General features: G+C 48.0%; 3 protein-coding genes across 6 annotated transcripts in view; 2 read left to right on the plus strand and 1 right to left on the minus strand.

Annotated features, from left to right (window-relative positions):
* RPL21 (ribosomal protein L21) overlaps positions 1-4427 on the minus strand; it is a 10553-nt gene extending 6126 nt beyond the window's left edge. The window contains exons 1-2 of one of the 2 annotated variants that reach the window (XM_075337371.1): positions 4394-4427; positions 689-767 (exon numbers count right to left, since the gene is read on the minus strand). In XM_075337371.1, the coding sequence (XP_075193486.1) occupies positions 689-755 (67 nt within the window). In that variant the 5' untranslated portion in view covers positions 756-767; positions 4394-4427. Of the gene's footprint in view, positions 1-688; positions 795-4393 lie in introns of those variants that run through there. The other variant, XM_075337370.1, reaches the window with a different exon arrangement.
* A 9067-nt stretch (positions 4428-13494) lies between these two features.
* MTIF3 (mitochondrial translational initiation factor 3) lies at positions 13495-39234 on the plus strand. Of its 3 annotated transcripts, none has more exons than XM_075334630.1 (5): positions 13495-13588; positions 13894-13930; positions 20114-20605; positions 26480-26634; positions 38962-39234. In XM_075334630.1, the coding sequence occupies exons 3-5, from the start codon at positions 20122-20124 to the stop codon at positions 39172-39174; spliced, it is 852 nt and encodes a 283-aa protein (XP_075190745.1). In that variant the 5' UTR covers positions 13495-13588; positions 13894-13930; positions 20114-20121; the 3' UTR covers positions 39175-39234. The 3 variants fall into 3 exon arrangements, with proteins under 3 accessions (XP_075190745.1, XP_075190743.1, XP_075190744.1); XM_075334628.1 differs by having other exon boundaries at positions 13496-13588; positions 13894-13938; XM_075334629.1 differs by lacking the exon at positions 13495-13588 and adding an exon at positions 13620-13814 and having other exon boundaries at positions 13894-13938.
* A 17339-nt stretch (positions 39235-56573) lies between these two features.
* The window catches only part of USP12 (ubiquitin specific peptidase 12), a 129428-nt gene continuing 113912 nt past the window's right edge, over positions 56574-72089 (plus strand). Inside the window, exon 1 of the mRNA XM_075334631.1 lies at positions 56574-56696. Within this exon, the coding sequence (XP_075190746.1) occupies positions 56649-56696 (48 nt within the window). The 5' untranslated portion in view covers positions 56574-56648. The remainder of the gene's footprint in view (positions 56697-72089) is intronic.

Here is a 72089-nt window from a genome sequence, read left to right on the forward strand (position 1 = left end):
AGCTCCTTCCACGATTAAAAAAAAAAAAAAAAAAAAAAAAAATAGTGTGTGTACAACAGAAGTGTGAATGCAGCCCAAACTGCAATGGAAAAATACAACCTCACTCCCAAATACTATTATACCTTTACGGAAAATGAGGAGTCCATATTGACATTTGTTAGCTGGAGAAATGGACGATTTTGCAGGGATGGCCCCTCTGATGTGTAACCCCCTTTTTTATTTTTATAAAAATGAGGTTGTTGCAGAGACCTCAATGACACGCAAAAGAAAAGTGGCCCTTGATGGCCGGATTCTGGCGTTTCCTGGTGCAGTCTATTGTAAAGTTAGTGCTCTTCTATATTTTTTTTACATATACATTAGCATGAGTTTTAGAGACTGTACACATCTACATGTATCAGCCACTTCATACTAGGTAATGCTTTCCAGGGAAAAGGAAATTCCACAGTCTGCACAAACGTGTCATTTATACATTCACTTGTCAAAAAACAGACAACGCGGATTTTATGGAGATTTTTGATCAAGATTTAGTCCAGGAGATTTTATTACAATACCGCACCAGGAATCACTGAGCCCGGCCGTCCCCGGGGGTATTCATCGTGTGCAGAATACGGATATCACACGATGTAGGCCTGAACTCAGTCATCAGTCATTTAGCAAATAGTCTACAAGACGTGAGCCGGTATCTTACCATGTTTGCGGAAGGGTCTGGAGAACATATAACGGGTTCCACGCCTTTTGCCTCTTGTGTTGGTCATTTTTGCAACTTACTGTGAGAAAAAAAAACTAGTTAAGATTTTGTACATGAAATCAGTGTACAGATACATAGTAGTGTGCAGGGATCATACAAAGTGTGCTCCGAGGTACCCAATATAAAGCCCAACTGTGATTACAGATATAACACGAGCACAAAACACTAAGTAGTGGCAACAATTAAAATGGCAACCCTTTCTATATGCCTTATTCATCAAGGGTCTCCAGCTTGAAACCCCCACATCAGCAAAAGACCACCGAAGACAGCACGTAATAATAGGTAAAATGTACGATCAGATGCAACCTCCACATTATCAGCTCTCAGAAAAAGTTCCTACAGTCACGCAGCAAAGATCTCATTCCCTTCCACACAACTACTGAGGTGCAACCTGCTCCTACTTACCCAAAAGGGACCCCTGCTGCTTAAAAGGAGCACTGCACAGAATTTTATTTTCAATGTGCACGATTAGTGTAGGAACATACTCACCGGTATCGGCCTTGCTCCGGCACGTCGTCACCACACTTGTGACCTGCCAAATCACAGAGGTTGCTGTGCGGAGAAGAGGCCACTTTTTTGAATGTTCTCATTATGAGTCCACTAACCTTACAATGAGATTGTGGTCGCTGCTCCACACCGCGATCCGGCTGGTTAGAGGCAATGACGTGTCTCTGGAGAGGGGCTGATACCAGAGAAGATGGCAGCCAGTGAGGTTACTAACACTAATTACATACAGTGATGGCTAGCACAGGGAAAATGGAGAAAAACAAGTAAATCTCTGTGCTCCTTTAAGGTTGCTACACATTAGATGAAAGCCGTCCATCCAGCTGTGTAAGGAGGCCCGAATCTCCTGACAAGATATACCACTGATTCCAACTAATGATGACAGGGCACTACCATGGAGATCTGAGGGAAAAATACTTGAGTCCCCCATTGACTTCCATTATACTCAAGCACATGAGTCGTGCCCATCCGAGGATCCAACCGCTCTTAATGAGTACCAAGCACCTGAACATGGTAGTGCTCCCTCATCACTAGTTCTGAGGTCTGGTGACAGATTACTCCCCTCTCCCTATTGAGAGCACATACTGAGTGAGAATAGGGGCCGCCAGCCATCACCTAAGTACTGTATACACCGCGTCTGAGCACCTGGCTTACAGTGCACATGGGAAGCTTTCCCAGATAATATGATATAATGTAACATTGCTACATTCCACCACTGACCAAATGGATAATGAAAGTAGAAAAGCACATTACAAGGTAATAACCTAGCAAGTCAGCAAGCTGAGGGTCTCCATCCGCATCACCCACGGGACGGGCTTGCTGAGCATTGCAGTTTCCACAGCACACTGCCTGATGGCTTAACGGAAATCTTTCACCAGGTTTTTGCTATCCCAGCTCAGCATAATGTAGAGACAGACTCAGATTCCAGTGATGTGTCACTTACTGAGCTGCTGTCAATTTGATAACATCCCTTCTCTGCTGCAGAATGTATAGCTCAATAATCCCACCTACAACGCCGACAGGCAGTTCTCTGTGTACACTGTATATAGGCAAAAAGCTGCCAATCAGTGGTATGGGAAGTTATACAGGGCTCATGAATACTGAGGACTACATGGCAGCAGGGTTACTTCTCTAATGATCTTCTGCTAAGTAAATGGTGATATTTATCAAAAGTGCTGCAAGTAGCTCTGAATTACTAGCTGGAATTAGGATCTCTGCCCCTACATTATGCAGCTCTCATTAGGTGGCAAAATCCTGACGACAGATCTCCTTTAGGCTGGCCTTACACATTTGATATCAACTTGCCATAATGCCAATCAGCCACCAGCTCCTGCTCTCCCCATACACGTGACAACGTGATGCCAGTGAATGTGTAACTATGGATCAGGAGTGTACGCCACTAGATGTCAATGCTGGTGACAACTGATCTCCGCAACAAAAATAGGGGTGCGATAAAGCCATCAGAGATGTATCTTCCCTACAGTCAGCAGCCAGTCCAGACAACATTAAAGGGTCATTTCCACCCATAAGGCTGAATGAAGAATAAATAAAAACAAAACTCCTGCACTGTGCTGCACCCTCCCCACCCCCGATGGGATCCAGGGGGGGACCAACGGCACAGAAATATGAACAATGCAGTTGCATAAAAAAAAAAAAATTATATAGCGCTAACATATTCCGCAGCGCTTTATATAAATCAGGTATTCTGTCCCCATTGGAGCTCACAATCTAAATTCCCTATTTGTATGTCTTTGGAGTGTGGGAGGAAAACAAAAAACTCGGAGAAAACCCACGCAAACACGGGGAGAACATACAAACTTCTTACAGATGTTGTCCTTGGTGGGATTCGAACCCAGGAACCCAGCGCTGCAAGACTGCAGTGCTAACCACTGAGCCGCCCAGTCAGTTGTATAATTGCAGCTAGGACGTTCTCTCTGCAGTTTCCGAGAAGATATATTATCTAAAGGTCCGGCCAGAGCCAAGAGGTCAGGGGTTGGGAACCTTTTTGGCTGAGAGAGCCATGGACGCCACATTTTAAAATGTATTTCTGCGAAAGCCATACTCACCAGGGGGAGCGGCGGTGGTGGAGCAGCTCAAAAGGTTCCAAGAGGCAGAGTAGGCGATTCTGCAGGCGCGGAGGAGGGAGTGTCGCAGTTCAAGAGGGTCAGCGATACTGCTGCGGGCTTGTGGGGTGCCACAGCAGCAGGCGCCATTGATCTGCTTTGAATCTCCCGCAGTTGACGAAATCAATTGCAAGAAAATGTCAGCAGCGCGTGCGCAGATCGACAATGGGACTGAAACAAAATGGCCGGAGTCCTATCTGCGCACGCGCCTCCTCCGCGGGTATTTAAGACTATTTCATCTACTGCAGGAGAACCAAAGCAGCCTGCTAGCAGATCAATGGTGCTCGCTGCAACATCCCACGAGCCTGCAGTATCAAAGAGTGCGCAACCACGGTACGCCATATGCAGTTTGTAAGACGCAGCCCCATTTTCACCCCAGTTTTGGGGGGGGGGGGGGGGGGAAGGAGTATGTCTTACAAATCAGAAGATACAGTAATTATTTTTTTTATTAAAAGATGTGTCTGCGAGCCAGATGCAGCCATCAAAAGACCCTCATCTGGCTTCAGAGCCACAGGCTCCCGACCCCTGCTATAGGTAGAGCCGAGACCGGCCGGATCCTTCCCACAAAGCTCTGGGTTTCCCCCATGTGGATATAGGGCGACACCAATCCACTGGAGAAGCTGGAGACATTAAAGGACAATAAGCTCAGTAATGTCTATAGAGTAGATTCACCAACAACGGTGCAAACGTGGAGCAGTTGCCTATAGCAACCAGACGGCAGAGCCGCGGCCCCTCCGCCATCATAAACGGCTGGGCCACTTGTATGAGCGCCGTGATCCAGCCTCCCGGGCTCTGCTACATCCTCCAGGAAACAGCGTGACCCGACCACCCCTTCCCGGCCGGCCTGAGCCCCCCAGACCACAGCGAGCAGTCACCGCCGCCCTGTACCCCCGGGAGCCTCCGCCGCCGGCTCCCCGCACCTCCCCCTCACACACAGCAGGCAATCCCATCCCCAAACCCCGGCTTATAATGGAAAATTCCCTCCATATCCCGGGAGCCCGAGCTCTCATGCGGCTACCTGCAAGATGGCGGGTCCAGCGGAAAGAGAGACCGCAGGCTCCGCCTCTCAGGACATCATCTCCCCCAGGCCTGTCCACCTCACTGCCTGACCGGAAATTAGTGATTGCTCAAAAATGCGACTATTAAACATTACTAAATACTAGTAAATGTCATCGATAAATGAATTTATAAATACAAGTGTATATGCCTGAGCTTTAGTAATGGGAAATATTACACAGGCAATGAGTAGACAACTGTTTTAGGGCCAGCGGAAGAAGATGATAGAATGCAATAGAGCGGAAGCTCCGCCTCTGTGGTGACGTAGAAATGAACATGCGCAGACTGTCAGTGAGCTCAGCAGAGCAGATGTTATTACTTAGATTGAATTAATAAAGACCTGGGTCCGTCAAGTCCAACCTTTTTGCGTCACTGGTTAATAATGAAATTAGTTATTGCACGGTGGCTCAGTGGTTAGCACTGCAGGCTTGTGGTGGCTCAATGGTTAGCACTGCAGTGTTGTGGCTCAGTGGTTAGCACTGCATTGTGGTGGTTCAGTGGTTAGCACTGCAGTCTTGTGGTGGCTCAGTGGTTAGCACTGCAGTGTTGTGGTGGCTCAGTGGTTAGCACTGCAGTGTTGTGGTGGCTCAGTGGTTAGCACTGCAGTGTTGTGGTGGCTCAGTGGTTAGCACTGCAGCCTTGCAGCGCTGGGGTTCTGGGTTCAAATCTCATCAACGACAACATCTGCAAGATGTTTGTTCTCCTTGTGTTTGCGTGGGTTTCCTCCCACACTCCAAAGACATACTGATAGGGAATTTAGATTGTGAGCCCCCACGGGGACAGTGTTGTTGATATATGTAAAGCGGAATATGTTAGTGCTATATAAAGATTATTATTAATAACCCTTTGTAGACTGATCATGTGTTCCACAGCACTATAGAGGAGGAAAGCACGGTCTCTCACTTGTGTTTTCCCTACAAAGAACGCTTGCGACTCCGCAGGAAAGAATTGACACGCTGCGGCCTTGGAAAGCCGCACTGCATGTCAGTTTTCACTCCGGGCTGTACATGCACAGTGGACAAGAGATTTCTATACGGCTGGTTTCAGACGTCTGATTTTTAGGTACGTGTGACATCCGTTTTTAACATGGATGTCACACGCACCCATATTACCCTATTGTGTACTCACACGGAACGTGTGGCCCCACTATTTCACACGGAGACGTGCCCATTTTTTCTGCGGCAGCACGGGTGTCACACAGACCGCACACTGATGTGATCCATGTGACATCAGTGTGACACGGACCGGAGAAAACACGGGTTTTTAAATAAAAAGATTTTCTATATTTACCTGTATCCAGCGCTGCTGCCTCCTGCTCCTGACCCCCACTCATTATTTTCATTGATTATTCACTGCAGTGAGCAGCTGGGAGCAGGGGCATCGCGGTCACAGCGAAGGAGACAGCACCGCCGAGGACAGCACCGCCGAGGACAACATCGCTGGGGACAGCGCTAGTGACAGGTGAGTATCCTGCTAGCAGTGTGTGTGTGCAGGGACGTCCAGGAGGTCATCGGATTTCCCAATGAACTCTGATGACCTCCTGATGACACCCCTGCGACAACTGCGCTACAGCGAGTGTCATGATGGTGACTTCCAGGGGTTCATGAGAGTTCACTGGGAACCCTGATGAGTCCCTGGATGTCACTGTACAAACTGCAGTATACTCACCTGTCACCGGTGATGCTGTCCTCGGCTGTGCTGTACCCAGCCTGTTCCCGCGATGCTCCGGCTTCCAAATCCTCGGGCAGTGAATAATCAATGAAAATAACGAGCAGGGGTCAGGATACAGGTAAATATAGAACATCTTTTCATAGCAGAGACACGTGTTTTACCCGGTACGTGTCACACGTATGCAAACACGGATGTCACACGAGTGACCATAACCATGCGTGTGACTGGTACCTGATTAAACACGGGCGTCTGAAACCAGCCTACATCCCATCCATTGTGCTTACACTACATTGCACTGGATTCTGAAACACGCTACATCCAAAACGCTGCAAACACTGATCGTGGGAACACACTCTTATGATCTCAGTCTATGGAACATAAGAACAAGGCACCATAGACTTACATGGTACTCTGTGTCGCCCAGGGCTATGGGGTTCTCGGTCCCAGGCTGTATATTTACGGGGATGCTGTGTCACGGGTGAATGCTGGCCGTTGCTCAGTTCCGTGACCCTGGGGACGCTTTTTAAAGGGGAGTATTTACAGGGGAGATTATAGTCAATGGGGTGATGCCACCTGCGGGTTGCGGTTAAGATGGTGGGACCGCTGCTGAGTTGGTTATCCCTAGGGCTGGTGGTAATGGCAGCTGTGGAGGTAGGCCCTCCGCATGTAGGGCTGAGCCCAGGGGGATGTATGATGGAGACTTTCGCCGAAGAAGGGAGACCACACCAGAGGTTGCAGTTTAACAGTTCTTTACTCACAGTTGGACCCTTGGACGGCTGGTTCAGGTCCCTGTATTTCCAGTGCCAGTTTGATAACTCGGTTGCTCTGTCCCCGGCCCTCAGTGTGGTTGGGTCCCCGAAGCTTGGAGCTGGTTTGGGGGCCCTGACTGTCCTTGTTTTGGCAGTCTCCTTGACCATATGGCGGGCAGTGTGGACCCTGTAGGGCCGGTCGGTGTCCCAAACCCTAATCCTTTCTATACTGCTGATGCCCCCGGATCTGTGGGTTAATGAGGTCCGTCAAGGTCTCCTCACTGTGCTGGTAATTGCCAGACCGCGTGAAGCTGATGTCTGACCTAGGGCCCTGTGCCCCATCAATGTTCTGGTCCCAGTGGTACTCGGGTGTACCTACCCTGGCGACCACTCTCCTGTGCCCCCGGGTCACTGTTACATGACCCAGCTCTAGGCACGTCTCTCTCCTTCCCTCTCTACTTCTAGACTCCTCTCGACTGCTCACTGTCCCCTCCCACCAGGTTGTCTAGTCCCCTGGACTGGCTCCACCCTCTAGGTGGCCATCCCTCTGGTGTCTGACTAGCCAATTACCCCTGTGTGTAGTGGAATCTGGATTTTGGTCTAGCTGCTCCTCTTCCATAGAACATAATGAGCACCAACTGTCATCTACCTCAGGAATGGGAAAGTCTGTATTCACTGAAGACACATTTTACTATGATCAGTCCAGGAGGAGAAGGAAGTGAGTGTCTCTGATAAGATATATTACAGAGTTGCTTATTTTCATGTGTACTATGGAATTATGAAATAAAATTGGAGATTACTCTTTAAGGGTGGCATGGTGGCTCAGTGGTTAGCACTTCAGTCTTGCAGCACTGGGGTCCTGGGTTCAAATCCCACCAAGGACACCATCTGCAAGGAGTTTGTATGTTCATCCCGTATTTGCGTGGGTTTCCTCCGGGCAGGGCTGGCGTTAGCACCCGGCATACCCGGGCAAATGCCGGGGCCCTGGAGAGCTGGGGGGGCCCACTTGACCTCGTCACTTCAGCTGCCCCCAGGCCCTGCCCACTCTCCTTCAGTTCTGCTGCCCCCGGGCCGAGCTCCGGGGACCCAGTCCTAGGCAGGAAACTGTGGCTGCCGTCCCTTAGCTAGTTTCGCACTTGCATTGCAAAAAGTGTGATAATAAAGGCCACAGATTTCAGTGAAATAACGCGTTGCGTTAAGTTTTCTTTAGCCGAGAGAGAGCCCTCATCATCACCGCACACACCCCGACATCACCGCACACACCCCGACATCACCGCACACACCCCGACATCACCGCACACATCCTGACATCACCGCCCACACCCCGACATCCCCGCACACATCCTGACATCACCGCCCACACCCCGACATCCCCGCACACACCCCGACATCCCCGCACACACCCCGACATCACCGCACACATCCCGACATCACCGCACACATCCCCGACATCACCGCACACACCCCGACATCACCGCCCACACCCCGACATCACCGCCCACACCCCGACATCACCGCACACACCCCATCACCGCACACACCCCATCACCGCACACATCCCGACATCACCGCCCACACCCCGACATCACCGCCCACACCCCGACATCACCGCACACATCCCGACATCACCGCCCACACCCCGACATCACCGCCCACACCCCGACATCACCGCCCACACCCCGACATCACCGCCCACACCCCGACATCACCGCCCACACCCCGACATCACCGCACACACCCCGACATCACCGCACACACCCCGACATCACCGCACACACCCCGACATCACCGCCCACACCCCGACATCACCGCCCACACCCCGACATCACCGCCCACATCCCGACATCACCGCACACATCCCGACATTACCGCACACATCCCGACATCACCGCACACACCCCGACATCACCGCCCACACCCCGACATCACCGCCCACACCCCGACATCACCGCACACATCCCGACATCACCGCACACATCCCGACATCACCGCCCACACCCCGACATCACCGCACACACCCCGACATCACCGCACACACCCCGACATTACCGCACACACCCCGACATTACCGCACACACCCCGACATTACCGCACACACCCCGACATCACCGCATACACACCCCGACATCACCGCACACACCCCGACATCACCGGACACACCCCAACATTACCGCACACACCCCGACATTACCGCACACATCCCGACATTACCGCACACATCCCGACATTACCGCACACATCCCGACATTACCGCACACACCCCGACATCACCGCACACATCCCGACATCACCGCACACATCCCGACATCACCGCACACATCCCGACATCACCGCACACATCTTCACCGCACACATCCCGACATTACCGCCCACATCTTCACCGCACACATCCCGACACTACCACCCACATCTTCACCGCACACATCTCGACATTACCGCCCACATCTTCACCGCACACATCTCGACATCATCGCACACATCCCGACATCCCCGCACACATCCCGACACTACAGCTCTCATCATCACCCTACACACACCGGCACTACCGCACCCATCATCACCGCACACACACACACCGGCATTACCTCAGTGACGTCCCCGCTGACAGCGCGATTCACTTCAGTTGCTGCGTGGAACTCACAGGAGCGGCGGTGTTCTACTGCAGCTCCTGTCAGCTTCATGTAGCAGAGCTGGATGCGGTACCTCGGGTGGATTACATCGGACCTGGAGGGGTATTTGGGGATTTTAATAAAGTGGTGAAAGAGGGTGGGTTTTTTGTCTTTTATTCCAAATAGAGGATTTTTTCGGGTGTACGTGTTTATTTACTTTCACTTACAGGTTAATCATGGAAGGTATCTCGGGGAGACGCCTGTCATGATTAACCTAGGACTTAGTAGTGGCAGCTATGGGCTGCCATTAACTCCTTATTACCTCGATTGCCACCGCACCAGGGCAATTCGGGATGAGCCGGGTTGAGTCCCGGGACTGTTGCATCTAATGGCTGCGGCAATTCCGGGCGGCTGCTGGCTGATATTTTTAGGCTGGGGGGCTCCCCATAACATGGGGCTCCCCATCCTGAGAATACCAACCTTCAGCCGTGTGGCTTTACCTTGGCTGGTATCAAAATTGGGGGGGGAACGCACGCCGTTTTTTTTTAATTATTTATTTATTGTACTGCACGATATAAACCCGCCCACCGGCGGCTGGGATTGGTTGCAGTGAGACAGCTGTAACTCAGCATGGGGGCGGGTCTGACTGCAACCAATCATAGGCACCGGTGGGGTGGGGGAAGCAGTGAATATGAGATTGAATAATGGGCGGCCGGCTTTTTCAAAAGAGGAAAAGCCGCCAGCAGTGTGAGTGTGTCTGTATGTATGCAGCAGAGCAGTGTGTGTCTGTATGTATGCAGCAGAGCCGTGTGTGTGTCTGTATGTATGCAGCAGAGCTGTGTGTGTGTCTATGTATGCAGCAGAGCTGTGTCTGTATACATGTATGCAGCAGAGTAGTATGTGTGTGTCTGTATGTATGTATGCAGCAGCAGTGTGTGTGTGTCTGTTCGTATGTATGCAGCAGAGCAGTGTGTGTGTCTCTGTATGTATGCAGCAGAGCAGTGTGTGTCTATGCAGCAGAGCTGTGGGTATCTGTCTGTAGGCATGTATGATGTGTATCTATGTATGTCAGTGTATATGACTGGATAGATTTGTCTGTTTATATGTATTTTGTGAGTTTGTCTTTAAATATGTATATGTACGTATCTGTGTATGTGTGTGTGTCTGCGTTTATGGGGCCCACTGGGACTCTTCCGCCCGGGGCCCACAAAAACCTGGAGCCGGCCCTGCCTCCGAGTACTCTGGTTTCCTCCCACAGTCCAAAGACATACAGATAGGGACTCTAGATTGTGAGCCCTGATGGGGACAGTGTTGCCAATGTATGTAAAGCGCTGTGGGATTAATAGCGCTATATAAATGAATAAAATTATTATTATTATTTAATAACATGAAGTAACAATTTATATACTTTGTATCTTTTCTTTTGTCTCTGCAGGGACCCTATATACTGCTGACAGCAAGGAGTTAATGATCACATATATAAATGTATACATCACCCTGCCCACGTGAGCATGACGTGTCTGGCCTCCAATTGTAGATTCCACTGCGCATGCCCAGGACTTGTACCTTGATTGGTGTGACACCTATGTTGAATTTTTTTTTTTTTTTTCGTTTTCCTTGCTTCTTTAAATGAATAAAAGCAAGGAAAAAGCATCCCAGCAAAGTCTATGAGAATCGTGACTTGCTGTGCACACGCTGGTTTTTTTTTTGTTTTTGTTTTTTCTTTTTGTTTTTTTTCTTGTAGAGTTTGCTGCTGAAAAAAGAATCAGCATGTCAATTGTTTCTCTGTTTATTTCCTGCTTTTCTACAATCCCCTGCAATGCTTTATCACTATAGGGGATTATAGCACAGCACTTTGCCTCAGGCCTGCGACACACATCCTGCCGCCGGTACGTGTTTGGCAGTTTTTTCACGTACCGGCGGCACGGAGACACATGGCCTTATGTTTTCATTATTGTTTGGACACACGTAAGTATTTTGGAACGGAACGTGTGTCCGTTCCGTACTTACGTGCGTACGTGATTTTTTTCACACCGACATGTCCACGTATTCTTCGGCAACACGGGTGTCACACAGCCCGCACCCGTACCACACGGCTGTAGTGTAGATGCGGTTCCGTGTGACACGTGCCGGAGAACACGTGTCATTAATTCAAAAATAAAAAAAACACATACTCACCTTCTTATTACCTGCAGAATCTTCCGCTGCTAAATGTTCCTGCTGGCCGCCGCTCGTTATGAGCGTGTTAAGGAGGTGGGAGTGCTGTCACAGGCGCTAATCTCTGCCCCTCCGCTTGACCGGAAGCAGCGTCAGCGGGTAGTGGGCGGGGCTGGAGCCGAAGATCAGAACCCTGGACAACAGCGCGGACCACGTGCGTATTCAAATTACCGGTTCTCCATGTGCTACACACATGGCCCGCATGTACCCGAGACACGTACTTAACACATGCAACACACAGGGTAAATACGTGTCTCGTGGCACGTGCGTGATTTTCACGTAAGTGTGTTGGAGGCCTCACTCACAGTGCATACACAGCATGGTATGTGAGGATCTCTGTAGCTCAGTAACCCAGGGTCATCATGGTGATGACCCACGGTTACTATGGCAGCGATCGGGTCCCTGTGATCACATTCCAGGGACCCGATCGCCAGGGAGAGGTAAGAGATCCCTCTCCCTGCCTCCTGAATCATACTGATTGCAGCATTCAGGGGGTTAAACTACCGGGAGCAAGAGAGCCAGGTCCTGGCAGTAACATCAGCAGGAGACCAGGCGGCAATCGCGAGGGTACAGCGCCTGAACCCCGCGATCGCCATGACTAAAAATAGCACAAAAAGAAGCAGGAAAAAACGCATATGAAAATGCGCGCAAATTGCATTAGAAAATGCTTGTTTTTTCTGCTGCTTTTTTTTACCTGCCATCACATAAAAAAGCAACGTGGGCACATGGCCTCACTCACAGTCTGGACGTTGTGTATTTTTGCTGCCTTTTACAATACAAACACAGTGGATGGGATTTATAGAAATCTCCTGCCCTCTGTGCTTCTATTTTACGCTGTGTACTTTCGCCTGCGTTACGTTTTTCCGATCTGCAGGATGTCAGTTTCTCTGGTGGGAACGCTCAGCTTTCAGTGCAGATTTTCCGCGTAGACTTGCATCAGATGTGGAAGTTCTGCATGTAAAAGACACGCATGCGGTTTTGGTGACTTTATGGCTATGTGCGCACGTTGCGTTAATACATGCAGTTCCGCTGCGCTTTGTAGCTACTGCTGACATGTCAGTTGTTTTTGCCATTTGGGTTTTGCACTGCAAAGCTGAGTTTTTGACCAAAGTTCTGCAACAAAAAGGCTGCAGTTTGAACTGCATAGTGCGGACAAGAAACCCAAATTCCCATACTTTGCTTGAAAAGCAGAACACAACCATTTTGGCATTAAACGCTGCAGTTGAAAAAGCAGCAAAAAAGCAGGTAAAAAGCAACGTGCGGACATAGCCTTATGATGTCAATGCCAGGGAGTTTCAAAAATAAAACAGCTAGCATGACACCAGAGACAAAACGCAGCATCAAAAACAAGATAAAAAACGCAAGTAAACTAAGGTGCGGAAATGGTGCAGCTTCAACAACGTAGAGGAGCCCAAATTATCTGAATGGTCCGCATGAAAAGATCAAAGACACAAATTCTAATACAGACGGTGATAATGGGGACATCAGGGGTGCACAGATCACTGGGGCAGTGGCTCAGGGGTCCAGGAGGTGAGGGGGGCCACAAACACCTCCAAATCAGACGAACTGTCCATTATGAGGCGCTCTGGGACTATAAAGGGGCCTCTTCTGTCTGGGGGGACACTTTGCATTTTGCATTGAGACCCCAGTGATGACCCTGCTGTACATAATAAGTGCAACATAAAAAAGGAGCAGAATCGGTTAATGTGTCATCGGTAGTCGCCTGTGACCTGCGCTCCACCGCGTCCCTCCCATGGCACTGTCCCTTTAAGAATGAAGCTGTGACCCTATCTGTGACTGGAGAAGGAGGTGTGTTTCAGTCACGTGACCTTGACCGTCCCTGGTGGTTAACCCCTAGGTGGCCGTGTGGCAGCTTCGCCTGTGTTCCGGCCCGGCCTGGTGCGGTTCCCGGTAGGTGGCGGCTGTCTGCTGCAGTGACTGCCCCAGTAATGGAGGACAGGCCGGGGATGCACCCAGACCGCACCATGCTCCGTGTGGTGTGCACAGGGCATAGCGCCGTGCATCGGTGTGTGCCGCAGCAGATCACTTACTGCCCCCTTCCTCCCGCTGCAGCCAGTCACATTGCCCTGTAGCCCCTTAAAGGGGGTGTCCAAGGATATAAGAAGAACAGTGTCTGGTAAAGCCGGACTCTAACACTATCTGTGGCCTGGATGTGACATTATAACTTCATTATTATCATTTATGTTTCCCAACAGGACTGGTGAAGAATAATGAGCTGACTGAGAACAACCAGTGAGTCTGTGAGTAGCGGAGTCCACGCTTTGCATGTCTGCGGTGGGGGGATGTAGCACAGTTAGGCCTCGTACACACGCTGCCTTTTTTTCCACGTGTTTCAGGTGCAGTTTTAGTCACCAAACTGCATGCATTTCCCCAGCAAAGTCTATGAGATTTCATTTTTGCAGTGCGCACGTTGCAGTTTTTTTGGTGACCACAAAGCTGCAGCATGTGAATTCTTTTTGCGTTTTGTCCCTGCGTTTCGGAGGACTGGCAGATCAATCCCTTGCTGACTCGAGGTCGGCAGGGGATTGATCCCTGTAATCTGGCCAGATGCTCGTCCCTATATAAAGTCTATGGGGACCAGAATCCGGCGCAAAGGGGTAGGACAAGCGCTTCATACTCAATGATCACCAGGGCGGCTGTCACACTGCTCCCGCGGCCTCTCATTCTTCTTCCTGGGCCAATCATTAGGCTCATACATATTCGCTGCTTCCCCTGCTCACCAGCGTCTGTGATTGGTTGCAGTCAGACGAGCCCCTACGCTGAGTGACAGTGTGTCTGAGGCTTCCAATCACAGACGCCGGTGGGCAGGTCTATATCGTACAGTAAAATAAATTGGCATAGGATCCCCCCATATTTTGACACCAGCACAGATAAAGCCCGTTAGCTGGGGGCTGGTATTCTCAGGATGGGGATACCCATGGTTATTGGGCACCCCCCAGCCCAAAAATATCAGCCAGCAGCCACCCGAAATTCCATTAGATGTGACAGTCCCGGGACTTTACCGGGCTCTTCCCGATTGCACTGGTGTGGTGGCAATTGGGGTAATGAGGGAGTTAATGTCAGCCTACAGCAGCTACTAAGTCCTAGATTAGTGATGGAAGGCATCATGCGACATCCCCTTCACTAAACTGTAAGTGAAAGTAAATAAACACAGACACTGAAAAAATCCTAAAAGACAAAAAAACACCCTCTTTCACCATTTTATTAACCCCCAAAACACCCCTGCAGGTCCGACGTATTCCACACAAGTTCTCACGTGCTTCCACTACTGCTACATCTGAAGCTCACAGCGAGCGCCATAGAACATGACTGCCCACTGTGAGCTCCACACAGCGATTGAAGTCAGCTACGCGATCAGCGATGACATCACTCAGGTTAGCCATGGTCACAGCTGGAGTCCTGCACCTGTGACCACAAATCACCTGAGTGATGTCACCACTGATCGTGCGGCTCATTTCAGTCGCTGCATGGAGCTCACAGCGGGCAGTCATGTTCTAAGGCGCTTGCTGTGGGCTTTAGATGTGGCGTTTTTGCCTCTGGTGCGTTTTGAGGCCCAAAAAATGTGCATCTTTGTGGTCACCACAAAAATGCAGAGATTCACATAGCCTTACATGTTGCCTCACTACAACGTGTCAGTAATTATATAGAGCCAACATATTCCACAGCTCTGTACAGTTCAGTATGTACAAACATAATCAGTCATCACGGAGTAAAGGCTGATTCAGACATCCATCATTGACGCAATATACGGACCAGTCGGGGGGCTGCTGACATGTCTGTCCGGCTGCTGAGTTGGGGTCCGGAGACCAGCGGCCGGTCCGTACATTGCGGCCTGTGATCGGACTGATGGGCACGGACGTCTGAAGGAGCCCTAACAGCAAATTTATCAATTTTTCCAAGAAGATTGAGCGTCCTGCTCACAAGAGCTAACAAACCTTACAGACATGGGAGACAGAACAGTTAAAAAGTGCTGGTAGTGTACAGTCCAGCCATCAGTGCAGTACATAAGGGGATTCATGTGAAGCTGCGTGATTCTGTTACCAGCCAGTGTGCTGTGTGTGCAGATACAATGTGCTACTGAGAGCATGGTGTCTGGGAGAAACTGAGGAAAGGAGGAGGAAAGCGAACTGAGACGTTAGTGAGGTGATGTGCTGGCTTGCCTAAAACCCATGTAACCTGATTATCCAGGGTAGTTAATGCCAGGGAGTTACTGCAGCGTGAAGACGTGGAGGTTTGATTATGTTGAATGCTAGTAATATGGTGCAGAGAGCTGTAAGAGGGGATGTAGAGCTGTAGACAAGTTGGGTAGGGTGGTAGATGTATATGTAGGGTGGTGCAGCACTGTGGACAGGATGGGTAGGGTGGTAGATCGAGATGTAGGGTGGTGCAGCACTGTGGACAAGATCGGTAGTGTGGTAGATGTAGATGTAGGGTGGTGTAGCACTGTGGACAAGATTAGTAGGGTGGTAGATAGAGATGTAGGGTGGTGTAGCACTGTGGACAGGATGGGTAGGATGGTAGATGGAGATGTAGGGTGGTGTAGCACTGTGGACAGGATGGGTAGGATGGTAGATGGAGATGTAGGGTGGTGTAGCACTGTGGACAGGATGGGTAGGGTGGTAGATAGAGATGTAGGGTGATGCAGCACTGTGGACAGGATGGGTAGGATGGTAGATGGAGATGTAGGGTGGTGTAGCACTGTGGACAGGATGGGTAGGGTGGTAGATGGAGATGCAGGGTGGTGCATCACTGTGGACAGGATGGGTAGGGTGGTAGATAGAAATGTGGGGTGGTGCAGCACTGTGGACAGGATGGGTAGGGTGGTAGATGGAGATGTAGGGTGATGCAGCACTGTGGACAGGATGGGTAGGATGGTAGATGGAGATGTAGGGTGGTGTAGCACTGTGGAGAAAATGGGTAGGATGGTAGATGGAGATGTAGGGTGGTGCAGCACTGTGGACAGGATGGGTAGGATGGTAGATGGAGATGTAGGGTGGTGTAGCACTGTGGAGAAAATGGGTAGGATGGTAGATGGAGATGTAGGGTGGTGCAGCACTGTGGACAGGATGGGTAGGATGGTAGATGGAGATGTAGGGTGGTGTAGCACTGTGGAGAAAATGGGTAGGATGGTAGATGGAGATGTAGGGTGGTGTAGCACTGTGGACAGGATGGGTAGGGTGGTAGATGGAGATGCAGGGTGGTGCAGCACTGTGGACAGGATGGATAGGGTGGTAGATAGAAATGTGGGGTGGTACAGCACTGTGGACAGGATGGGTAGGGTGGTAGATAGAAATGTGAGGTGGTGCAGCACTGTGGACAGGATGGGTAGGGTGGTAGATAGAAATGTGGGGTGGTGCAGCACTGTGGACAGGATGGGTAGGATGGTAGATAGAGATGTAGGGTGGTGCAGCACTGTGGACAGGATGGGTAGGATGGTAGATGGAGATGCAGGGTGGTGCAGCACTGTGGACAGGATGGGTAGGGTGGTAGATAGAAATGTGGGGTGGTGCAGCACTGTGATCAGGATGGGTAGGGTGGTAGATAGAAATGTGGGGTGGTGCAGCACTGTGGACAGGATGGGTAGGGTGGTAGATAGAAATGTGGGGTGGTGCAGCACTGTGGACAGGATGGGTAGGATGGTAGATAGAGATGTAGGGTGGTGCAGCACTGTGGACAGGATGGGTTGGATGGTAGATAGAGATGTAGGGTGATGCAGCACTGTGGACAGGATGGGTAGGGTGGTAGATAGAAATGTGGGGTGGTGTAGCACTGTGGACAGGATGGGTAGGGTGGTAGATGGAGATGTGGGGTGGTGCAGCACTGTGGACAGGATGGGTAGGATGGTAGATAGAAATGTGGGGTGGTGTAGCACTGTGGACAGGATGGGTAGGGTGGTAGATAGAAATGTGGGGTGGTGCAGCACTGTGGACAGGATGGGTAGGATGGTAGATAGAAATGTGGGGTGGTGCAGCACTGTGGACAGGATGGGTAGGGTGGTAGATAGAAATGTGGGGTGGTGCAGCACTGTGGACAGGATGGGTAGGATGGTAGATAGAAATGTGGGGTGGTGCAGCACTGTGGACAGGATGGGTAGGGTGGTAGATGGAGATGTAGGGTGGTGCAGCACTGTGGACAGGATGGGTAGGGTGGTAGATAGAAATGTGGGGTGGTGCAGCACTGTGGACAGGATGGGTAGGATGGTAGATGGAGATGCAGGGTGGTGCAGCACTGTGGACAGGATGGGTAGGATGGTAGATGGAGATGCAGGGTGGTGCAGCACTGTGGACAGGATGGGTAGGGTGGTAGATAGAAATGTGGGATGGTGCAGCACTGTGATCAGGATGGGTAGGGTGGTAGATAGAAATGTGGGGTGGTGCAGCACTGTGGACAGGATGGGTAGGGTGGTAGATAGAAATGTGAGGTGGTGCAGCACTGTGGACAGGATGGGTAGGGTGGTAGATAGAAATGTGGGGTGGTGCAGCACTGTGGACAGGATGGGTAGGATGGTAGATAGAGATGTAGGGTGGTGCAGCACTGTGGACAGGATGGGTAGGATGGTAGATGGAGATGCAGGGTGGTGCAGCACTGTGGACAGGATGGGTAGGGTGGTAGATAGAAATGTGGGGTGGTGCAGCACTGTGGACAGGATGGGTAGGGTGGTAGATAGAGATGTAGGGTGGTGCAGCACTGTGGACAGGATGGGTAGGGTGGTAGATAGAAATGTGGGGTGGTGCAGCACTGTGGACAGGATGGGTAGGGTGGTAGATAGAGATGTAGGGTGGTGCAGCACTGTGGACAGGATGGGTTGGATGGTAGATAGAGATGTAGGGTGATGCAGCACTGTGGACAGGATGGGTAGGGTGGTAGATAGAAATGTGGGGTGGTGTAGCACTGTGGACAGGATGGGTAGGGTGGTAGATAGAAATGTGGGGTGGTGTAGCACTGTGGACAGGATGGGTAGGGTGGTAGATGGAGATGTGGGGTGGTGCAGCACTGTGGACAGGATGGGTAGGATGGTAGATGGAAATGTGGGGTGGTGTAGCACTGTGGACAGGATGGGTAGGGTGGTAGATAGAAATGTGGGGTGGTGCAGCACTGTGGACAGGATGGGTAGGGTGGTAGATAGAGATGTAGGGTGGTGCAGCACTGTGGACAGGATGGGTAGGGTGGTAGATAGAAATGTGGGGTGGTGCAGCACTGTGGACAGGATGGGTAGGGTGGTAGATGTATATGTAGGGTAGTGCAGCACTGTGGACAGGATGGGTAGGGTGGTAGATAAAAATGTGGGGTGGTGCAGCACTGTGGACAGGATGGGTAGGGTGGTAGATAGAGATGTGGGGTGGTGCAGCACTGTGGACAGGATGGGTAGGGTGGTAGATAGAGATGTGGGGTGGTGCAGCACTGTGGACAGGATGGGTAGGGTGGTAGATGGAGATGTAGGGTGGTGCAGCACTGTGGACAGGATGGGTAGGGTGGTAGATAGAAATGTGGGGTGGTGCAGCACTGTGGACAGGATGGGTAGGGTGGTAGATAGAAATGTGGGGTGGTGCAGCACTGTGGACAGGATGGGTAGGGTGGTAGATAGAGATGTGGGGTGGTGCAGCACTGTGGACAGGATGGGTAGGGTGGTAGATAGAAATGTGGGGTGGTGCAGCACTGTGGACAGGATGGGTAGGGTGGTAGGTAGAGAGAAAAAATAAACAAAGGAGTAAATGGCTAAAAAAATATTACCAGACATAAAGAGAGACCCCAATGCGCGTTTTGCATGTTTATAACATCACTTCTTCAGAAGGATTTCGCACTAGGTTTTGATTAAAAGGTGCCCTATTGTTTTGATGCTACAGCTCTTATGCTGCCTCATGCATCACCATGGTAACCCTGTAGTCTGGCTGCAGCGGTAAAAGTCCCTGCCATCAGTGCCAACTTTATATTATCATACATTTGGTAGGTTGGGAAGAAGAAGGGGACAGAAGGGACAGAGTATGACGGCAGATCAGTCTACAAAGGGTAAAAAGTTGTTTACAGCTCGTTGCCTAGGAGACTGACCACTGCTGTGTAGCTTGTAGGCACTGCTCTGAAGCAGACCAGGATTGGGCGATAACAGTGCGCCCCAGTGATCCTGGGCAGCTTCAAAAGAGTGTTTACAAGCTCAATAATAAAGAGCCCTGTAAGCACTGCGCATGGTCTGCTCCCTAGCAGCAGTGGTCGGTCTCCAAGGCAACGAGCTGTAAATAGAAGAAAAGTGTTAATATCTCAAGAACGGCTGAAAATTTTAACAAGCAGTAAATAGAAAAATTGTTTGTATTTACAAGGTCTAAGGGACAATAACCAGATTCTAAAGATGGAAGGCTGCATACTTTATGTAAACTGTCATGTGATGACTTTTTAAAGGATGGTTCTCGTCTTTTCTGTCAGTCGGCAGAATGTCTGGACTTCACCTGAAGAAAATGTTCTGCCAAGCTGCAAATAATGGCCGGTGTTATTTTGCAAGACACTTTGGTTTGTGTCATAGATCATATAAGACGACGAGTTGTCTACCATGGACTACTATCGGCTGGACAAGGAGAGGACTGCTGGCCGTAGACGTAAAACCCTACAGTACGGCTGAGGAGGATGTGGCCAAAAAACCAACAGCACCAAAAAAAACCAACATCAATGCCAGGAAGGTGATAGGGAACGTCGGACGGATTATCCCCTATAAATTGATCCAGGTGTTAGATAAAGATGGGAAGGACAGAGGGAAGATGCTGAAAAGAGACGTGATCCGCATCATGGAGGAGGAGAACCTGAAGCTGGTGTCCGTCTCGCACAAGGCAGATCCTCCGGTGTACAAGCTGCTGACCGGGAAAGAGCTGCACGAGGAGCAGCTGAAACTCCGAGAGCAGCAGAAACAGAGCTCCAGCCCCGGTATATGATCTGCATCACTTATCACTCCACAGGGCTACTGTGGCTACACACGTGTCACTCCACAGGGCTACTATGGCTACACACGTGTCACTCCACAGGGCTACTGTGGCTACACACGTGTCACCCCACAGGGCTACTATGGCTATACACGTGTCACTCCACAGGGCTACTGTGGCTACACACGTGTCACCCCACAGGGCTACTATGGCTACACACGTGTCACTCCACAGGGCTACTGTGGCTACACACGTGTCACCCCACAGGGCTACTATGGCTATACACGTGTCACTCCACAGGGCTACTATGGCTACACACGTGTCACTCCACAGGGCTACTGTGGCTATACACGTGTCACTCCACAGGGCTACTATGGCTACACACGTGTCACCCTATAAGGCTACTATGGCTACACACGTGTCACCCCACAGGGCTTCTGTGGCTATACACGTGTCACTCCACAGGGCTACTGTGGCTATACACGTGTCACTCCACAGGGCTACTGTGGCTATACACGTGTCACTCCACAGGGCTACTATGGCTACACACGTGTCACTCCACAGGGCTACTATGGCTACACACGTGTCACTCCACAGGGCTACTGTGGCTATACACGTGTCACTCCACAGGCCTACTATGGCTACACACATGTCACTCCACAGGGCTACTGTGGCTATACACGTGTCACTCCACAGGGCTACTATGGCTACACACGTGTCACCCTATAGGGCTACTATGGCTACACACGTGTCACCCCACAGGGCTACTGTGGCTATACATGTGTCACCCCATAGGGCTACTATGGCTACACACGTGTCACCCCACAGGGCTTCTGTGGCTATACACGTGTCACCCCATAGGGCTACTGTGGCTACACACGTGTCACCCCACAGGGCTACTATGGCTTCACACGTGTCACCCTATAGGGCTACTATGGCTACACACGTGTCACCCCACAGGGCTACTGTGGCTATACACGTGTCACCCCATAGGGCTACTATAGCTACACACGTGTCACCCCACAGAGCTACTGTGGCAACACACGTGTCACCCCATAGGGCTACTGTGGCTACACACGTGTCACTCCACAGGGCTACCGTGGCTACAGGCGTCACTCCATGCACTCTCTATTATTAAAGGGAACCTGTCACCAGGTTTTCCCTTATAAGCTGTGGTCACCACCAGTGAGCTGTTATATACAGCATTCCAGAACTGTATATAAGAACCCAGGCCGCTCTGTAGAACATAAACCCCTTTATTATACTCACCTAGGGGGCGGTCTGGTCCGATGGGTGTCGCTGGTTGCGGGTACGTCGCCTCCTCTCTGCTGCGATTGCTGTCCTCCTTCTTTCCAGCCCAATGTGGATGGTGCGTCCTATGTCATCCATATAGAGACCTCCATTGTGGTCCTGCACACTTTGATCTACCCTGCATAGGGCAGATCAAAGTCTTGTAATGCGCAGACGCAAGGAAACGTCAAAGACCACCTGCGCATGCGCACTACAATAATTTGATATGCCCTCAGCTTGGGCACATCAAAATGAGCAGCAGCGCAATGAAGGCCTCTGTATGGATGACATAGGACGCGTCATCCATACTGGGCTGGAAAGAAGGAGGATGGCAATCGCAGCAGAAAGGAGGCGCCGGACCCGCAACCAGCGAAACCCATCAGACTGGACCGCCCCCTAGGTGAGTATAATAAAGCTGTTTTTTACGTTCTACACAGCAGCCTGGGCTCTTATATACAGTATTCTGGAATGCTGTGTATAAGAGCTCACTGGTGGTGACCACAGCTTATAAGGGAAAAACATATTGACAGAATGTAACTCGGTGTGCAATAATTCTACCATGATTGTTTGGAGAACGTGTCTTAAAGGAGTTTTTCCACAAAAAAAGTTAATTTTTAAAGTTAATTTTAATCAATAGATCTTGGAATAATAATGAGTTCCACAATTGGATGTTTAAGAAAAATGTTCCTGTGTTAAGATAATGTTATATATGTGTCCCTGCTGTGTACTGTGTAATGGTTGTGTCTGACCGTACAGGGACATGGTCTGATCATACCACATCTACTGGGCCGGGCAGGAAGTAAAAAAGTATATAGATATTATAGCACAGGATTTCAAATATTTTTTTCTGTGAGGTAAAACATGTTTTAAAAACAGTCAGGGAAATGTTTTACGTCACAGAAACAATCAGATGTGATTCAACGCTTTGCTATCTGTCTTCTCTCTTTTGCTTTCTTCCTAGACCAGGAGCTGTGGTATGATCAGAACATGTCCCTGTACGGTCAGACACGGCCATTACACAGTACACAGCAGGGACACATATATAAGTTTATCTCAGCACAGGAACATTTTTATTTTTTTTTTAAACACATTCAATTGTGGAAATTATTATTATTTCAAGATCTATTGATTAAAATGAACTTTGTTCGTAGGAAAACCCCTTTAAGGGTTTTTACGCCAAACAGACAATGTCATGTAAAATATCTGTGTAGTGCCCTGCCTGTACATTCTTCCTAATTCACTATAGTTTGCTACTCATGTGGCTGCTATCGGGTTGTTAAAGGGTTTATTTACCCTTGGTGAAGTTTTCAGCAACTGCATCAGTTTGCCGAATCTGATCAGCGCTGCATGCATCTTGGGGATTTGGCTTTGCTTGCCAATTCCAGCAGCGCTTTAGCCGACTTTTATCTAATATGTACGGGGGCAGGAAGACTGCAGCGTTATTGGCCACAGAGTCCAATCAAATATCCCTTTTCATATGATGTAATTCCTACAAAACATGGAGCCAGAAATCTAAAAATGACAAGTTTTATTGAAATATATCAAACAGTGACATAAAGCATACATTGACAATATTAAAATCTGTTGTAAAGACTCGGGTGATAAATGGGCGAGGTATATATACATGCTAAGGAAGGAGGGCGAGGTATATATACATACTAAGGAAGGAGGGCGAGGTATATATACATACTAAGGAAGGAGGGCGAGGTATATACACATGCTAAGGAAGGAGGGCGAGATATATATACATACTAAGGAAGGAGGGCGAGGTATATATACATACTAAGGAAGGAGGGCGAGGTATATATACATACTAAGGAAGGAGGGCGAGGTATATATACATACTAAGGAAGGAGGGCGAGGTATATATACATACTAAGGAAGGAGGGCGAGGTATATATACATATTAAGGAAGGAGGGCGAGGTATATATACATACTAAGGAAGGAGGGCGAGGTATATATACATACTAAGGAAGGAGGGCGAGGTATATATACATGCTAAGGAAGGAGGGCGAGGTATATATACATGCTAAGGAGGGAGGGCGAGGTATATATACATACTAAGGAAGGAGGGCGAGGTATATATACATACTAAGGAAGGAGGAGGAGGTATATATACATACTAAGGAAGGAGGGCGAGGTATATATACATACTAAGGAAGGAGGGCGAGGTATATATACATACTAAGGAAGGAGGGCGAGGTATATATACGGTACATATTAAGGAAGGAGGGCGAGGTATATATACATACTAAGGAAGGTGGGCGAGGTATATATACATATTAAGGAAGGAGGGCGAGGTATATATACATATTAAGGAAGGAGGGGGAGGTATATATACATACTAAGGAAGGAGGGTGAGGTATATATACGGTACATATTAAGGAAGGAGGGCGAGGTATATATACATATTAAGGAAGGAGGGGGAGGTATATATACATACTAAGGAAGGTGGGCGAGGTATATATACATATTAAGGAAGGAGGGTGAGGTATATATACATATTAAGGAAGGAGGGCGAGGTATATATACATATTAAGGAAGGAGAGCGAGGTATATATACATACTAAGGAAGGAGGGCGAGGTATATATACATATTAAGGAAGGAGGGCGAGGTATATATACATACTAAGGAAGGAGGGCGAGGTATAGATACATATTAAGGAAGGAGGGGGAGGTATATATACATACTAAGGAAGGAGGGGGAGGTATATATACATACTAAGGAAGGAGGGCGAGGTATATATACATATTAAGGAAGGAGGGGGAGGTATATATACATACTAAGGAAGGAGGGGGAGGTATATATACATACTAAGGAAGGAGGGGGAGGTATATATACATACTAAGGAAGGAGGGGGAGGTATATATACATACTAAGGAAGGAGGGGGAGGTATAGATACATACTAAGGAAGGAGGGGGAGGTATATATACATATTAAGGAAGGAGGGCAAGGTATATATACATACTAAGGAAGGAGAGCAAGGTATATATACATATTAAGGAAGGAGGGGGAGGTATATATACATGCTAAGGAAGGAGGGCGAGGTATATATACATACTAAGGAAGGAGGGCGAGGTATATATACATACTAAGGAAGGAGGGCGAGGTATATACACATACTAAAGAAGGAGGGCGAGGTATATATACATATTAAGGAAGGAGGGTGAGGTATATATACATGCTAAGGAAGGAGAGCAAGGTATATATACATATTAAGGAAGGAGGGGGAGGTATATATACATGCTAAGGAAGGAGGGGGAGGTATATATACATACTAAGGAAGGAGGGGGAGGTATATATACATGCTAAGGAAGGAGGGCGAGGTATATATGCATACTAAGGAAGGAGGGCGAGGTATATATACATATTAAGGAAGGAGGGGGAGGTATATATACATGCTAAGGAAGGAGAGCAAGGTATATATACATATTAAGGAAGGAGGGGGAGGTATATATACATGCTAAGGAAGGAGGGCGAGGTATATATACATACTAAGGAAGGAGGGCGAGGTATATATACATATTAAGGAAGGAGGGCAAGGTATATATACATACTAAGGAAGGAGAGCAAGGTATATATACATACTAAGGAAGGAGGGTGAGGTAATTATACATATTAATCAATCCAAAGAGTATCCCAGCACACTATTACTCCCCAATAAAGAAAATCATGCAACTGTTCATAAAGCCAAAAATATTTTATTTATATTTTAATTATGTGCTGCAAAAAATGAATTGCTGATTCGTCCAATTTAGTCGACGTTTCGGCTTTAGGCCTTCGTCAGACTGGACTTTATCTGAACATGAACAAAAACATAATCAATTTCATATATACATACAGTTGACAACATATTAAGGAAGGAGGGCGAGGTATATATACATATTAAGGAAGGAGGGCGAGGTATATATACATATTAAGGAAGGAGGGCGAGGTATATATACATATTAAGGAAGGAGGGTGAGGTAATTATACATATTAAGGAAGGAGGGGGAAGTATATATACATACTAAGGAAGGAGGGCGAGGTATATATACATACTAAGGAAGGAGAGCAAGGTATATATACATACTAAGGAAGGAGGGCGAGGTATATACACATACTAAAGAAGGAGGGCGAGGTATATATACATACTAAAGACGGAGTGGTAGTATCAATAAAACATGGCACATACATTGGTTATAAATATGCAACCTATAAGACTTCCATTATACATAGTGTATAGATTGTACTGTGCAACAAGTATAATTGCAAGTAAAAGGCAGATACAAGTCATTATATAGGAAATTAATGTGCATGGATTAGTCATGTACCCATATCTCCCTGTGTAAGACTTCAAACCACTCGCCCTGACTCGCGTTTCGCATGGGCTTCCTCAGGAGCTGTAAAATACTATATGTCTAGTGGTCTTAAATCACCCACCACAGATGATGTTTATTCATCTGGAAAAAGTGGCACATACATACCAGCACCCTCATTAGTATTACATGTTGTACGCTGATTATAAACGCTCCGGTTTTCTGTAGTGCACTGCTTGTTTCTGTGTCCAGTCCTGGTTGTATAATACGTATATTTCATTGCACAGGTCCCGTCCAGATCAAGGAGATGTCATTTCTCGCCAGCATTTCCCAACACGATTTAGATGTGAAACGGAAGCAGCTTATCCATTGGATCGAGAAGAAGCATCACATACGGATTACTGTTCTGAACAGTCGCATTGCAAGTGGGCCAGACAAGCTGGTAAGTGGGGCCACCGCCATTAGAGGACCGGTCATCGGGTCTAAAGTGGCCAGTTATAGCTCTTATTCCATTCCCGCTGCTCCCGAGCATTGTGTTGTTCCTTCCTAAATATGCCACATGGTTCCAGAGCTATTGTCCTCTTCATTTGCTACAAATCGGCACTAAATAAAAAAGCCATAATCTCTCGAACAGTAGCCCTGACTCGCGTTTCGCATGGGCTTCCTCAGGAGCTGTAAAATACTATATGTCTAATGGTCTTAAATCACCCACCACAGATGATGTTTATTCATCTGGAAAAAGTGGCACATGCATACCAGCGCCCGCATTAGTATTACATGTTGTGCGCTGATTATAAAAAATCCCACAAATAAACACCATATGCTGAGGGTATAAAATAGGAGCAAAAACTGTCCACTTTTGATCTGAATTGTCTCTCCAGGAAAGGAGACAGTCTAGCGCAGCGCCACCTATTGGAAGTAGCGATCCTAAAAGTCAAAAGTGGATTTTTAATAATCCTTTGCATTTGACTTAGGATTTATGCCAGATCAGAATCCCAATTTGCAGACACGGTGTTTCGGGGTGCTTGCCCCTCGTCAGTGCAAAGTATGGGGTGTTTGATCTGGCTCATGAGAAAGCTATGCGGGGATCACGGGGGAACACTATTCTCCTTAAGGAGACTTTGCGAGCCAGTCTGGCTGCCAGTAAGGGGACTTATAGCTGCAATGTCCCTCTGGGAAATATTTGATCGTTTTGATCTGGTGACAGGTTCTCTTTATAGATGTTGTCCACCTCGGGGGTCATTTTGTTTTTGAATGACAGGTATTTGGGGTAAAAATAAATAATTTTAGTTATTGGGTATCATTAAAAAATTTTTGCACCATTTTTGACTTTGTCTCCTGAATATTTAATTTTGCTGTGATCTGTGGTCATAAACCAACTGCGAGGACCAAAAACACACAGATAACGCCATTAGAAACTCTCCCATTAAACCATAAGAACAAGTTCACTGACAGTTTACTAGTTAACTCATTCTACAGCCAGCAATAGACAGTGCAACACCGAGGCTATAGAAGGCAAATGGTGCAAAATGTTTAATGAAACCTAATTACCGTATTTTCCGGATTATAAGATGCAATTCCCCCCCAAAAAAAAAAACTGGAGGTAAAATGGGGGTGCGTCTTACAATGCGGATATGGCTTTCTGGGGCGGCGGTGGTGCAGCGGGGTCATAGGAAGCCGGGTTGGCGATACTAAGGGTGTTGCGGGCGCCTGATCTGACCATGGGCTCTATTGAATCGCCCGCGGTTGATGTGACGAAGTTCAAGAAAATGGCCGTGGAGGCCTTTCTGCGCACACTACGCCTCCACGGCCATTTTCTTGACGTCCATCACGCCAATCTCGGGCAATTCAATGGAACTCACAGTCAGATCAGGTGCCCGCCGCTGCAACGACACCCCATCCTGTGACCTTCATGAGTTGCTCCAGTGCAGTGAGACCCCCGCAGCTTGCTGGCAGATCAAAGACACCCTAGAGGCTGCAGCATCGCCAACCCATTGACCCTCCAGAAACACTACACCCCCTCCTCCGAGCCCGCAGCATTGCCGACCCTGTTTCCTGTAACCTTCCTGAGCCGCTCCACCACCGCTGCTCCCCCCTGGTAAGCAGTAGGCTTAAGACACATTAGGATTATAAGACGGACCCTCATTTTAACATTAAAAATTATTTTTTCCTATTTTCCTCTTCTAAATTTGGGGTGCGCCTTATAAACCGAAAAATACAGTATAAAAAATGTTTAGCCAAAGATACATGCATTTATAGAAGAAAAAATAATTGACAACCACTTTAAAGAGGTTTATGGTAATTCCGAAGCATATCGGATAGATGAATCTCCCACCTTTTGGGATTTCTTTCTCCAAAACGGGCGCTGACCACATGGCAGCTGTGAATGGAGAGGTGGCCGCATTATCCTACTGTCTTATATCAGGGGTGTTTGCTGCAGGTCTGACTTCTAAAATTCCTGTCTAACAGCGGATCTATCACCAAAGGACACCATGGCTGGCCACGTATGGTGACTAACCATTTATATGACGGGTGGCTGAGTAAAGCCTGCTTTACACGTTACAATTACACATACGATATCGTATGCAATCGCACACACCCCCATCGTATGTGCGATTAAATCCCGTGACATGTACTTACCCGTCCATACGACCTCGCTGTGGGCGGCGAACATTCACTTCCTGGAGTGGGAGGGACGTTCGGCATCACAGCGACGTCACATGGCAGCCGGCCAATAGAAGCGGAGGGGCGGAGATGAGCGGGACGTAAACATCCCTCCCACCTCATTCCTTCCGCATAGCCGGCAGGAGGCAGGTAAGCTGAGTTCATCGTTCCCGGGGTGTCACACGGAGCGATGTGTGGTGCCTCGGGAACATTGAACAACCGGACGTTCAATTTTTAGAAATTGAACGACGTGTATGCGATCAACGTGTTTTCGTACAATCGCAATCGCACGTAGCTGTCACACGCTACAACAACACTAACGTTGCCGGATGTGCGTCACTTACGACGTGACCCCGCCGATATATTATAGCGTTTAAAGCCCGCTTTAGAGCTACTCTTTGTTAGCCCTTTCCGCTCTGGCTGATAGTTTCACGGCCCGGGATACCTGTCTGGCTCCATGGTGTCCTTGCCTCAATCTAATTGAAACAGCTCTGTGAAATCAGAAGCCTCATCATGTGAATTATACAGAAAATAGAAGAGATCTTAATATACCTTAATTTTCAACAAGTAATCCTCAAAGCACTTAATCTGTAAAATGGGATTCCCAATCTTGGATATTTCTGGCATTTCAGCAGAATGTCCACTGTGGGAATCTAGATGTTATGGGTCAGCACTTGTTCCATTGTTTGGGATCCAATTCTGTATGAAGGTTATCTAAGATATGAATAATAATAATAATAATAATAATAATAATAATAATAAAAAAGGATGAAGTCCGATTCAATATATTAGTAGCCGCTCACATACAGGACTTTGTGAATAAGGCAAGCAATTAGCGCGTAGGTAACGCGTTTCAGGTGTGTGCGCTCCCTTATTCATGACTAATTACTTATCTTATTCACGATGTATGTGAACTGCTACAAATAAAGAAGAATCATTTATTGAGCCGGACTTCATCCTTGTATTATTCACATTTTTCTGACTGTGGCGGCGCCGATATCTGAGCTCCATACTCAATTATGGTGAGCTGCATTGTATTTATTCATTATCATTATTATTCATTATCTAAGATATATTAATTGAGAACACCAGAAGAAAAAATCCAGAATTTGATTTTCTGCTGAAAATTAAAATTGGTAACGTTTTATTGATACATCCCAAAATAAATACGAAAGTTAAAAAGGACATCCAAAAAGAGCTAGACTTACCTATTAGTGATGAGCGGGCACTACCGTGTAACGAGGAGTTGCATGCTTGGATGGGTGCGACTCGAGTACCAAGTATAAGAGTTCAGTTCTCCATCGAGTATTGAGTATAATGGGAGTCCATTATACTCAATACTCGATCACGCTCATCTGAGCACCAACTGCTCGTTACAAGTACCAAGCACACACTAGTTATGTGTACCGAACACCTGAGCATGGTAGTGCCCGCTCATCACTAGTTATGTGTACCGAACACCTGAGCATGGTAGTGCCCACTCATCACTAGTTATGTGTACCGAACACCTGAGCATGGTAGTGCCCACTCATCACTAGTTACTAGTACCGAAACCTGAGGATGGTAGTGCCCGCTTATCACTAGTTACTAGTACCGAACACCTGAGCATGGTAGTGCCCGCTTATCACTAGTTACTAGTACCGAACACCTGAGCATGGTAGTGCCCGCTCATCACTAGTTACTAGTACCGAACACCTGAGCATGGTAGTGCCCGCTCATCACTAGTTACTAGTACCGAACACCTGAGCATGGTAGTGCCCGCTTATCACTAGTTACTAGTACCGAACACCTGAGCATGGTAGTGCCCGCTCATCACTAGTTACTAGTACCGAACACCTGAGCATGGTAGTGCCCGCTCATCACGAGTTTCGAGTACTAAGCACCTGAGCAAGGTAGTGCCCACTCATCACTAGTTACGAGTACTGAGCATCTGAGCATGGTAGTGCCCACTCATCACTTGTTACGAGTACTGAGCACCCATGCATGGTAGTGCCCGCTCATCACTAGTTACGAGTACAGAGCACCTGAACATGGTAGTGCCCGCTCATCACTAGTTACGAGTACTAAGCACCTGAGCATGGTAGTGCCCGCTCATCACTTGTTACGAGTACTGAGCACCCGAGCATGGTAGTGCCCGCTCATCACTAGTTACGAGTACAGAGCACCTGAACATGGTAGTGCCCGCTCATCACTAGTTACGAGTACTAAGCACCTGAGCATGGTGGTGCCCGCTCATCACTTGTTACGAGTACTGAGCACCCATGCATGGTAGTGCCCGCTCATCACTAGTTACGAGTACAGAGCACCTGAACATGGTAGTGCCCGCTCATCACTAGTTACGAGGACTAAGCACCTGAGCATGGTAGGCCCACTCATCACTAGTTACGAGTACTGAGAAGCCGTGCATGGTAGTGCCCGCTCATCACTAATTACGAGTACAGAGCACCTGAGCATGGTAGTGCCCGCTCATCACTAGTTACTAGTACCGAAACCTGAGGATGGTAGTGCCCGCTTATCACTAGTTACTAGTACCGAACACCTGAGCATGGTAGTGCCCGCTTATCACTAGTTACTAGTACCGAACACCTGAGCATGGTAGTGCCCGCTCATCACTAGTTACTAGTACCGAACACCTGAGCATGGTAGTGCCCGCTCATCACGAGTTTCGAGTACTAAGCACCTGAGCAAGGTAGTGCCCACTCATCACTAGTTACGAGTACTGAGCATCTGAGCATGGTAGTGCCCACTCATCACTAGTTACTAGTACCGAACACCTGAGCATGGTAGTGCCCACTCATCACTAGTTACTAGTACCGAACACCTGAGCATGGTAGTGCCCGCTCATCACTAGTTACTAGTACCGAAACCTGAGGATGGTAGTGCCCGCTTATCACTAGTTACTAGTACCGAACACCTGAGCATGGTAGTGCCCGCTCATCACTAGTTACTAGTACCGAACACCTGAGCATAGTAGTGCCCGCTTATCACTAGTTACTAGTACCGAACACCTGAGCATGGTAGTGCCCGCTCATCACTAGTTACTAGTACCGAACACCTGAGCATGGTAGTGCCCGCTCATCACGAGTTTCGAGTACTAAGCACCTGAGCAAGGTAGTGCCCACTCATCACTAGTTACGAGTACTGAGCATCTGAGCATGGTAGTGCCCACTCATCACTTGTTACGAGTACTGAGCACCCATGCATGGTAGTGCCAGCTCATCACTAGTTACGAGTACTGAGCATCTGACCATGGTAGTGCCCGCTCATCACTAGTTACGAGTACTAAGCACCTGAGCATGGTAGTGCCCGCTCATCACTTGTTACGAGTACTGAGCACCCGAGCATGGTAGTGCCCGCTCATCACTAGTTACGAGTACAGAGCACCTGAACATGGTAGTGCCCGCTCATCACTAGTTACGAGTACTAAGCACCTGAGCATGGTGGTGCCCGCTCATCACTTGTTACGAGTACTGAGCACCCATGCATGGTAGTGCCCGCTCATCACTAGTTACGAGTACAGAGCACCTGAACATGGTAGTGCCCGCTCATCACTAGTTACGAGGACTAAGCACCTGAGCATGGTAGTGCCCACTCATCACTAGTTACGAGTACTGAGAAGCCGTGCATGGTAGTGCCCGCTCATCACTAGTTACGAGTACAGAGCACCTGAGCATGGTAGTGCCCACTCATCACTAGTTACTAGTAGTGAGCATCTGAGCATGGTAGTGCTGACTCATCACTAGTTACGAGTACCGAGCACCTGAGCATGGTCGTGCCCGGTCATCACTAGTTACGAGTACTGAGCACCCGTACATGGTAGTGCCCGCTCATCACTAGTTACGAGTACTGAGCATCTGAGCATGGTAGTGCTCACTCATCACTAGTTACGAGTACTGAGCATCTGAGCATGGTAGTGCCCGCTCATCACTAGTTACTAGTACTGAGCACCTGAACATGGTAGTGCCCGCTCATCACTAGTTACGAGTACAGAGCACCTGAGCATGGTAGTGCCCGCTCCATCACTAGTTACGAGTACAGAGCACCTGAGCATGGTAGTGCCCGCTCATCACTAGTTACGAGTACAGAGCACCTGAGCATGGTAGTGCCCACTCATCACTAGTTACTAGTACTGAGCATCTGAGCATGGTAGTGCCCGCTCATCATTATTGCCTATGTGTTGAGCTCCAATGTCTGTTTTTCCTGATTCGTACCCATCTCTTTCCCCATCACTAACTCATGAGAGGTGAGCTGAAAACTGAACACATGTTTTCCCAATTTTTTCCAAGACATTGCAGCTTTTGTAGATCAGTCCTAGTATATTGCGCCTTCCGCGCAGAATACATTTTCTCTATATGTTTTATTCCTTGCATGATAATATTGATGACGATGTTTGGTATATTCTATAATGTGCTTACATGGGATCATTGACATGTAAATGTCTCAAAAACTCTTCTATCAAGGAAGTGGGAAAACCGGTGCAGTTAGAGGTGGCTTCCATTCATTTACAGCTCTGGCTCACATCCCAAACTCGATTTCTCCAGCGATGCTCTAGGAGTGCTGAACACCTATGGAGGAAAACTCAGACCAGAAAACTTTTTTCACTTTAAATTTATGTTGAGAACTTATAACTCTGCTCTTCAACTCCCCAAACAGACTTATTTTACCGCCATTATTTCCTCACTTTCCAACAATCCAAATAAGCTCTTCAACACCTTTCACTCCCTCCTCAGTACTAAAGTGCAGACCCTACTAAGGACCTTTTGTGGTGATGATCTGGCCTCCTATTGCACAGAGAAAATAGAAAATATCTGTCAGGAGATCGGCTACCGGCCACCAAGCGTTGTGATTTTCATGCCTCCCAACATCCCGCGTGGCTTGCTCTCCACACTTGACCCAGTCACATAAGAAGAAGTCTCCAGGCTCCTCTCTTCTCGCGCTACCACTTGCTCTACTGATCTCATTCCCTCACACCTACTCCAGTCTCTCTCTGATCGTCACTACTAAACTAAAACTTCAATCTCTCCCTTTCTTCTGTTATCTTCCCATCCTCCTTCAAACACTCGTTGTAATTAAAAAAACCCCAAAAAACATTCTCTTGATCCATCCTGCACAAACAATTACAGACTCTAATCTCCACTTCATCTCCAAACTTTTGGAGTGCCTTGTCTATTCGCGCCTCACCTGCTACCTTTCCACTCACTCTCTTCTAGATGCATTACAGTCCGGCATCCGCCCCTTAGGCTATGTGCGCACGTTGCGTAAATACATGCAGTTACGCTGCACTTTGTAGCGCAGCGTAACTGCATGCGTCCTGCGTCCCCTGCACAATCTATGGAGATTGTGCAGGGGCCGTGCGCACGTGGCGTTTTAGAGCGCAGCGCTTCGGCTACTGCCGAAGCGCTGCGTTCTAAGAAGTGACATGTCACTTCTTCCGTGCGCTTTGCCGGCAGCTCCTGCTCTGTCTATGGCAGGAGCTGCAGGCAGAGCGCATGGAATCGGCTTCTCTACGGACATTTTCTGCAGCGATTAGAAGCGCACGTGTGCTCTTCAGATCGCTGCAGAAATTTCTGCAGTGAATTGTACGCAACGTGCGCACATAGCCTTAGGGCGGCTTTGCACGTTGCGACATTGCACGTGCGATGTCGATTGGGTCAAATCGAAAGTGACGCACATCCGGCGTCGCAGTCGATATCGCAACGTGTAAAACCTTTTTGATACGATGAACGAGCGCAAAAGCGTCGTTATCGTATCATCGCTGCAGCCTCCGACATTTCCATAATGCCGGTGCAGCGACAGGTGCGATGTTGTTCCTCGCTCCTGCGGCAGCACACATTGCTGTGTATGAAGCCGCTGGAGCGAGGAACTTCTCCTTACCTGCCGCCGGCTGCAATGAGAAGGACGGAGGTGGGCGGGATGTTTACGTCCTGCTCATCTCCGCCCCTCCACTTCAATTGGCCGCCTGCCGTGTGACATCGCTGTGACGCCGCACGACCCGCCCCCTTAGGAAGGAGGCGGGTCGCCGGCCAGAGGGACGTCGCACGGCAGGTATGTGCGTGTAAAGCTGCCGTAGTGATAATAATCGCTACGGCAGCTTTCACTAGATATTGCACGTGCGACGGGGGCGGAACTATCGCTGCAGCATCGGTAACACATTGTTACCGATGTCGCAGCGTACAAAGCCCGCCTTACACTCAACAGAAACTGCCCTCATCAAAGTGGCCAATGACCTTCCGACACCAAAACATAACGGTGACTACTCTCTGCGTATTCTTCTTGACCTCTCTTCAGCCTTCCTCACTGTTTACCACCATCTCCTTCTCTCTCTATGCTCCACTCTATCGGCCTAAAGGACACCGTTCTCTCCTGGTTATCTTTCTATCTTTCAGCGTATCATATGCTGGCTCCACATCTTCTCCTCTTCCTCTCACTGTTGGGGTCCCTCAAGGTTCAGTCCTTGGCCCTCTTCTTTTCTCCCTCTACACTGCCCCAATTGGACAGACCATCAGCAGATTTGGCTTCCAGTAACATCTTTATGACACACAGCTATACACCTCATCCCCTGAGCTCACCCCCGCTGTACTAAAGAACACAAGTGACTGCCTGACTGCAGTTTGCAACATCATGTCTGCTCTCTATCTGAAACTTAACTTTTCCAAAACTGAACTTCTTCTCCTCCCTCTGTCTACTAACCTCCCTAAACCTGACATCTCTCTTTCTGTGTGCAGCACCACGATAAGTCCTAGGCAGCAATCCCGCTGTCTGGGTGTTATGCTCGACACCGATCTTTCCTTCACCCCCTATATACAATCTCTCCCCTGCTGTTGTCGCCTGCACCTGAAAAACATCTCTAGAATCTGCCCCTTTCTCACAATGGAAACGAAAAAAACCCTCACCGTGGCCCTGATCCACTCCCGCCTTGACTACTGCAATTCTCTATTAATTGGCCTCCCCCCTCACTAGACTCTCTCCACTATAGTCCATCCTTAATGCTGCAGCCAGAGTCACCTATCTGGGTAATCGTTACTCGGACGCCTCCGCTCTGTGACAGTTAATGCGCTGGCTGCCCATATATCACAGGATCCAATTTACATTGCTTGTTCTCACCCATAAAGCTGTTCACAACATGGCACCCCCCTACATCTCCACCATCATCTCTGTCTATCAGCCTACCCATTTTTTACACTCCGTGAACGACTTTCGAATAACATCCACACTAACTCGAACCTCCCACTCCCGACTCCAAGACTTCTCCTGAGCTGCACCAATCCTCTGGAATGCTCTACCCCAAGAAACTAGGACGATCCACAACTTACTGAGTTTCAGATGCTCCCTAAAAACACACCTTTTTAGGACAGCCTAACACCCTCCCTAATCAAAGTCAATTCATATATATCCCCTCCACTATTTCCCAGAACATAATTCTCCCTCAAAATCCACTGTACCCAAAGCATTAAAAACAATGGCTGATGATTTGTTCTTGCAGCCTCTATCTATGCCCCCTATTTTTGGAGCTGACTGGAATGTTGTTGTAAATAAGCACTTGAACCTTATGTCACCACCACCTCACCCCATTGTAGATTGTAAGCTCTTACGTGCAGGGTTGTCTTTATTTTTGCTTTAATTATTGTATTTTCTAGAACTGTCACTTATGTTTGTTTGTATATGACCCTCTGAATTGTTAATTGCTGCAGAATATGCTGACACTATAGAAATAAAGATTATTATTATTTCCAATAACTAATCGGATCCATTATAACCAGACGAAAGATCATTGTACGCCGTTGCTACATCACAGCAAAGTGCAAATAAATGAGGTCGTATTGTGATTGTGACTTGCTGGGTAATGCGACTGTCAAGTTGCAAAAAATCCAAATGCTTCCGACTTTTTGTAACGATTGCAATCCACATCATATAGCATTGCTATGTCGGCTGTCAATCACGACCAGGGAGGTGTTATGAGATGATTTGAGCCAGGACTAGTCAGGGGAAGAGACGCCATACTGGATTATAAATCCTACATACAACAATTCAGGTACACCAAACAGGTATTGAATTGATCATAGAAAATGTATTAAGTGTCACAAAAAAACACATACATATAGTAAAATACTTTATATATAGGCAACAACTGTAAGAAATAGGGAGAAAGTCGCACTCTATTTATACATCCGAGGGTCGCACAGAGACCATGCGCTGTGCAGTTCCCGTGGGTGACGCGCCGTTAGAGTGAGTTACATGGAGGCGGGACTTCGGTCCGGTCTCCATGGACCCTCCACGTCACAGGAATGCATACCGCGTGACACGCGGTCATGTGACCTGATGACGTGCTCGCAGTGCGACTCACCCACTGGACGCATATCATGACTCAATGCGCCCGATACCGGCATCTTGCTGACAGCTGTGATGAATTCCACACACTATATTATGGCACACACTACGTTCCCACTATGCCTCCTGACGAAACCGGAAGCGGTGAAACGTGAGTCGAGGTGGGAGTGTCTGTCTGAGCAGTTGCGATCGATATACACATGGCTGCAGGTAAAAGTTTACTATAAGGTGTCTGGGACGCATTGCTGGCATGTTGTAGTTTAGTTCATCTAGGTTCAATGGTTGCTTGGATGTATGCTGTCAATTTTGATTCTAAGGTGGGCTTTGCACGTTGCGACATCGCAAGCCGATGCTGCGATGTCGCACGCGATAGTCCCCGCCCCCGTCGCAGGTACGATATCTTGTGATAGCTGGTGTAGCGAAAATTATCGCTACGCCAGCTTCACATGCACTCACCTGCCCTGCGACCGTCGCTCTGGCCGGCGACCCGCCTCCTTCCTAAGGGGGCGGGTCATGCAGCGTCATAGCGACGTCACACGGCAGGCGGCCAATAGCGGCAGAGGGGCAGAGATGAGCAGGATATAAACATCCCGCCCACCTTCTTCCTTCCGCATTGTGGCCGGCGGCAGGTAGGAGATGTTCCTCACTCCTGCGGCTTTACACACAGCGATGTGTGCTGCCGCAGGAACGAGGAACTACATAGTACCTGTCGCAGCACCGGCATTATGGAAATGTCGGAGCCTGCACCGATGATACGATAACGACGCTTTTGCGCTCGTTAATCGTATTATCTAGGATTTACACACTACGACATCGCAAGTGACGCCGGATGTCCGTCACTTTCGATTTGACCCCACCAACATCGCACCTGCGATGTCATAGTGTGCAAAGCCGCCCTAAGGCTTAACTGTTGGCATTGTCCAGTATTTGACTGGCAGCTGCGCTCTAGCAACACATGACCCTTTTAGGGCTATTAGTCCATTTGTTCTGCGTACAGTATGCCTATGTACCCTAAACGTAACTATATCAGCCCTAATATATGTGGTTGTGGATCGCACTGATTTTCAGACGGCCACTCTGAGTAGTGCGACTCGCTCCCTATTTCTTACAGTTGTTGCCTATATATAAAGTATTTTTACTATATGTATGTGTTTTTTTGTGACACTTAGTAAATTTTCTATGATCAATTCAATACCTGTTTGGTGTACCTGAATTGTTGTATGTAGGATTTCTAATTCCCAGGGACACTGTTTTTCTATACCTGAGGCTAACTATAGGTTATATGCCATACTGGATTATTCCTGACTCACTAGTAAATGCAATGGTGCATTACTAAAGGATATCAAATCCCTTATTGGAATAATCAATATGGCTGAAATCACTCTTTTATCCATTCAAGGACGGGTTTACACAAGCGTATTTCATGGTCAACATATGGGCCACAATTCCCGGACTGGGGCTCATGACCCGAACTTGCAATATGTATGGCCGCCTTTAGTTTTAGGTGCAGACACATCTCAATTTCCTCTTCTGGATCCGGTTATTATGCTCAATCCCCCATTCTCCTGGGTTGTACACGGTGCAAAGGTCGAGCGTCTCACACAGGAAAATACTGAGATTGTGCTGAGCTTGCAACACTAGGCTGACTGTTATCTACGTCTATGGATGACCGAGAAGAACACTCCGGCATAAAGCGGTGTGTAAGATTTTCCATGAAGGATCCTTTAAGAAAGAATAAAAGTTGTAATAAACTTCTTCTTTTCTGATTCCCCCTCAGGACGTTTTGCAGCAAATGATAGACAGCATGGTGTATTGTGCTACGTGTATGGTACAACCAAAGGAGAGGAAAGATGGCAGAGCCATGATTTGTGTCCTGCGGCCACTGTCTGAAAAGGAACTGCAGAAGTGCAAAATGGAGCGAGCGCTGGAAAAGCAGGACGACGGCGCTCCTACCCCCGAGACAAAGGACAACCATGGACCAAGCCCATAACGGGCACTCCATTCCGGACTCACGTGCAGACTATTAAAGAAAGATTTAATTATAATGTCATTATATTGTTTCACTGAGAAATGTTTACTTTTCTTCATTCACCATTAGAAGACACTTCTTGGGTCCTCGACCATCAAATCCCACCAGTATTATTTAGTAAGAGATTTCTCTGGTCTTCCTACCCACTAGACCGGTAATGTCAGGGGACAGCAGGAGCGAGCAGCTGGTTCAGTGGTTCCTGTTGTTTTCAGTGGAGATAAGCAGCTGCAAATTTGGGCGCTTTGGTGCACCCTTTGCAGGCAACGCTACACCTTGGTGCACCGCCATGTACTATTTGCTTAATAAAGCCGGTACCAAACATTGATTTATGAAAAAAATCCACCGACACATGTAAATCCACCTAGAAAGGTTTTAATATGGATGGATTTGCATGTAAGGCTATGTGCCCACAGCAGCTTGCACCTGCAGATTTGCTGCGGAAAACCTGCAGATTTATCTGGATTTTCTAGATAAATCTGCAGGTTTTAGCAAGTACAGACACGCCCCATGTTATCCTATGGGACATGGGGAGTGTCTGTGTCCATGCTGCGGTATATGCGGCTGCGGAATATGCTGCGGATGTCCCACAGCCGCACATAACTGCATGTCAATTAACCCTGCGGAAATACCTGCGGAAATCCCGCTTCTCCACTATTGAGATAGAGGCCGGGACTTACGCAGGTAAATCGCACGAATGTCCTCAGGTTTTCCACAGCTATTTCGCTGGAATCCCACAACAATGGATAGCTATGGATTCTGGGGATCAGCTGCAGGAAACCTGCGGACGTAGCTGCGGATATATCCAAAGGTGCGAACTCCCGTGAGCACATAGCCTAACATTGTCTTTATATTATATACTAGCTGTTGTATTCGGCATAGTAACTGTCTCTCTCTGTCTGTCCCTCTATCTTTCTCTCTCTGTCTGTCCCTCTATCTTTCTCTGTCTGTCTCTCCCTCTATCTTTCTCTCTCTGTCTCTCCCTCTATCTTTCTCTCTCTGTCTGTCCCTCTATCTTTCTCTTTCTGTCTGTCCCTCTATCTTTCTCTCTCTGTCTGTCCCTCTATCTTTCTCTCTCTGTCTGTCCCTCTATCTTTCTCTCTCTGTCTGTCCCTCTATCTTTCTCTCTCTGTCTCTCCCTCTATCTTTCTCTCTCTGTCTGTCCCTCTATCTTTCTCTGTCTGTCTGTCCCTCTATCTTTCTCTGTCTGTCTCTCCCTCTATCTTTCTCTCTCTGTCTGTCCCTCTATCTTTCTCTGTCTGTCTCTCCCTCTATCTTTCTCTCTCTGTCTGTCCCTCTATCTTTCTCTGTCTGTCTGTCCCTCTATCTTTCTCTCTCTGTCTGTCCCTCTATCTTTCTCTCTCTGTCTGTCCCTCTATCTTTCTCTCTCTGTCTGTCCCTCTATCTTTCTCTCTCTGTCTGTCCCTCTATCTTTCTCTCTCTGTCTGTCCCTCTATCTTTCTCTCTCTGTCTCTCCCTCTATCTTTCTCTCTCTGTCTGTCCCTCTATCTTTCTCTCTCTGTCTGTCCCTCTATCTTTCTCTGTCTGTCTCTCCCTCTATCTTTCTCTCTCTGTCTCTCCCTCTATCTTTCTCTCTCTGTCTGTCCCTCTATCTTTCTCTCTCTGTCTGTCCCTCTATCTTTCTCTCTCTGTCTGTCCCTCTATCTTTCTCTGTCTGTCTCTCCCTCTATCTTTCTCTCTCTGTCTCTCCCTCTATCTTTCTCTCTCTGTCTGTCCCTCTATCTTTCTCTCTCTGTCTGTCCCTCTATCTTTCTCTGTCTGTCTCTCCCTCTATCTTTCTCTCTCTGTCTGTCCCTCTATCTTTCTCTGTCTGTCTCTCCCTCTATCTTTCTCTCTCTGTCTCTCCCTCTATCTTTCTCTCTCTGTCTGTCCCTCTATCTTTCTCTGTCTGTCTCTCCCTCTATCTTTCTCTCTCTGTCTGTCCCTCTATCTTTCTCTGTCTGTCTCTCCCTCTATCTTTCTCTCTCTGTCTGTCCCTCTATCTTTCTCTCTCTGTCTGTCCCTCTATCTTTCTCTCTCTGTCTCTCCCTCTATCTTTCTCTCTCTGTCTGTCCCTCTATCTTTTTCTGTCTGTCTCTCCCTCTATCTTTCTCTCTCTGTCTGTCCCTCTATCTTTCTCTGTCTGTCTCTCCCTCTATCTTTCTCTCTCTGTCTGTCCCTCTATCTTTCTCTGTCTGTCTCTCCCTCTATCTTTCTCTCTCTGTCTCTCCCTCTATCTTTCTCTCTCTGTCTGTCCCTCTATCTTTCTCTGTCTGTCTCTCCCTCTATCTTTCTCTCTCTGTCTGTCCCTCTATCTTTCTCTCTCTGTCTCTCCCTCTATCTTTCTCTCTCTGTCTGTCCCTCTATCTTTCTCTCTCTGTCTGTCCCTCTATCTTTCTCTCTCTGTCTGTCCCTCTATCTTTCTCTCTCTGTCTGTCCCTCTATCTTTCTCTGTCTGTCTCTCCCTCTATCTTTCTCTCTCTGTCTGTCCCTCTATCTTTCTCTCTCTGTCTGTCCCTCTATCTTTCTCTCTCTGTCTCTCCCTCTATCTTTCTCTCTCTGTCTCTCCCTCTATCTTTCTCTCTCTGTCTGTCCCTCTATCTTTCTCTCTCTGTCTGTCCCTCTATCTTTCTCTCTCTGTCTCTCCCTCTATCTTTCTCTCTCTGTCTGTCCCTCTATCTTTCTCTCTCTGTCTGTCCCTCTATCTTTCTCTCTCTGTCTGTCCCTCTATCTTTCTCTCTCTGTCTGTCCCTCTATCTTTCTCTCTCTGTCCCTCTATCTTTCTCTCTCTGTCCCTCTATCTTTCTCTCTCTGTCTGTCTGTCCCTCTATCTTTCTCTGTCTGTCCCTCTATCTTTCTCTCTCTGTCTGTCCCTCTATCTTTCTCTCTCTGTCTCTCCCTCCATCTTTCTCTCTCTCTCTGTCCCTCTATCTTTCTCTGTCTGTCTCTCCATCTTTCTCTCTCTGTCTGTCCCTCTATCTTTCTCTCTCTGTCTGTCCCTCTATCTTTCTCTCTCTGTCCCTCTATCTCTCTCTCTCTCTCTGTCCCTCTATCTTTCTCTCTCTGTCTCTCCCTCTATCTTTCTCTCTCTGTCTGTCCCTCTATCTTTCTCTCTCTGTCTGTCCCTCTATCTTTCTCTCTCTGTCTGTCCCTCTCTTTCTCTCTCTGTCTGTCCCTCTATCTTTCTCTGTCTGTCTGTCCCTCTATCTGTCTCTGTCTGTCCCTCTATCTTTCTCTCTCTCTCTGTCCCTCTATCTTTCTCTCTCTCTCTGTCCCTCTATCTTTCTCTCTCTGTCTGTCCCTCTATCTTTCTCTCTCTGTCTCTCCCTCTATCTTTCTCTCTCTGTCTGTCCCTCTATCTTTCTCTCTCTGTCCCTCTATCTTTCTCTCTCTCTCTGTCCCTCTATCTTTCTCTGTCTGTCTGTCCCTCTATCTGTCTCTGTCTGTCCCTCTATCTGTCTCTGTCTGTCCCTCTATCTTTCTCTCTGTCTCTCCCTCTATCTTTCTCTCTGTCTGTCCCTCTATATTTCTCTCTCTGTCTGTCCCTCTATCTTTCTCTCTCTCTCTCTGTCCCTCTATCTTTCTCTCTCTCTCTCTGTCCCTCTATCTTTCTCTCTCTGTCTGTCCCTCTATCTTTCTCTCTCTGTCTCTGTTTATCATATTACCTCACACATAGGCTTCTTAGGCTGACGCCACACGGGGATTTGTGCGAGTCCTCACATGACACTCGGCTCACACTCGCAGCACAACGAGAGCCGAGTGTCATGCGACTATGGTCCGATTGTGCAATCAGACCACAGCTGTGGAGGAGAGGGCAGGATTTATCTCCCTATCTCCTCCATTGCCGGCTGATGCAAGAAATGCACTGCTCTCGCCTTACACCGATGTAATGCGAGTGCAGTGCAATGATTCTCTCACCCCCATAGACTTGAATGGGTGCGAGTGTAACAGGATCACATTCCACCTGCAGCATGCTGCGATTGTTTTCTCGGTCCGATTAGGGCTAAGAAAAAAAATCACTCATGGGAGCTGGCCCATAGAGTAATATTGGTCCGAGTGGAATGCGATTTTATTTTTTTTAATCACGTTCCACTCGCTCCATATTACTCGCCGTGTGTTATGACCTTTTATACTAAGAATGTCCTTTGTTGCCCTTAGCAACCAATCACCGCTCCTATTAATGACCTGTAGCTTCCAGCTCTATTGACTTTAATGTAAGCAGGTTTTTGGTGAATAACTAAAACGTGGAGTTAAATTTTCCCCTCATTCAGACCTCCGTGCACATTGGCCCACAATGCACAGACTGGCCATGGCTGTTCTGACTCCAGCATGACCGCTCCATAGAGGTATATGGGGCTTTAACAAGACTTGTGACCAGTCCTTGCTTTGACAGATGTGCACAGATGTCTGAATGAGCCTTAAGGCCCCATTACACGCTACGATTTATCGTGCGATCGTACCCGCCCCCATCGTTTGTGCGTTACGGGCAATTTGTTGCCCGTGTCGCACAAAGTCGGTAACCCCCGTCACATGTACTTACCTCCCGGCCGACGTCGCTGTGGGTGGCGAACATCCTCTTCCTGAAGGGGGATGGATGTTCGGCGTCACAGCGACATCACACAGCGACCGGCCAATAGAAGCGGAGGGGCAGAGATGAGCGGGATGTAACATCCCGCCCACCTCCTTCCTTCTGAATTGCCGGCGGGACGCAGGCAAGCTGTATTCGACGTTCCCAGGGTGTCACACGGAGTGATATGTGCTGCCTCGGGAACGATGAACAACCGGCGCAGAGAAGGTGGGACGATATTATGAAAATGAACGACGAGTCAACGAGCAACGATAAGGTGAGTATTTTTGCTCGTTCACAGTCGTTCAGTGGTGTCACACGGTACAATATCTCTAACGATGCCGGATGTCCGTGACCCTGCTGACATATCGTTAGATATATTGTAGCGTGTAACGGGGCCTTTAGGCTGGAGTCACTCTTGCAGTCTTTCACCCTCCAAAATCAATATGAAATGGTCTATACAGTGATATATGGGATTAGCATCTTCTAAAAATGATACGAGCACTCTACCTGTTAGTGGTTAGTGCCTGAGGAAAAGAATTTAATTTGATTGCAAATAAGGCAGCTCTGGTGCACCCTTGGTGTGGCCAAGAGCTTGATGCACTATAGGCCTCATGCGCACGCTGTTTTTTTTGCTGCATTTTTTTGGGTGCAATTTTGTTCACACTTACTGCAGGCATTTCCTTCCCCAGCAAAGTCTATGAAATCTCAGTTTTTCTGCCCGCACGTTGCGGCTTTTTTTGCTGATTTTTTTTTTTCACTTAAAAAACACATTGGAGAAAAATGCTTCAAAAGCATGCATTCTTTGGATGCGTTTTTGCTGCGGGTGCGGGTTTTTTGGTCAAAAAATGTGTGCACATACCCTTATCACCCCCCCTTTTTTTTTTCTTCTTTGCATGTTGAGAACTTGCCGTACTTCTGATTGACAGTGCTCATTGCTTAGATCAGGGTTCCCCAACTCCAGTCCTCAAGGGCCGCCAACAGTGCATGTTTTCAGGATTTCCTTAGCATTGCATGGGTGTTGGAATCATCAACTGTGCAGGTGATTAAATTATCACATGTGCAATACTAAGGAAATCCTGAAAACATGCACTGTTTGGCGGCCCTTGAGGACTGGAATTGGGGACCCATGGTTTAGATAGAGCACTGTCTAAACTCTGACCGGCTCTCGTAGGTTTTACCCGGGAGATGCCGGTCACCGCCGTGATGGGCCCCAGCCGATCCCGAGCAATTCAAGGTCACCGCCAGTGTTCCCACTGTGACTCCTTTTTGGTCGGGTTCCTGCAATCCCGATGTATGTTGAATGTGGAACGGGCTGCGGGTGTTTCCTGCACTCTCCGCAGACTCTGGAATCCTGTGTAGTTGTAGAGAACTCGGGCTGACCTACCTGCTCCAAGCCGCGGGTCCCATGGATCCCCCAGAAGTGTGAGATAAAAGAAGATTGGACCGAGGTCCCAGGTGTGTGCCTCACCCCAAGCTGTGCCCGGAGGTAACTGACTAGTGATGTGTCGGTCGCAAACGACCCGACACAAGGATCCAGCTCCCTGCTGTGACTGATAGGAGCCGGATCCCCAGTGAGAGGCACTAAATTCTCCTTAACGGCTCTCATTGGGCGTAAAACTCCAGGGTTTAGGGGACGAAACCACTCGACAATCTAATTGGTTCGTTGTAAGTGGGCGGGGTTTAGCCGTGGGTGGGCGGGGTTTCAGTGGCGTTACTATAATCTTAAATATGTGTTCACCTGGTGTAAACACATATTTAATAGGGAGCCAAGAAGGATTCGAACGAGCCGGCTCTTTTTGGTGAGCGGAACCATGGGAACGGGATCACTAATAAGACCCGGACTGCCCATCACTATAACTGACTGTGTAGAGATGCTCCTTTCCTTTTCTCCAAGTGGTCCCCGCCCCCCAGGTGGTTGTCCTAGTGACCGGGAAGGTCCCATGCTTCCTGATGGCCAACCCCCTGCCTACCGTAGGCCTTCCCCCTAGTGGGAAGGCACCTACCTGTGTGGTTTGTGTGAATGTGAGAAACACCTTCGATTAACCCCTCCTTACCAGGGATGAGTACTACATCTTAAAGGAGATGCAGTACCCTGTGGCGACTGTAGCCTCAGGGGTGCCACACACACAGTGTCATTGCCAAATCGCACACTATGGCATTGCTGGCTCACACACAGTGTCATTGCTGGCTTGCACACCACACTTCTATTTGCACATAAAGAATGCTAATAAGGACTGTTCTGTGTGCATAGAATATAATTGTTCTCAGCAGTGCAAGTTCTGGTTATACAGGATGATGTGCTGCTGAAAAACAATGATTGTTAGGCAAGCCAAAAAAGCATGCGCATGTGGCGCCCCAGCCTCACTCGAGGTACAGTATTCATTTCGGATACGGAGGAGGTCGTCACCGGTAACCACCACCAAACACAGTCATCCAACACATAACACGGGAGCTCTTCCACTGGGACTGGGCTAGGGTAGGTGCTGGGGTGGCCATTATGAGGTATGGGCCATTTTGCCCACTAGTTCAGGAACCCGGGAGGTGGGGCACCAACAGAGGAAGTTAGGAGCCATCTCTCAGAGTAATCAGTCAGCTCCGAGTGTAGCAAGCACATTCAGGAGGATATAAGCAAAGACACGGATGGTCTGGTACCCGTGGTCTGGAGCTTGAGGCTTGACCCGTGTTCTTAGGAAAGAAGGAGGATCTCAGGGTTCACTGGGAGTGCAAAAGGCACCCGTGACCTGTTCCATGTCCCAGGAGCTGAGGTGGAGGGAAACCATCGAAAGGAGACTCATAGAAAGAAACACCATCCTCGACCTCCGAAGTATCTGGATCGTCTGAAGCCCATCACAGCGTAGCTCGGTACTCCAATGGCGGTGTGCTTCCAGTGAGTAAAAGAACTTGCACTGCACAATCTGTGTCGTCCCAATACTGCCGGCGCTTGTAACCTTGCGCCCCTTCACCATAGGCGACTACTACCACCATCATCCTCCTTCTGGCCTAGCTCTACTTGTGGAGAGCTGCAACACCTGAGCTACGTCCCCATCTGCCCTAGATAGAGACGTCCCGCAGCGGTGGCTAATAATTGGCCGCCTACCTCAGGTGGTGCCACGAACACTACCCCCATCATCCCCAACTTGACACCGCCAGGGTCATGGAACTGGGCAAGGCCATTGTGGCGACCCAGGAGAAGAACCGCGGCCCGGTGACAGGTAACCTCGGACCCCATGGGCCGTCACGCACATATGAAATTGTAGCGCCCCTGACTACATAAGGGTGCTACAGGGAACTGCATCCTGTCCCGGAGGGTGCAGGGCCTACCCCCCATGGTTCCAGGTTCCCATCAACAGCGTCACTAACACCCGCACTACAAATCCCAACCACACCTCACACCAGATCTGTACAGACACACCAGTGGGTTGGTCAGGTTGGAGCACGGTCGCCCACCTAGGGGTCAGGCAGACTGGTGGGAGGGAAGTCAAGGTGTTGAGAGTTAGCCCTCAAAGAGTGAGGAGCTAGGGAGTTGGAGCTCCCAGGGAGGCGACAGGTTGGGTCGCAGACGGTGGTCCGGGACCACAGGAGTCGGAGACCCGGTCGCAGGGTATTGGAGAAGGTGTAAAAGACTTCGTTCTGGAGAACAGTTGGCACCAGACGTCCAGTAACCGGACCCGTCCCAAGCCCGGCGGGGTACAGGACCCTAGATCAGGGAGTAGCTTCAATCAACCTGATAATTCACCTGTGGAGGATAGTCTCTTTATGAACTTTCCCCAAGAGCTCAGAGATTGAAGGCATCAGCACAACGTGGGGGGTAGGTTTCTCCAAACTATACAATCCACTGAAATCCCTAGTGCCAGCCATCAAGAGCACAGCTGCCATACACACAGGTAGCGGGGCCTCGAATGCTTCAAGCCGAGGGGCCACACCGGTCAATCAATTTATGCACGGAGACAGGGCACCGGACTTACCAAGTGACACTGGTGGGAGCTTGACCTGGACGGTCTCCCCCCGTAGAGACTGCGGTGCCTAGAGACTTTGGTTTACCATTTGTGTGAGTGTCTACTTATTCCACGTGATCCAACACGACTACCGCAGTGAGTAATCTGACCCCTGCACCCTGCTTCCCAAGGCCAAGCCACCCGTTTACCAAATCCCCACTGTCCGGGGCCTTCCCTACCTGTGGAGGGACTGATACCTGGCTGCCCCACACCATCTGCCCCGGGACTCCCTTCGGCAGCAGCAGTTCGACTGCTGCTGGGGCGGCACAAAATGAAGCTGGGGCGGCACAAAATGAAGCTGGGGGCGTACACCCAGACTCAGTGCCCATGCCTGGGGAGCTGATTGGAACGGCGCAAGTGCAGGAATATATGTGCGATTGCTATGATGTTGGCAGTCACGGCAGTCAATCACACTGCGGAGGGATTCCAGAATTTAAAGAGGACAGTGACTGAATCGAAGAAAAGTGCCGTCTCTATGACTGAAAGAAAAGGTATGTAATGCTCTCACATGAGGATAAAAAGTTTTTTATGATAAATATGGGGAACTTTAAAAAAAAATAACAAGACATTGGAGACAGTTTAATATGGAAAAGGAGGTGACAGGTGCCCTTTAAATTAAGTTGCTTTGTTTTAGATACTTTCTGATATGTGGTTTTGACTAAACTTTATTGATACAGTCATGTGTGGATTACATGTGTTTTTAGTATGTTTCCGCAGTGGAAATGCATATGCTTTTTTTCATGCAATTCTATGGGGAACATCTGCACATAAAACTCAGCGTACTGCAATAGAAACTGATATGCTGTACGCACTGCAGGTCAGTTTACACAGCATGAGATTTCTATAAGCGCGTGTTCACATCTTATATTTGTGCAACGTTTTTTCTGCCGCCCAAAAAATAGAGTTTGGCAGGAATTTTTCTTTCCCAGATCTGCTGACTGATAACTTTCAACAATGAGATCCCTTTGCTGTGTTGCAAGCTCTTTACAGACCATGGCTTTTTGCTGGAAAATGCAGCCAAGAAAATGCCAGGAGGATCCTACTAGAACAGCAAAACTTTATATGGGATTAATCAGAATCACTGCGACTGATGGCAGCGGTGCACTGACTGCTGTTACCATGAGTTCAAATATGATTGGATAATTCTGAACACAATCACATCCCCAATTATAAGAGGGTGTTCACACTTATGCAAACACATTATTTTAGTTTTGCTATTTTTAGTTTCCTCCTCAAAATGATTCAGTTTATTTCTCAATGGGTTTGTGCAGATTATGGGTGACGGTAAAGGTGAAAAAAGTGCCGAAATTATTTTTCTTGGTGTGATTTGTATTTTCACATGAAAAAAAATGTGCAACATCTTATATCCACAGTATCACCTTGTATTACACACAAATCACCCTGAAACACACATTCCCCCTGTATTATACATGTACACCTCTGTATTACACATATTACCCCTATATTATAAGTGGCCACCTCTGTATTACACATATTCCCCCTGTATTATACATGTACCAGCTGAATTACACATATTACCCCTATATTGCACATAAAAAGCCCTGTATTACACATATTACCCCTGTATTATACATGTACCAGCTGAATTACACATATTACCCCTATATTGCACATAAAAAGCCCTGTATTACACATATTACCCCTGTATTATAAGTGGACACCTCTGTATTACCCCTGTATTACACATATTACCCCTGTATTATAAGTGGACACCTCTGTATTACCCCTGTATTACACATATTACCCCTGTATTACACAGGCACAGCTCTGTATTACCACTGTATTACACATATTACCCCTGTATAACACAGGGACAGCTCTGTATTACCCCTGTATTACACATATTACCCCTGTATTACACAGGGACAGCTCTGTATTACCCCTGTATTACACATATTACCCCTGTATTACACAGGGACAGCTCTGTATTACCACTGTATTACACATATTACCCCTGTATTACACAGGGACAGCTCTGTATTACCACTGTAGTACACATATTACCCCTGTATTACACAGGGACAGCTCTGTATTACCACTGTATTACACATATTACCCCTGTATTACACATGGACAGCTCTGTATTACCCCTGTATTACACATATTACCCCTGTATTACACAGGGACAGCTCTGTATTACCACTGTATTACACATATTACCCCTGTATTACACAGGGACAGCTCTGTATTACCCCTGTATTACACATATTACCCCTGTATTACACATGGACAGCTCTGTATTACCCCTGTATTACACATATTACCCCTGTATTACACAGGGACAGCTCTGTATTACCACTGTATTACACATATTACCCCTGTATTACACAGGGACAGCTCTGTATTACCACTGTATTACACATATTACCCCTGTATTACACAGGGACAGCTCTGTATTACCACTGTATTACACATATTACCCCTGTATTACACATGGACAGCTCTGTATTACCCCTGTATTACACATATTACCCCTGTATTACACATAGCCACCTTTATTACACATGGACACCTCTGTATTACACATATTACCCCTGTATTACACATGGACAGCTCTGTATTACCCCTGTATTACACATATTACCCCTGTATTATAAGTGGACACCTCTGTATTACCCCTGTATTACACATATTACCCCTGTATTACACAGGGACAGCTCTGTATTACCACTGTAGTACACATATTACCCCTGTATTACACAGGGACAGCTCTGTATTACCACTGTATTACACATATTACCCCTGTATTACACAGGGACAGCTCTGTATTACCACTGTATTACACATATTACCCCTGTATTACACAGGGACAGCTCTGTATTACCACTGTATTACACATATTACCCCTGTATTACACATGGACAGCTCTGTATTACCCCTGTATTACACATATTACCCCTGTATTACACAGACACCTTTATTACACATGGACACCTCTGTATTACACATATTACCCCTGTATTACACATGGACAGCTCTGTATTACCCCTGTATTACACATATTACCCCTGTATTACACATAGACACCTTTATTATACATGGACACCTCTGTATTACACATATTACCTCTGTATTACACATGGACACCTCGGCATTACACATATTACCCCTGTATTACACATGGACACCTCTGTATTACACATAGTACCCCTGTAATACAAAAGAACACCCCTGTACTACACAAATATTAACCCTGCATTACACTCGGACACTCCTGTATTACACACATATCACCACTGTATTACACAGATTACTCTTATATTATACATGGACACCCCTGGATTACACACATATTAACCCTGTATTACACACAGACACCCCTGTATGATACATATATTAACCCTGTATTACACACAGACATCCCTGTATTACATACATATCACCCTTATATTGCACATGTACAAACTGTATTACACATGGATTTCTCCGTATTACACACATATTACCCCTGTATTACACATATTACTCTTATATTACGCACATATTACCCCTGTACTACACCTGGACACATCTTTATTATACACATATTACCTTCTAATACACATGAACACTTCTTTATTACACACATATTACCCCTGTATTACACATATTCTTATATTACACACGTATTACACATCGAGACCTCTGTATTACACACATATTACCCTTGTACTGCACCTGGACACCTCTTTATTATACACATATCACCCTTCTATTACACATAGACACCTTTATTATACATGGACACCTCTGTATTACACATATTACCTCTGTATTACACATGGACACCTCGGCATTACACATATTACCCCTGTATTACACATGGACACCTCTGTATTACACATAGTACCCCTGTAATACAAAAGAACACCCCTGTACTACACACATATTAACCCTGCATTACACTCGGACACTCCTGTATTACACACATATCACCACTGTATTACACAGATTACTCTTATATTATACATGGACACCCCTGGATTACACACATATTAACCCTGTATTACACACAGACACCCCTGTATGATACATATATTAACCCTGTATTACACACAGACATCCCTGTATTACATACATATCACCCTTATATTGCACATGTACAAACTGTATTACACATGGATTTCTCCGTATTACACACATATTACCCCTGTATTACACATATTACTCTTATATTACGCACATATTACCCCTGTACTACACCTGGACACATCTTTATTATACACATATTACCTTCTAATACACATGAACACTTCTTTATTACACACATATTACCCCTGTATTACACATATTCTTATATTACACACGTATTACACATCGAGACCTCTGTATTACACACATATTACCCTTGTACTGCACCTGGACACCTCTTTATTATACACATATCACCCTTCTATTACACATGGACACCTCTGTATTACACACATATTATCTCTGTATTACGCATGGACACCTGAGTTACACAGATATTACCCCGTCTTACACACACTGTGTTTCCTTGAAAATAAGACAGGGTCTTAAATTATTTATTTTTAATTTTTTTGCTCCGAAAGATGCGCCAGGGCTTATTTTCAGGGAATGTCTTATATTTTCCAGTGATCAGTAATCCACATTTATTCAAATCTAATCCTGTCATCACATTCTGGAACATCAACATTTTGTGCTGATCCTATTACTGGGTCAGACGCACATTTTCTTATCTGATCTGCTATTCTCATGGGGCAGGACCAGTCCTATAGTGGCGGGTACATACCATATTTACAAAGGTTTAAATTACAGGCTTAAATTTATTATTCTCTATGTACTGCTAAGTTTACCCCCAAAAGAAAGCAGAAAAAAGAATCGCACTTACCAGACCCCAAACAATTAAGAGTTGGGAAATGAATGGGCTCTCACATACAAATCTGCGTCTAGGTCAGGATCCCCTGCATTCTGCAGCAGTTTGCTGCCCCTGGTGATTGGAAGCAGTATCACTCACGTGGAATGATACTGGTACCTGATCTGTTTGTCAGAGGTGCAGTGCAATGCAACTGGAACGGTGAGGAACCCTGAGAGCGATGCAGATCTCAGTGTGAGAGCCCATCCACCATTGGCACTTGCTAACTGTAATTGTTTGTGGTCTCCTGGGTGCGATTTTTTTTTTTTTCCATTGTTGGGGGGCACATCTACTTTCTTGTGGGGGTCTTTGCTTTCTATGATGAAGAGTCCTGCTGTATTCTTTAACTTTGTTAGCTGCTTGGGCACTTCCTTATGGACCCGCAACTGGGGTTTATTTTGGGAGTAGGACTTATATTTTAAGCATTCAACAAAAAAGACCCCAAAATCCTACTAGGGCTTATTTTCAAAGAAACAGAATATTACCCCTGCATTACACATGGATACCTATAATACACACATATTACCCCTGTACTACACATGAACACCCCTGTATTACACAAATTTTACTTCTGTATTACAAATGGACACCCCTGTATTACACACATTTTACTCTTGCATCACACATATTACCCCTGTATTACACATATTACCCCTGTATTACACATATTACCCCTGTATTACACAGATATTACCCCTGTATTACTCTTGCATCACACATATTACCCCTGTAGTACACATATTACCCCTGTATTACACAGATATTAACCCTGTATTACACACATTTTACTTCTCTATTACACATGGACACTCCTGTACTATACACATATTACCTTCGTATTACACGTGGACACCCCTGTACTACACACATATAACCCCTGTATTATACGTGGACACGCCTGTATTACACACATATTACCTTTGTATTACACATTGACACCCCTGTATTACACACATATTACTTCTGTATTACACATATTACCCCTGTATTACACGTGGACACTCCTGTATTACACACATATTGCCTCTGTATTACACATTGACACCCCTGTATTACACACATATTACTTCTGTATTACACATATTACCCCTGTATTACACGTGGACACTCCTGTATTACACACATATTGCCTCTGTATTACACATTGACATCCCTGTATTACACACATATTACTTCTGTATTACACATATTACCCGTGTATTACACGTGGACACTCCTGTATTACACACATATTGCCTCTGTATTACACATTGACACCCCTGTATTACACATATTACTTCTGTATTACACATATTACCCCTGTATTACACGTGGACACTTCTGTATTACACACATATTGCCTCTGTATCACACATATTACCTTTGTATTATACAGATATTACCTCTGTATTACACGTGGACACCCCTGTATTATACAGATATTACCTCTGTATTAAACACATTACCCCTGTATTACACACGAACACCTCTATATTACACGCATATTGCCTCTGTATTACACACATTACCACTGCATTACACACCTAGGCTCGGACTGGCCCACTGGAGAACATGTGAATTTCCCGGTAGGCCCCTGGGTAGAAATAAGTCACATACCCACCAACATGAACAGTAGTTAGAATCATAGAATCATAGAATATTAGAGTAGGAATGGACCTCCTGGGTGATCTAGTCCAACCCCCTGCTCAAAGCAGGATTCACTAAATTATCCCAGACAGATGTCCGTCCAACCTCTTTTTAAAGACTTCCATTGAAGGAGAACTCACCACCTATCATGGCAGCCTGTTCCACTCGTTGATCACCCTCACTATCAAAAAGTTATATCTAATATCGAATCTGTGTCTCCTCCCCATCAGTTTCATCCTATTGCTTCTAGTCTTTCCTTGTGAAAATGAGAATAAACCTGATCCCTCTACAGTGTGACGGCCTTTAAGATATTTGTAGACCGCCATCAGGTCTCCTCTCAGTCTTCTCTTTTGCAAGCTAAACAATCCTAAATCCTGTAACTGTTCCTCATAGGACCTGGTTTGCAGTCCAGTCACCATTCTGGTCACTCTTCTCTGAACTTGCTCCAGTTTGTTGATGTCTTTTTTTAAAATATGGTGCCCAGAACTGGACACAATATTCCAGATAAGGTCTGACCAAAGAGGAGTAAAGGGGGCTAATGACTTCACGTGATCTAGACTGTATTCTTCTGTTAATACATCCTAGAATGGTGTTTGCCTATTTTGCTGCTGCGTCACACGGTTGACTCATGTTCAGTCTGTGATCTATTAGTATACCTAAGTGTTTTTCACACATGCTGTTGGATAGCTCTATTCCTCCCATGCTGTATATGCTCTTTTCATTATTCTTGCCAAGATGTATGACTTTGCATTTCTCTCTGTTAAAAACCATTCTATTAGTTACTGCCCATTGTTCCAGCTTGTTTAGATCTTGTTGAATTCACTCTCTCTCTTCTCCAGTATTAGCTATTCCTCCTAGCTTTCTGTCATCAGCAAATTTAATCAGTTTACCCTTATTCCTTCATCTAAATCATTGATAAAGATGTTGAACAACACGGGGCCCAGGACAGAGCCCTGTGGTACCCCACTTGAGACAGTCTGCCAACTGGATGTGCAGCCATTTATGACCACTCTTTGACTCAGATCACTAAGCCAGTTACAAATCCATCTAACAGTTGCCTTGTCCATTCCACACTTGGTCATTTTTTCAATAAGGATTGTATGAGATACTTTGTCAAATAATTTGCTGAAGTCAAGATATACTAAATCTACTGCATTTCCCTGATCCACCCAGTCAGTGATTTTGTCATAGAAGGAAATTAAGTTAGACTGACATGACTTATTAGTTACAAACTCATGCTGGCTCTGGTTAATCACTTCATTCTCATCCAGGTGGTACTTGCATAAATGTTATTTAATAATTTGTTCAAAGATCTTTCCTGGTATGGAAGTCAGGCTCACAGGCCCAATACATTTGGTTTTCTATGTACAGACAAATGCAGCGTCTATATCGGTCAGTTAGCAATCTTATACTATTATTGTTATGTTTATTATTATTATATAAAAGCATAGAGCAGGAGACTGTGAGTGAGAAGAATGGAAGGCTTGTATGTAGCTGACCAGTGCCCCCCAGAGTCATTGTAACTGGTGGTCTTTCACCATCCTAGTCCAGCCTGTGAACATCCCTGTATTACACCATCTGTACTAAACCCCCTGTTTCCTATCCCTGTATTATATCCCTGTATTCACTCTCTGTATTATACCTCCCTGTATTATATCCCCTGAATTATACCCCCTTTATTACACCCCGCCCGTATTACACCATCCAGTATTATATCTCCTGTACGTATTACACCCCCTGTATTATATCCCCTGTATTACACCCCCTGTACTTATTACACCCCCTGTATTACATCCCCTCTGTATTATATCCCCTGTATTACACCCCCTGTACTTATTACACCCCCTGTATTACATCCCCTCTGTATTATATCCCCTGTATTACATCCCCTGTATTATATCCCCTGTATTACACCCCCTGTACTTATTACACCCCCTGTATTACATCCCCTCTGTATTATATCCCTGTATTACACCCCCTCTGTATTATATCCCTGTATTACACCCCCTGTATTACATCTCCTCTGTATTACACCTCCCTGTATTACATCCCCTCTGTATTACATCCCCTCTGTATTATATCCCCTGTATTATATCCCTGTATTACACCCCCTGTATTATATCCCCTGTATTACACCTCCCTGTATTACATCCCCTCTGTAGTATATCCTCTGTATTATATCCCCTGTATTATATCCCCTGTATTACACCTCCCTGTATTACACCCCGTGTATTACACCCGTGCCTTCCCTTCCCTCCCTCTCTCCCGGCTGTCGGGGCTGCGCCCTGGATGCTCGTGCACGCGGGTATCGGGAGCGCGCGGCTCCGGCCTGTCTGCTGGCGGTGATAAGGGTGAAGATGGCGCCGGGCGGATGGAAATCCTAATGACAGTCTCCAGGATCGCTTCTATCTGTACCATGGTAGGTGCCCGGGGCGGCTGCGCGGGGAGGGCCGGTGTGCAGGGGCGCAGGGCCGGGAGCTCTCTGCGCGCTGCTGCGGGCCGGGGCGCCTGCTCTGCGGTGTGGGGCAGTACGAGAGGCCGGGGATGCAGTGCGGCCTGTGGCTGCCGGGCTGGGCGCAGGGGAAGTTTGTCAGTCTCCTGCACTGCGCCCGCAGCTGGCAGCCCTGGCCCAGCACACAGGTGGGAGCGGCAGGTGCCGGGACACAGCTGTGCACACGGGGGTGGTGGTGCCCGGTGCAGGTGCAGCAGACTGTGGTGTCCTGGCCCCACGCCCTTCACATGTCCTCATCTGTCAGGTGCAGTCATCCTGCACATCTGGGCCCTGACATCTGCTCATCGCCTGCAACCCGAAGCGGCTACTATGACCGGTGAGCCTGCAGCCCGGAGCGGCTAGTGTGACCGGTGAGCCTGCAGCCCGGAGCGGCTAGTGTGACCGGTGAGCCTGCAGCCCGGAGCGGCTAGCGTGACCGGTGAGCCTGCAGCCCGGAGCGGCTAGCGTGACCGGTGAGCCTGCAGCCCGGAGCGGCTAGCGTGACCGGTGAGCCGGCAGCCCGGAGCGGCTAGCGTGACCGGTGAGCCGGCAGCCCGGAGCGGCTAGCGTGACCGGTGAGCCTGCAGCCCGGAGCGGCTAGCGTGACCGGTGAGCCTGCAGCCCGGAGCGGCTAGCGTGACCGGTGAGCCTGCAGCCCGGAGCGGCTAGCGTGACCGGTGAGCCTGCAGCCCGGAGCGGCTAGCGTGACCGGTGAGCCTGCAGCCCGGAGCGGCTAGCGTGACCGGTGAGCCTGCAGCCCGGAGCGGCTAGCGTGACCGGTGAGCCTGCAGCCCGGAGCGGCTAGCGTGACCGGTGAGCCTGCAGCCCGGAGCGGCTAGCGTGACCGGTGAGCCTGCAGCCCGGAGCGGCTAGCGTGACCGGTGAGCCTGCAGCCCGGAGCGGCTAGCGTGACCGGTGAGCCTGCAGCCCGGAGCGGCTAGCGTGACCGGTGAGCCTGCAGCCCGGAGCGGCTAGCGTGACCGGTGAGCCTGCAGCCCGGAGCGGCTAGCGTGACCGGTGAGCCTGCAGCCCGGAGCGGCTAGCGTGACCGGTGAGCCTGCAGCCCGGAGCGGCTAGCGTGACCGGTGAGCCTGCAGCCCGGAGCGGCTAGCGTGACCGGTGAGCCTGCAGCCCGGAGCGGCTAGCGTGACCGGTGAGCCTGCAGCCCGGAGCGGCTAGCGTGACCGGTGAGCCTGCAGCCCGGAGCGGCTAGCGTGACCGGTGAGCCTGCAGCCCGGAGCGGCTAGCGTGACCGGTGAGCCTGCAGCCCGGAGCGGCTAGCGTGACCGGTGAGCCTGCAGCCCGGAGCGGCTAGCGTGACCGGTGAGCCTGCAGCCCGGAGCGGCTAGCGTGACCGGTGAGCCTGCAGCCCGGAGCGGCTAGCGTGACCGGTGAGCCTGCAGCCCGGAGCGGCTAGCGTGACCGGTGAGCCTGCAGCCCGGAGCGGCTAGCGTGACCGGTGAGCCTGCAGCCCGGAGCGGCTAGCGTGACCGGTGAGCCTGCAGCCCGGAGCGGCTAGTGTGACCGTGGAGCGGCTAGCGTGACCGGTGAGCCTGCAGCCCGGAGCGGCTAGTGTGACCGTGGAGCGGCTACTATGACCGGTGAGCCTGCAGCCCGGAGCGGCTAGTGTGACCGGTGAGCCTGCAGCCCGGAGCGGCTAGTGTGACCGTGGAGCGGCTACTATGACCGGTGAGCCTGCAGCCCGGAGCGGCTAGTGTGACCGGTGAGCCTGCAGCCCGGAGCGGCTAGTGTGACCGTGGAGCGGCTAGCGTGACCGGTGAGCCTGCAGCCCGGAGCGGCTAGTGTGACCGGTGAGCCTGCAGCCCGGAGCGGCTAGTGTGACCGTGGAGCGGCTAGCGTGACCGGTGAGCCTGCAGCCCGGAGCGGCTAGTGTGACCGTGGAGCGGCTAGCGTGACCGGTGAGCCTGCAGCCCGGAGCGGCTAGCGTGACCGGTGAGCCTGCAGCCCGGAGCGGCTAGCGTGACCGGTGAGCCTGCAGCCCGGAGCGGCTAGCGTGACCGGTGAGCCTGCAGCCCGGAGCGGCTAGCGTGACCGGTGAGCCTGCAGCCCGGAGCGGCTAGCGTGACCGGTGAGCCTGCAGCCCGGAGCGGCTAGCGTGACCGGTGAGCCTGCAGCCCGGAGCGGCTAGCGTGACCGTGGAGCGGCTAGCGTGACCGGTGAGCCTGCAGCCCGGAGCGGCTAGCGTGACCGGTGAGCCTGCAGCCCGGAGCGGCTAGTGTGACCGTGGAGCGGCTAGCGTGACCGGTGAGCCTGCAGCCCGGAGCGGCTAGTGTGACCGTGGAGCGGCTAGCGGGACCGGTGAGCCTCATTGCCACTGTCCAAGAACACAGCTGATTTCTGTCGGTAGCTTCCACCTGGAAGATTCTTTAAATACTTAGTAGAAAGGAGAGTTTGGGACTGGATTAGACGCGGGTTTTGTCCCCGATACATTCTGCAGTGTAAACATTGTGCACATGGAGGTGGATTTGGACAGTTTCTAGTGGCCACAGCATCAGGAAACGCTTCTTCAGGAGTCTTTCAAGGAGATTTCTGCTGTTCTCTGTTCACACGTCACTGCTTTTCTTTTGCTGCATTTCGGAGCATTTAGTCAGGAAAAAGCAAATGTGCAGGCGATCTGAGATCTCTGAGCTTGTACTGGTAAAAAGCAACCTCTCATATGCATACAAAAATTGCTGCAAAAATGCTGTGTGTGCACAAGCTCTTAGGCCTGTTTTTTTGTTTTTTTTTTTTTAGATTCAATTTTTTTTTAGAAAAAACAAAATGTAAAGCACTTGTATGAATCACACACAGCATTCCTGTGCGGTCAGGTTTTTTTTTTTATTTTTTTTTTTCTGTGATGTGTTTTATTTGGTCAAGTTTGAGTCAAGAGACAGATGAAAATCAGAAATGTCTCCCTTTTTTCCATTGATTTTTTTTTTTTTTTTTTTTTTTTTTTTTTAAATTATCTTGGAAAAATGCAAAAAACAAACAAAAAAAACCAAACCTCTGACCGGCCCAACAAGCTATAATGGGTGTGCGTTCCAGCCATAAAAATGGGCGTCTGAGTGAGTGCGTTCACATGGAGCGGATGCACAGTGGGGTTTTCAATCTGGATATTTTTTTTTTGGCAAAAATTAGGCACAGTAGCAAATTAGAACGGATGTTAAACTGTGAGGAATCCGAGATTGCTCCGTCTCCTTTGGGCAGATTGTCGGCCCAGATTCCACTTTTGTAATTGGGTAAAATCTGGGAAAAACTGCGACATGTAACCTCTGCATATTATGCAGCAGATTTTTTTTTTTTTTTTTATGTACGTGTGGATTTTTGGATTTGGAGAAAGTTGAATAATTCCCTATTTCAGATTTGTTTGATGACACTCAACTTTGGAGACACTTGTAAGGCTATGTGCGCATGTTGCGTTCTATTCCGCAGCTGCATGTGTGTCTCAGAAGGCAGCCGAAAAGCTGCGTTCTGAGACGCATTGTTACTGCAGAATTCCTGCTGGATTCATGCGTTCTGGATGCTTCCAGAACGCACATTTTTGACAGTGCGGTCCCACTCTGCTCTTCAGCATTCCCATAGACTTTCAGCGGAGCTGAGTGGGACCACCGCACTGTCAAACATGACAACACTGACTGACTGGCGGCACGGTGGCTCAGTGGTTAGCATTGCAGTCTTGCAGCGCTGGGGTCCTGGGTTCAAATCCCACCAAGGACAACATCTGCAGGAGTTTGTATGTTCTCCCCATGTTTACGTGGGTTTCCTCCGGGTTCTCCAGTTTCCTCCCACACTCCAAAGACATACAGATAGGGACTCTAGATTGTGAGCCCCAATGGGGACAGTGTTGCCAATGTATGTATAGCGCTGTGGAATTAATAGCGCTATATAAATGATTATTATTATTATTATTATTATTAATATAATATTATATCCCCGAACACACCTTGACATTACCGCCGGCATCCCCGCACACACCCCGGCATTACCTCAGTGATGTCCCCGCTGACAGCGCGATTCACTTCAGTTGCTGCGTGGAGCTCACAGGGGCGGCGGTGTACTACTGCCGCTCCTGTCAGCTTCATGTAGCAGAGCTGGAAGCGACGCACGACCTCCGTGGGTTACGTCGGACCTAGAGGGGTTTTCGGGGCTTCATAAAGTGGTAAACGAGGGTGTTGTTGTTTTTTTTTTGTTTTTTTTTTTGTCTTTTATTCCAAATAAAGGATTTTTTTCGGGTGTATGTGTTTATTTACTTTCACTTACAGGTTAGGCTAAGTTCACACATCCTGTGTTTTGCATCAGTCACAATCCGTAGCCTTGAGGAATTACGGAATCCTGCAAAATATTTTGCAGGAATCCTGTATTTCCCCATAGACTTCTATTAGTGACGGATTGCGACTGATGACCCTGCGTTGCATCCGCTGCGTCGCGGTCCGTCGTTTTTGACTGACCGCCGAGCGGGGAGCAACGCAGAATGTAACGTTTTTCGGGCCGTCAAAATTAACGCGCCGCGCAGGAATCCGTCGCCATCCGTCAAGCTTGTAATGCATGTCTATGGTGCTGGATTCCGTCGTAATCCGTCTTACAACGGAATCCAGCGCAGGATTCCGTCATGCTCTACTGAGCATGCCCAGCATGCTTGGCACGCCCACTGGGCTGTCCCAAACACAGACGGATCATGACTGATCCGTCAAAAAACGGACGCACAGCGGATGTAACGGACGCAACTGATCCGTTTTTTCACAGGATTCCTGTGAAAGGAATCCTGTGAAAAACACATCAGTTGCATCAGTTGACATCTTGAAAATGACTGATCCGTTGCTGACGGACCTGACGGATTGAAAACACAGGATGTGTGAACTTAGCCTTAATTATGGAAGGTATCTCGGGGAGACGCCTGTCATGATTAACCTAGGACTTAGTGGCAGCTATGGGCTGCCATTAACTACTTATTACCCCGATTGCGACCGCACCAGGGGAATTCAGGATGAGCCTGGTAGAGTCCCGGGACTGTCACATCTCATGGGTGCGGCAATTCTGGGTGGCTGCTGGCTGATATTGTTAGGCTGGGGAGCTCCCCATCCTGAGAATACCAGCCATCAGCCGTGTGGCTTTATCTTGGCTGTTATCAAAATTGGGGGGGACCGCACGCTGTTTTTTTTTTAAAATTATTTATTTTACTGCACGCTATAGACCCGCCCACCTGCGGCTGTGATTGGTTGCAGTGAGACAGCTGTCACTCAGCGTGGGGGCGTGTCTGACTGCAACCAATCATAGGCACCGGTGGGCGGGGAAAGCAGGGAATACGAGATTGAATAATGAGCGGCTAGCATTTTCAAAAGAGGAAAAGCCGCCGGAGCTGTGTGAACGCCGTGCAGCGCTGCGCCGGGGATCAGTGAGTATGAGAGAGGGGGAGAGACCGACCGACGGACAGAGAGAGAGACCCATTGACAGAGAGAGAGACAGAGCGACCAACCGACAGAGAAAGAGACCGACAGAGGGAGATTCACCGACATCCACAGACAGAGATTGACCGACATTGACAGAGACTGAAAAGGCCTGCGTTTAAAGCATGAGGAACGCAACAAAAATGCAGTCGAAGTGCATTTTGGTTGCGTTCTGACCCACATCATTGATTTCAATGGGTGGATAACGCAGCTACAACGCACAAAAGAAGTGACATGCTGCTTTTTTTCTGCAGTGATTTTGGGCATCCAAAACGCTGCGTTTACAAATGCAACGTGTGCATTGATTTCTTTCGGCTTTCTCATAGACTTTGCTGGGGAAGCTGAACGCATGCAGTTACGCTGCAGTTCAAAACGCAGTGTTTCCACGGGAAAAAACGCAACGTGCGCACATCGCCTTAATCCAAGAAATGGACAGGACTGGATGCAACTTGTGCCAAAAAGACGTGATTGTGATCACAACGATCGTTCTTGTGTAATCAGTACTGCGCCCATGTGTGCCATGTTTGTGAATGAACTGCCCTCCTTATTGTGTGGCATGCACTCCTGCCCTATGTGACATCGGGATGGAGCTGTGCCGGGCGGGCGAGATGCTGGGTTTTGCACTATTACTTGTGACCGCTGTGACTTATAGGATCTGTGCCCGATATCTGCGCTGCGTCGTACGCCCGCCTTGGCATCTACGCTGTGCAGTTGTCCGTGTCAGATTTGCCAGGACTGTATGCCCTGGGGGTTATCGAGTCTGTCTGACCACTCTCCGATTTGCCACTAATAAGCCGCCTTTTGACCTAATCTCTAAACGGTGTACAATTTCTTGCCATAAAAATGGCACAAAACCATTGACAGGTCTTACTATATAGACAGTTCATGGTGATGCTGAGATGTCCACCATGATTGTTTCCCTCCACTCCTGACTTCATCATTGACAATAGGAATTCTTCTACTCGCTCCTGGTTTCGGGTTCGCTCAGTATCAGTCGCATTTGCATTACAGGGCTTTGGAGACTCCATCCCATCATATGTAATCCTCTGTGCGTCGGCTGTGGACCCGTGTTCTGGTAATAGGATGTGGTCAGTGGTGTCTGTGGGTGGTCTACACTTGTCTCCAGCTGCTACATTTTTGAGGTTTTCAGTTATAGCTTAATTACTACATAAGAAAACTTTCTGATATACCTTGTACTTCAGTTCTTCCCAAACGTCAAGACCTCTGCGCTGTCAGTGAATAGAACCACTACAGGCCACGTGTCTGTCTGCAGCCATGTTCCTAATGCAGGAGATCCTCTGAGCTGAATACAGCAGGGAATATCTGAGACACTTCCCGAATGTAGAATGGTCACATTTGTGAAAAATAGGCAAATTCAGAACTGAGAAAGTAAACTTTATGCAAATTTAGTCTGCAGGTGTGCAGGGGGCGGGGCCCGCTTTCCAGCGGGTGTGCAGGGGGCGGGGCCCGCTTTCCAGCGGGTGTGCAGGGGGCGGGGCCCGCTTTCCAGCGGGTGTGCAGGGGGCGGGGCCCGCTTTCCAGCGGGTGTGCAGGGGGCGGGGCCCGCTTTCCAGCGGGTGTGCAGGGGGCGGGGCCCGCTTTCCAGCGGGTGTGCAGGGGGCGGGGCCCGCTTTCCAGCGGGTGTGCAGGGGGCGGGGGCGGGGCCCACCCCCCATCTATCACTACCCTCATTAGCTTGATTAGCATGGACAGGAGATCATGGACAGGAGATTATGAAGAAGGTTAATGCAGCCTCTGGGAGCCATGCTGTGTTCAACGCAATTGCAGATTTTTATTTTTTTGGGGGATAGACAGTACCACATCCCAATACCTGAGCTGTATGTGAGATTTTAAGAAATGTGCATAAGCTGCAGAAAATATCCACAGAGTTAATTAATCGTCGCTGTTGATTTGACATTGACGTTCTGCAGATATCGCCAATGGAGTGAATCACAATTTCCACCTTCAAATCCACAGCAGCAGGTTCTTTCTCTGCGGTAAGTCTTCATGGCTTTTTCTGCCATTTTTTTGAGCCGCTCTGCTCATAATAATGGAGTTTTAAAAAGAAAAAGAAAAAACAAGAAAACAAACAAATTTTATAATAATAAAAAAAAAAAATATATATATATATATATATATATATATATATATATATATATATATATATATATATATATATATATATATATATATATATATATATATATATATATATATATATATATACATACATACATTTTTTTTTATTTAACATAACTTAGATTTTTCACATTCATTTTTATGGAAAAAGGACTTGCTGTCTAACACATTACATCTTTTGTCTGTTCTTCAGGGTTTTCCCACTAGGACGATGCTCTGTGTTATACAATGGAAGTGATTTGGAAGGCAGAAAAGGAGTCTTTCTAAGGGTTTTGCAAAAAAAAATTGCATGCATTTTCATTGCTTAAAGGGGTTGCCCGGTGTAAATCCATAAGTGTGCAGCACTCTGTATCCCTCCATGTGACTGCAGACTTGGGAATCCTTCCATCGCACGCACTGTGAGGATTCGCCGTTGTCAGAGCCAGGAATGGCGGTCCTGTGGCTGCTAGTATGAGATATGAATACTCCCCACCAGAATCGGAGTAGTGGGGTGCAGCTGCGCTCAATTCACTTGCATCTAGTTGGATTCTGCATATCTCATACCCTTGATCCAGGCTCGGCCAGCCGAGAATCCTTTCCAACTGCATCTGTAAAGCCTGCCATGCATAGCTCCTATATACTCTAAGGAGCCATTCCACTATAGGGCTTTATTAGTGATGAGCGAGCACTCTCATGCTCAGGTGCTCAAGACTCGAAATGATCAGTCGAACACTCGGACGGGCTCCAGTACTGAGTATAAGGGAAGGCCATGGGAGACTCTGCCATTTTTTGGGAAGATCTTCCAGAAAAATGTTTGAGATTCCCATTGACTTCCGTTATTCTCAGGTACTCGTCCAAGCGTCCAACTGATCGTTTCGAGCACCCGAGCATGGGAGTGCTCGCTCATGACACGTGAGATGCCTTAAAAGGGTTGGCCACTGCTCTGGCACTGATGGCCTGTCCTTAGGATGGGTCACCAATGTCTGATCGGCTGTTGTCTGACACCCTGAACCCCCCTCCGTTCAGCTGTTCAGTCACGGCGTTAGCAATGCTCAGTTCCGGGCCTGCCTCGTCTTCTGATAGTGGCGGATCTGCAGTACCCGGCAGTGGCCGCTATCAGAAGACGAGGAAGCTCCGTAACCGAGCATTTCCTGCCTCCTGCTGCCACCGGCACCAAGAACAGCTGATCGGCATCTGTACTGGGTGTCTGACCCCGACAGATTAGACATTGATGACCTGTCCTAAGGATAAGCCATCAATGTAAAAGTAATGAACAACCTCCTTTAATGTTTGACTGTTGGTGATTCCTACTCTTGGACCCCCTACTTTTCAGAAGAGGCAGGACCCCTGATGCTTCTCTGCAACAACCTGGTGGAGGCTGATGGAGGGTTACATTTGTGGCGCTATCTGGTCAAGTCTACGGGAGTTATGGAATCGTTCATTCAGTAGATGGGGGGTCTCTATGGTTGGACTCCCAATTAGTAGAAGTTTGTGCCCGTTACCCAGCAGATGGATTATAAATGTCTATGGTGGGTAACGTATAGCCCAAAGTCTGCATCCAAACAAGTCAGTTTCGTGTTTCGGCCATTTTTCTATTGTCTTCTGCGTTTCATCACTTTTTCTCATCTGTTTAGTAAAATCTGAAGGTTTGAATAGTCTGAATCTTTTTTTATTTTTTATTTTTATACCCATTGACTCACTGCAATGGATGAGTTAAAAACAGCTGAAGCAAAACAGAAGCACAAAGCCGGCGTTCAGTTTTTCATGCATTTTTAACAAATCCCTACAAGCTATAATGTGTGAATACAGCCTAATGCTTGTCAGGGGCAGGCGCTCACCTGAATGATTAATAGGCAGTAGAATATGTCCAACCTCCGGCTGACGACCACTTCCCCTCGCAGACACTTACGTGCTTTATCGATCTGAATGAGCTCGTCTGTGATGGAACATCCCCTTTAATAATTTCTTGCCACTTTTATAATGTTGGATGATGTCGGTGCCTAAAAAATTTTTCAGATCCAATTTTTACAACTAGAAATTATCCATTGTAAGCCTACAGTCGGGGAGGGCTGTTGTGGCGCTTGGGGTATGTTCATATGATGCGTTTTTCACGCATTATACTGGACCAGCAAAATGAAGGATTTCTGAAGTCTCGTGCAAATGTTGCATTTTTATTCTTTGCTGATTTTGAAGCAGTCCATTCTTGTATTGTTTGTGCTGTGTTTTCACCTATTTTAAAAGAATGAAAACAAAAAGACAGCAAAAATATGCGTATTTAATGCAGCATTTTTCCTGCTAACACTTCAGTATCCATTTTTATTTTTTCCAAAACCCACAGACTAGCATTTTCGTATTTTTTTTTTTTTTTTTGATCGGACACTCAAATTAAAATTGGATATGTCTTTGATTTCCCCCCCCCCCCTCCCCAAGACTGCATGGTCTGTGAAATATCACACATGTGAATGGCCCCTTAGATTATCACAGGTACCCTATAGCTTATCACAGGTACAAGTGCTGCAGGTCCAGTGCGATCAGTGAAAACCACAAATGGCACTCATATGTGAAAAAGGATGTCTGAATGAGCCCTTAGAACATGTATTTTGCCCCCTGATTTTTCTTTCTGTAGCTTAAAGGGGTTTTCCATCTTTTGGGGACTTTCCCCCTCCCCCACAGGTAAAGAAATCAAACCATAGATGCCCATAAATTACAGTATATGTAATGGAACAAGTATTGAAGACTATTACTAAGATTTATTTAAAGGGATCCTGTCACCAGATTTTGGCCTTCTTAACTAAAACTAGTACCTTAAGCAGCGCCTGTGCTGCATTCTATAGAGGTACACGTTACCCCCCCTGACCCCACCTGTAGACCCCACCTGTAGACCGTTATAAAATCTTCCGCCCTTTATGTAAATTGTCCGGTCCAATGGGCATCCTAATCTGTACTTCCTTCCGCCCTCCTCCTGTGCTTGACGCCATTAGGCCCTGTGCGCACTAGAAAAAGGAATTTTCTTAAGAAAATTCCGGAGGCTCAGTAAGAATTCCGCACCGGCGTCAAAAATACCGCACTGAAATCCGCATCCAAATCCGCATACGGTTTGTTGCGTTTTACGACGGATTTGGATGTGGGTTTGGTGCGGAAATGCCGCAGTCAGCGTCGGACTGGCTACCGGAGGAATTTCCAGTAATACCAGGCCTGGCTGCGGTTACCTGCACTGAACTCCGGAGCTCTCACCTGAGCTCCGGAGTGCAGCCTAGACTAAACTGCGAGCGCCGAGTGATTGTTTTCCTGGCGATTGCCCTTTAGTTCAGGCCGGGCTGATCTCCGGAGTGCAGCAGAATCAATCACTCGGCGCTCGCAGTTTAGTCTACGCTGCACTCATGGGAGCTCCGGAGTTCAGTGCAGGTAACCGCGGCCAGGCCTGGCATTACTGGAGATTCCTCCGGTAGCCAGTCCCGCAGCTACCTGCGGAAAAGAAGTGACATGCAATTGTTTTTGCTGCGGGAATCCGCAGCAAAACATGCAGATGTCAAAATCCGCCAAGTGCGCACAGCATTTTTTTTTTTTTTTTTTACCATAGGATTTGCTGGTGAATCACTGCAGAGATGTTATGAACATTTTCTGCAGCAAATCCGCAGGAAATTCCGTCTAGTGTGCACAAGGCCTTAGATGGGCAAAATCTCGCACCTGCACAGACATATTTCCAGCTCACACAGGTGCACTTCGCTCTGCCCTATTGTGGGCAGAGCCAACTACATAGGTTCGCCTGGACGAACTGGCATGTTCTCTGCGCAGGTGCGAGAAAATATCACGCCTGCGCTGAGAACTCGCCGGTTCGCAGGCGCACCTGTTTTCGGCTCTGCCCGTGACAGGGCAAAACAAAGTGTGCCTGCGCGAGCTGAAAATATGGATATTTTGCCTGCCTAAATGGATGGCGTTCAAGGCATCAATCAGCACAGGAGGACGATGAAAGGAGGGACAGTAGGCGCAGATAGAACGCCCATTGGACCGTACAATTTACATACAGGGTGAGAGATTTTATATACCGTAGGTACTTTTTGGGGCTACAGAGGAAAGGGACCAGGAGGTAATATGCATCTTCACGGCATGCAGCAAAGGTGCTCCTTAGGCTATGTGTCCACGGTAGAATGTACCTGCGGATTTTTCTGCCTGAAAATCCGCGACTTTCGCGGCAAATCCGCACCCGTGGATTTGCCGCGGATTTACAGCGGATTTGCCGCGGATTTTGATGTGGATTTTTTTTTTTTTTTTTTTTTTTTCCCCCATTCAAAACCAAAAATCCGCACCAAATCTGCACCAAACAATTGACATGCTGCAGATTTTTCCGGATCAAAATCCGCGGCAAATCCGCAGCGGAAAAATCCGCAGCATGGACACAGCATTTCCAAAATGCCATTGAAATGGCTTGGAAGTGCCGCTGCTGCAGATTTTCGGGAAATCCGCGGCAAAATCCGCGCAAAATCCGCAGCGTGGGCACATAGCCTTAAGGTGCTACTTGTGGTTTAGAAGGCCAAAATCTGGTGACAGGATCCCTTAAATACTTCCTACAAAAGTCTTTGTACGAGATGATGGATCCTTTTATGAACAAACTAGTCTCATGCTTTGCTCAGAATTGATTTTGACCAATCTTCCACACTAAGGCCGGCGTCACACGCTACGGTATATCGGGGGATATGTCGTCTGGTTCACAGATTCCGTGACGCACATCCGGCATCGTTAGACATATCGTAGCGTGTGACAGCTCCGAACGACTGTGATCGAGCAAAAATACTCACCTTATCGTTGCTCGTTGACTCGTCGTTCATTTTCATAATGTCGTTCCTCCTTCTGCGCGCCGGTTGTTCGTCGTTCCCGAAGCAGCACATATCGCTCCGTGTGACACCCCGGGAACGACGAACACATCTTACCTGCGTCCTCCAGCAACGAGGAAGGAAGGAGGTGGGCGGGGTGTTACATCCCGCTCATCTCCGCCCCTCCGCTTCTATTGGGCGGCCGCTGTGTGACGTCGCTGTGACGCAGAACGTCCCTCCCCCTTCAGGAAGAGGATGTTCGTCGCCCACATCGAGGTCGTTCGGGAGGTAAGTACGTGTGACGGGGGTAAACGACTTTGTGCGCCACGGGCAATGAATTGCCCGTGATGAACAAACAGGGGCGGGTGCGATCACACGATAAATCGTCCCGTGTGACGCCGCCCAAACACTCTTCAGATCCTGAAGGTCTCGTGGGCTCCTTCTATTAACTCTGAGCTTTAGATCCTTCCATAAATTTTCTATTGGACTCGGCTCCGGTGATCGGCTCGGCAATTGTAGCAGTTTTATTTTCTTTCTCTGGGAGTCTCCTTGGCTGTGTGGGATCATTGTCTTGCTGAAATGTCCACCCTCGGTTCATCTTCATCATCCTGGTAGATGGCAGCAGATTTTTATCAAGAATGTCTCTGTACATTTATCCATTCAGCCTTCCTTTTAAAGGGCACCTGTCAGCAGAAATTTCGCCCAAAACCTAAAAGCTTCCCCCTCTGCAGCTCCTGGGCTGATTCTAGAAAGGTCCCTGTTATTATTGTGCCCCCTGTGAGACCAAAATAAAGACTTTATAAAGTGGTACCTTTTTGTATTCAGATACTGTAAATGTGACACGGGGGCGGGCTCTCTGGCGTCCGTTATTCTGCCTCCTGGTCCTGTATGCCGCCCCCATCGCTCCTTTCCATAGCTGATTCACCGCCCACTGCTCCAGCCATCCCCGCGCATGCCCAGTGCCAGTCTCACGGGACTGAGCAGTGTGACCGCTGGTGACGTGTGCGCAGGCAAGTGATTATGGGCGGGGCTGTGATTGTTATCAGCAAGTACCCGCCCATAATCTCGTGAGCGCGCAAACCTCACCAGCGGTCACACTGTGCTCAGGGTAGTGCTAGACTGTATGGGCTACTTCCAGGGATGACGTCCCTTTTGTCACGTGATAGGGGCGTGTTCAATAATACTATTTCACTCTCTAGGCATATTCACGCAAGTTACTTTTTCATATGCAAAAAAGACCTTTTTTATTACACTCACCCATAGGGCGGTCCAGTCTAATTGGCATCTTTTGGTCTCGATTCTTCGCCTCCTCTTCTTGTGATCGCCATCCTCCCTTGCTTTGTATGGATGACTCGTCCTACATCATCCATGCAGTGTTTTCCATCGCACTCCTGCGCAGGTGCACCTGTTTCTGTCCTGCCTGGGGCATTGTAAAGTACTGTAATGTGCAGGGAAAGGCCAAAAATCCCGACGCATGCGCACTACACTATGTCCTGCCAAGGGCAGTGTAAAGTATTGAAGTGCATGTGTGCAGGCGGGCGATGGAGGAAACTGTGGATGTTTTTAGAACGCGTCATCCCCACGAAGCAGGGAAGAAAGACGACGATTGCAAGGAGAGAGGAGGCGAAGGATCAATACCCTTGACTCCCATTGGACCGCACCTTAGGTGAGTATAATAAAAGGTCTTTTTTGCGTTATGCAGTGGGGCATGGGGACTTGTATACAGTATTCTCTAACAGGGCTGAAAGAAGCTGGCACTACTTTATATGGGGGAAAACCAGGTGACAGGTGCCCTATCTTAAAAATGAGTGTGCCTTTTGCAGTCTGTTTCCCTGCACATTTAACTTTGATGTGGTCTGTGGTCATAAATCAGATGTCAGGAGCAAAGAAAAAGACAGCTAAGAGTCGAGGCTCATTCATATGTCAGTGATTTTCTTTTGTATGCACCTATTTTCACCAGTGTTTGTCAGCGTGTCAGTGGTAACCATTTCTTTGTTTGTATTTTTAAGGCATGATCAGTATCCATGGAGTCCTGGACGAATGGGTCCTGACCTACGGGGCCGCGAGTCTCATCCGCAGGAGACCGCAGCTGCCCGTGCCCATGATCTGGGTTCAGTGCGCTGCGGTCTCTGTGTTCTCTCTACGGAGAACGTTTGCATCTCCACAGCATTAACATGCTGCGGCTCGGGAAGCCACACCGTTTTCGCTGCGGTAAAACAAGTACAGTGGGCACGGGATTTCTATAAATCCCATCCACTATGCTTGTACTGCACAACGCAGTGTTTGGGACACTGTAAAACCTGATTTTGGCCACGTACCCTTTAATGTATATACTGTCACATGACACGTATAAAATCAGACTGTGTGTGTGTGTGTATATATATATATGTATGTGTATGTGTATATATGATATAAAATATATTTATATATAATTTTTATATTATATATACATAAATAATCTTGTTATCGTGTGTATATATACACTTTATATTCATGTGACCTGTGTGACATGACTCCGGGGGACGAGCAGCACAAAGGTTGCTGGTGTTGCAATGCTCGCCCCATCCCTTGTGTGTTTTTTGGCTTCCGTCCTCAGGTGTCACAACCTGTCCTTCCCTGAAGCTGAGGATCTCTCATTAGTTCTCAATCACCGGGTTTTTTCCTGCTTTTAGTGTTCACCCAGATGACTCCAGTCAGAAAATCCTCTGCGTAATAGATCGTCACAGCGGTGATTTTACACACTATTGAGTTCTCTGGGGAGAAAACCTACAGTGGAAACTTACCAGCGCTGCGGGCTTCACCTCCCTACAATGCCAGGTTATGCTCCGGTTATTCACCTTCATTTAACTCTTTGCAATGCCTCTTTTTTTCCCTTTTAGAGGATAAAAATAACAAAAATGACCTTTTCATATCTTTCACGTTGGTGTGACTCATATAGGGGGTTAGAA

This window comes from Anomaloglossus baeobatrachus, chromosome 2 (assembly GCF_048569485.1).
Source record: "Anomaloglossus baeobatrachus isolate aAnoBae1 chromosome 2, aAnoBae1.hap1, whole genome shotgun sequence".
Lineage (NCBI taxonomy): Eukaryota > Metazoa > Chordata > Amphibia > Anura > Aromobatidae > Anomaloglossus > Anomaloglossus baeobatrachus.

Excerpts from the sequence above, each read along its gene's own strand:
- MTIF3 (XM_075334630.1), top strand. The coding sequence starts at position 20,122 with ATGTCTGGACTTCACCTGAAGAAAATGTTCTGCCAAGCTGCAAATAAT. Across the intron at positions 20,606-26,479 it reads GAAACAGAGCTCCAGCCCCG|GTCCCGTCCAGATCAAGGAG; the intron begins GTATATGATCTG and ends TTCATTGCACAG. Across the intron at positions 26,635-38,961 it reads CAAGTGGGCCAGACAAGCTG|GACGTTTTGCAGCAAATGAT; the intron begins GTAAGTGGGGCC and ends ATTCCCCCTCAG.